The 72089-nt window shown below is 36.5% G+C and overlaps 5 protein-coding genes and 2 long non-coding RNA genes across 10 annotated transcripts; 4 read left to right on the top strand and 3 right to left on the bottom strand.

Annotated features, from left to right (window-relative positions):
* The first annotated feature begins 31890 nt into the window (after positions 1-31890).
* Positions 31891-35694, top strand: LOC140827331 (zinc finger BED domain-containing protein DAYSLEEPER-like). Of its 3 annotated transcripts, none has more exons than XM_073189985.1 (5): positions 31891-32374; positions 33009-34680; positions 34755-35067; positions 35133-35266; positions 35354-35694. In XM_073189985.1, exons 2-4 carry the CDS (start codon positions 34465-34467, stop codon positions 35228-35230), a joined length of 627 nt encoding a protein of 208 aa, XP_073046086.1. In that variant the 5' UTR covers positions 31891-32374; positions 33009-34464; the 3' UTR covers positions 35231-35266; positions 35354-35694. The 3 variants fall into 2 exon arrangements, 1 of the variants encoding a protein (XP_073046086.1); XR_012116953.1 differs by having other exon boundaries at positions 33009-35067.
* A 4852-nt stretch (positions 35695-40546) lies between these two features.
* LOC140828417 (protein RADIALIS-like 4) lies at positions 40547-41108 on the bottom strand. The gene is made up of 2 exons (XM_073191386.1): positions 40842-41108; positions 40547-40752 (listed from the first exon to the last, which is right to left on the bottom strand). Exons 1-2 carry the CDS (start codon positions 41096-41098, stop codon positions 40725-40727), a joined length of 285 nt encoding a protein of 94 aa, XP_073047487.1. The 5' UTR covers positions 41099-41108; the 3' UTR covers positions 40547-40724.
* Positions 41109-52372: 11264 nt separating this feature from the next.
* On the bottom strand, positions 52373-54450 carry LOC140827330 (tubby-like F-box protein 2). 2 transcript variants are annotated; one of them, XM_073189984.1, is made up of 4 exons: positions 53500-54450; positions 53333-53420; positions 53089-53224; positions 52375-53007 (listed from the first exon to the last, which is right to left on the bottom strand). In XM_073189984.1, exons 1-4 carry the CDS (start codon positions 53851-53853, stop codon positions 52446-52448), a joined length of 1140 nt encoding a protein of 379 aa, XP_073046085.1. In that variant the 5' UTR covers positions 53854-54450; the 3' UTR covers positions 52375-52445. The 2 variants fall into 2 exon arrangements, with proteins under 2 accessions (XP_073046084.1, XP_073046085.1); XM_073189983.1 differs by having other exon boundaries at positions 52373-53224.
* Positions 54451-55927: 1477 nt separating this feature from the next.
* LOC140827102 (uncharacterized) lies at positions 55928-57262 on the top strand. Its single transcript, XM_073189709.1, has 3 exons — positions 55928-56160; positions 56245-56686; positions 56822-57262. The coding sequence occupies exons 1-3, from the start codon at positions 55928-55930 to the stop codon at positions 57260-57262; spliced, it is 1116 nt and encodes a 371-aa protein (XP_073045810.1).
* A 2455-nt stretch (positions 57263-59717) lies between these two features.
* LOC140828416 (uncharacterized) lies at positions 59718-60650 on the top strand. Its single transcript, XR_012117193.1, has 3 exons — positions 59718-60093; positions 60174-60428; positions 60489-60650. It is a non-coding gene; the product is annotated as an uncharacterized lncRNA (long non-coding RNA).
* A 156-nt stretch (positions 60651-60806) lies between these two features.
* LOC140828415 (uncharacterized) lies at positions 60807-62799 on the top strand. Its single transcript, XR_012117192.1, has 6 exons — positions 60807-61269; positions 61340-61396; positions 61475-61579; positions 61770-61945; positions 62035-62498; positions 62598-62799. It is a non-coding gene; the product is annotated as an uncharacterized lncRNA (long non-coding RNA).
* A 1172-nt stretch (positions 62800-63971) lies between these two features.
* On the bottom strand, positions 63972-65257 carry LOC140827101 (uncharacterized). The gene is made up of 2 exons (XM_073189707.1): positions 65033-65257; positions 63972-64913 (listed from the first exon to the last, which is right to left on the bottom strand). The coding sequence occupies exons 1-2, from the start codon at positions 65255-65257 to the stop codon at positions 63972-63974; spliced, it is 1167 nt and encodes a 388-aa protein (XP_073045808.1).
* Between the last annotated feature and the right edge of the window lie 6832 nt (positions 65258-72089).

Raw genomic sequence — 72089 nt, 5'->3', positions numbered from 1 at the left:
CTGACTTAAATGAAGTCCAATAACCCAAAACCAATCACTCTTTTAACTTTTATATTCAACCTTACATGTATGCACTTTCTTTCGGTTTACACAACAATTCAATAGCATGTCAGTCTTTTCCTTATTTCTTTTGTTCCTCGCATTAATTCACTTTCGATGATTCTCCTTTTCTATGACAAATTATTTCATAAGAATATTCAACTTCTGCCCGCACTCTCTGTTTTCTTTTCAAAAATTCTATAAGATCTAAATTTTATCCCAATAATTTTTTCAATTTGTACACTACTAATGTGTCAATATTATAACCAACCTAAACACTTGACCCAATTCCATTATCACTCGTTGTCAACGATAATGTATACAAGCACATTCTTTGTCTCTATATATGTAAGTTTATTTGTCTATTCTAATTTGTGTTAGGAAAGATTTCACAGGCTTTAGGGAAAAAAAAATCTCAAGTTGTGGTTCACGAGAAAGATTCAACTTATATAGAGTATTGGAGCTTTAAAAAAATGATAATTTTATTTAATTTATTAATGTTATGTTTTCTAGAATTAGACGCTTTTTGTAAAAAAGTTTAATAAAAATTATTTTTTTGCCTATGGGGTGAATAATACTCGTATACCTAATTAAAGCTTTTAATAAAAAAAATGTGCCTTAGAAAATGAGGCGCTCAATTAAAAAATTATTTTTTTGCCTATGGGGTGAATAATACCCCATAATGCTTATGTTCATGATTTTATAGGGACCCTACTCGTTTAGTGAGATTTACTAACTTACCAAGTGGTTAGAATTTCCACAAGATTGGCCAACATGCTATATTATTTGCATTTGTTTTTTAAATTTGAATTTTGTGAACTATGTATGGTCAGTTAAAAATAAAAATATATTTGTACAATTCCGGCTATTTTACTCAAGAGTTGAGCAAAAGACAATCTGTGGGGACCCGGACGCTAATCAAGTTCTTAATCGTCATTGGGACTAATTAATCAATTATAAAACAGGGTCTAATTTTTTTTTTTTTAAAATGCGGAACGTAGTGACAACAATCTAATATACAACTCAGTATATAATAAAGTACAAGTCATGTACCGTCTACAAATCAGTACAAACTAAGGTTCAACAACTACTATTAAGTGTTCACACCCTATATACAATCCAAGTCCGGAGCCTCCACTCTAATCACGATCTCTCCTCATCTCCTGGACCCTGAACATGTCCCACATGTTGTCAAGTACACATACAGACAAGACAACAGCCGGATAACTCCGGTGAGAATAAATCCCAGTATAAATCAACGAACATGCAGTCATATAATCAATATAAAGCATGAAACATGTGACAGTAATACAAATCAAAATCAGAAATGTAAACAATATCGATCTGTCGACAATACTCGTGACTCCACGATTTAGACTAGACTCAATCCTAGCCTAGGGATCCCGGTGTCCAGATGTGGCATTCCTATATCGACAAACAGTAATAGAAAAGACTCTAGTTCTATCCAAGTCGATATAACCAACATCCAGTGTCCAGACGCATCCGTCATAGACTATGGTCTATCGCCATATCTTGTGACATCGTGCAATGTACCCGTGGTTACCTGCCACTATCAGGTACTTCTGTCACAAGATTACTCGTCTAATGCATGCTCCTATGACTCCATAGAACAAGCATTTAAATCAAATCATTAAATACAATGATAAACAAATAATAAGTATGTGATTTAGGGAAACTCAAGTACATCCTACTTGAGTCGATGTCCCAATACACCTTGACTTATACCTTTCGTTTGTCGTTTCGGTCTGGAATCCAAACTCTGTCAATACCTCAATCTGACAATGGTAATACCAATAATCTCATATCAATATACCTTTCAAATTACTAACAATCTGATTAATCTGGATTTAATTCAAAATCAACGGCACAACGGTACAATCTCAGTATTCCCGTCAATACCAAATCAACCGACATCAATCACAAATCATAACTCATATCCATTACAGTCTGTAATTCAATCACAATTCAAATCTGTCTGGTATAAATCAATATACCCCAGAAAATTCATAATAATTCCATAATCAGTCCGTTTCTTAATCTGACTTCGATTCTATGATGTCTAACATATCCAGAACATCATATATGAATCCTATTCAATTCTGACAATAGCATAATTTCAAGACATGTCAAAACGTAGTAAAACTTACGTCCAGTTGTAGCCTACGTTGCTAGGAACTCGGTACCGAAGTTGGATTCAAAATCAGACGAACGGATAGTTCATAAAAGGCGTAAGGATTTTCGGTGAACTTTCTCGAGCTTCTTTCTTGATTTCTTGCCGAAGGAAATGAATTGCATTTGTATATATATATATATATATATATATATATATATATATACCTCGTACATGCAGCATAACAAATGTCGAATTTTCGCTTTGCATGACTCGCGCTCGGGCGGTGAAAGATTACCGCTCGAGCGCGGCATCCTCTGCCCAAGCCCTCGGCTTGTCACGCACTGGCGCTCGGGCGATCAAAAACTACCGCCCGGGCGCCACACCTTCTGCCCGAGACATTTTCCTATGGAGCATTGGCGCTCGGGCGGTCAAGAATCACCGCTCGGGCGCCACACTCTCTGCCCACTTTCTCAAATTTCACATGTACTGTTATTTTCGTGTCACGATTAATCCTTTCATAATCATATCAAATTTATAACTCAATAATTACAGATTACCAGGATTAAATTTCCGGGCATTACATTTCTCCCCCCCTAAGATACGATTTCGTCCTCGAAATCACAGGCATTTTATTCGTATCAATAAGGAGTATATATACAAAACTGTATAAGAAAATTTACATCAGTGAAATAATGCTGGGAATTCTTGTCTCATATCAGACTCAGTCTCCCAAGTAGCTTCTTCAATACCATGACGAGTCCATTGAACTTTTACAAGAGGAATCGTCTTTGTTCTGAGCTGTTTTTCTTTACGATCGATAATCCGGATCGGCTTTTCGACATAACTCAATGTCTCATCCAGCTCAGTCTCGTCTGGTTGAATAACATGTGAATCATCAGGGAGATATTTCCGCAGCATCGATACATGAAAAACATCATGTATTTCAGATAAAGAAGGCGGCAATGCTAGTCGATAGGCACGATCTCCTATCTTCTCGAGAATCTCATATGGACCGACATATCGTGGAGACAACTTCCCTTTCTTTCCAAATCGGACAACACCCCTGAAAGGTGAAATCTTCAGAAACACTCGGTCTTCTACCTCAAATACCAACGGTCTACGTCGAAGGTTGGCATATTTGGCTTGTCTGTCCTGGGCTGCCTTCATTTTCTTCTGAATCAATTTCACTTTTTCAGTCATATCTCTGATCATATCAGGTCCAGTCTCAGGGACTTCAGAGATATCATCCCAATACAGAGGGGATCGGCATTTCTTTCCGTACAACGCTTCAAATGGTGCCATTTCAATACTCGTCTGATAGCTATTGTTGTACGAAAATTCACAAAGAGGTAATGCCTCCTGCCATCCAGTGCTAAAGTCGAGCACTACCGCTCTCAGCATATCTTCCAAGGTTTGAATTGTTCGTTCTGACTGTCCGTCAGTCTGTGGATGATATGCGGTACTAAGATGCAATTTCGTACCGAGAGCTTGCTGCAGACTCTGCCAGAAGTGCGAGGTAAACCGAGGATCACGGTCGGAAACAATCGACTTCGGCACTCCGTGCAATCTCACCACTTCCTTAACATAGATATCGGCCATCTGATCATATCTATATGTCATCTTGTATGGAATAAAACATGCGGATTTGGTCAATCGATCAATCACGACCCAAATCGCATCATAACCTCGGGAGGATCTCGGTAATTGTGTCACAAAATTCATGGAAATGTGATCCCATTTCCATTCAGGAATAGACAAACTCTGTAACAATCCTCCTGGTTTCTTCCTGTAGTCCCCAAATTCAGTACACGTATAACCTATGCCTTTATTTAATTATTAGATCATTTATTTATTTTTAAATGAGCTTTAGCCATGCATAATTTATGAAAATGCATTATTTTAAATTATTCATGATTATGTGATACACGTTAAAATGTTTTTCGAGTTTCATGTTTCAGGCGATTATTCGAAGCAGGATTGAGGAAAAGACCCGGTGACGATTTTGGCAATTTAAAACGTGGTACTTTATTTTAAGTTCAGTTTGGGGGTATTTTAATTAAATTTTTAAGTTTTAGTATTCTAAGCTTAAGGTATTTATTTAGAAATTTTAAGAGTTTAAAACTCTTAAAATTTAGTATTTTGTGTGTGTTGTTTTAATTGAGAAGTTTATTTTAAATTAGTAAATTTTAAGAGTTTAGAGAATTTATTAAAATTAGTGTGTATTATTTTTAATTAAGGATTTTGGCAAATTTAATGGTAAGTTAGCATGTTAATTAGCGATTTAAAAGTTATTAAGCAATTTTCACTCCCTAACCCACCCAAACACAAGCACACACACACTCTACACACACTAGAGACGTGAAAACACCATACACACACATACACATTTTATTTTTCAGAAATTAAAAGAAAGAAACCTAGGGTTCTTCTCCCCTTAGCAGCCGCCCCCTTCTCTAGCGATTTCCAGCAGGTTTTGTCGAGTTTTATTCAAAGATTTTAGCGCCACGGTCGTCCCGGATCAACCTCGCTTCTATCTCCGCTTCGGTAACGTCGTTCGATAACGTTTAAGATTCAAAAGGCACGTACAATCTGTTCTTTCTGCATCGATCTTGTCATAGTATGCGTCGTGTTATTTTATGCGTGAAAATCCATGTGTGACGTTCGTCGTTTGAGCGGAAAATGGTTTGAATGCGTTTGAAATACTTTTTAGATCTGAAATCTCGTAATTTACTGTTCTGATGAAAACTGCGATTTTTCTGTCGGGATTTTGAGAAAACTTTCAACTAGAAAATTGTAGAATTTTTCGATACCTTCGATTTGATATAAAATTCGAGATTTTTGGATGAAAATTGAGTGAGTTATGATGTTTTTCGTGGGACTGCTCAAACTGCGACTTTTACGAAGATTGTGTTCTTGAAGTTTTTGTTGCAGGCTTCGTTGGGGATCGACAGGTGATCGTTGCGGCGTCTAGGTATGATTAGTATGATGTTGGGATGTTATTGGATACGTCGTATAGTATCGATAGGCACTCGAATGCGTTAGGAGTCGTGGGAAACGAATTGGTGTCAATTGCTATGCTTTGAATTGTGTGTGTTGTAAGGTGAACTTATTGCTTTGGAACGTTTGTACAACTTGTATTGATATTATGGAATGCTAGGATGGGTCTCGAGGTGTCGGTGCATGGTCCGTATAACCGAGTCTAGGAGGATAAATATTAGGTGTTCAGAATTTTCGTAAGTTCGCGATTACAGTGGGTACACGAACCCTGACACGGGGTCCGTGCCTTTGTTTTCTTCTCGGAGTCTTTTTCCAGTATCTACACGGACCCCTACACGGATGAGGGCACGGGGTCCGTGCCTTTGGGTTTCACTTAGTGTATATTTCCAGTACCTACACGGACCCTCACCCGGACCCTGACACGTGGTCCGTGCCTTTGCTTTCCTTCGGTGTCAATTTCCAGAGTCTACACGGACCCCTACACGGATGTAGATACGGTGTCCGTGTCCTTCATTTTTGGGGAAAATAATTTAGTATGCTTTGAGGTTAGACGTCATGGGTTAGTACAATGATTTACAAAGTCGATTCATGGGAATTGTACAACGTCCTAAGGAATTGAATGAACTCGTAAGTGAGCATGATTACCTACGTCTAAGTATGCAAGTTAAGCATGTCAATTCATGATCAGTATGCGCAGCAACGGCCCCGATCGAAGTCCAACGAATCCCTCAACGCCAAGTAAGTATGTATGACGTGCAAAGAAAATATGTTTAAGTTTTTGAGGTATGCTAATTGACTTGTGACTAAATTATGAATGGGTTTGGAAGTCGGTGAACGTGGCCGAGGACCTCTCCGCCCCGTTAAATTATGAATGGGTTAGATCGTGGTTGGAAAGCGTTAAATTATGAACGGGGACCAACCAGCCCGTTAAATTATGAATGGGGATCTCATGTATGTGGCAGTGGATACGTCCCTGTCAGCCCAGTACTGTGGTTTGTCTGATCAGGCGTTTATTATGTTATGGGTCACTTGCTTTGAAACATGGTACGTATGTCCAAGTTTATTATGCAAGTCCAAGCTTCAATTTATGTACGCCCTATTTTTAAGATGAATGCAATTTTATTATGTAGTACTCGTTATCCCAGTTTATACGTGTTGAGTCTTTAGACTCACTAGACTTGATCGATGCAGGTGACTATGTTGAGGAGAAAGGAGGTGATGACCAAGGGGCTGGCTTGGGCTGAGTGGCAGGCTAGACCCGAGGACCGCAATGTTTATGTTTTTATGCAAGTTTAAAATACTCTGATTTTTATACATTTGGATGCGAAATATTTGGAGACAGTTTCTTTTAACAAAATTTTATTGGTGACGGATGATTGTGAGGTTTATTTTATGAATGTTGAGTGACGACCGTATGGATGTTTTTATTTAAGAAAATTTTTAATTTTTCCGCAAATTTTAAGTATGAGAAGTACGGTTCGTTACAGTTGGTATCAGAGCGGTGTTCTTGTAAAGGGTTACGCCTACTGCCAGTCGCAAGAAGCTCACGAAGTCACACCTCAAGTCTGTAAGTTTAAAGTTTTGCAATATGTTATGTAGTAATCATCAAGTTATGATTTCAGTATGTGCATGTTTTAAGTTTGATTTACGTGCATCATAAATATTGATATATGTCCATGCATATTGGGTTTACGTGTTGGGTGAATTATTGGAACAGTATGCCTCCTAGACGTTTGGTTAACCGGGATACAAGGGATGAGAACAGGGAGCACCGAGTTGAGGACATGGAACATCGAGATGAGGAGAGGGCCAATCCTCCACCACCTCCACCACCAGATATGCAGGCACAGATGCTTGCTGGTATGACACAGTTCTTCGCACAGTTTGCGGGGAACCAGGCAGCAGCAGGCGCAGGGGCGAGGCCCCAACCAGAGGCAGTATATGAGAGGTTTAGGAGGATGAGTCCGAAGGAGTTTTCGGGTACTACTGACCCGATGGTCGCTGAAGGATGGATCAAATCCATCGAAGTAATTTTCGACTTTATGGAGCTGACGGATGCTGACAGAGTCCGTTGTGCCACCTTCTTATTAACTGGAGATGCTAGGCTATGGTGGGAGAGTGCGTCAGTGGCAGTCAATTTACAGGTGCTGCCTTGGAATGGTTTTAAGGAAGTTTTCTACTCCAAGTACTTCACTGAGGAAGTACGAACCAGACTCACCAACGAGTTTATGACGTTGCGGCAGGGGGACAGTAGCGTGGCAGATTTTGTTAGGAAGTTTGAGAGGGGATGTCAGTTCGTGCCCCTCATTGCTAATGATGTCCAGGCGAAGTTGAGGCACTTCTTAAATGGTTTGCGGCCGATTTTGCGCCGTGACGTGAGGGTAGCTGGCCCTACTTCTTATGCAGTTGCTGTCTCTAGAGCTCTGGCTGCATAGCAAGACCAGCGGGATATCGAGGCGGACAGGCAGGGCAAGAGGCCCTATCAGGCTCCACCGCAGCCACACCATCAGCAGCAGAATCAGCGACCCCACTTTAAGAAACCGTATCAGGGGCCGCCAGGAAATAAACTTTTTCAGGGACCGCCGAAGGGCAAGGGTCCCGTTCAGCAGCAAGGGGCGCCGCAGAGGCCCGTTGTTTACCCAGTGTGCAGAAGTGCAACCGCCAGCATCCCGGACAGTGCCTATGGGGATCCGGGAAATGTTTTAAATGTGGGGCTACAGATCACGTGCTGAAAGAGTGCCCACAGTGGAAGCAACCAACCCAGGGCAGAGTATTCGCCATGCATGCACAGGAGGCGGACCCAGACACCACCCTACTGACTGGTAAACTTTCCTACCTAAGCAGTATTATTTTTGCTTTGCATGTGGAATTTTCATTTGGGATTATTAGTGTGCTAGTGTTAGTTTGTATGACTTGGGATATTGAGTTCTGTTGTGCTTTAAGTTACTGTTTGCATGTTGGGGATATAAGTTGGTATTGTGCTAACGCATCTCAGGAAACATTTTTATTAAGAGACTATCCACAACTGCACTGATAGACTCATGAGCCACTCACTCTTTCATATCGGAGACGTTTGCTAATCATTTGGACCTCAAGTCCATAGGCCTAGACGTGAACTTTTCAGTGACAGTCCCGTCAGGGGAAGAGCTGTTGGCTACCAGTGTGATCAGAGATATCGATCTAGAACTGCATGGCCACCTGGTATATGCAGATTTAATCCTATTGCCGATGCCAGAATTCGACATTATCTTGGGCATGGACTGGCTGACTAAGAATAGAGTTCTGATAGATTTTCAGAAGAGGTCAGTTTTGGTTAGACCGCCGGGCATGGAGCAATTTCTTTTTGAGCCAGCCAGATGGAGAAGCTTTCCTCGCATGATTTCGTGCGTGCAGGCGAAGAGGTTGATCTCAATGGGATGTCAGGCCTTCTTGGCTAGTATTATTTCAGCGCCTGACGTGTCCACTCCATCCTTATCAGAGGTGCCAGTAGTCAAAGAATTTCCAGACGTCTTTCCTGATGACGTCACCGGTCTTCCACTAGAGAGAGAGGTGGAGTTTGCAATCGAGCACGTGCCGGGCACAGCGCCAATCTCCAAGGCGTCATACAGATTAGCTCCAGCTGAGATGTTAGAGCTCAAACAGCAGATTCAAGAGCTCCTCGACAAAGGATTTATCCGCCCTAGTTTCTCACCGTGGGGCGCACCAGTGCTCTTTGTAAAGAAGAAGGATGGGAGCATGAGGCTGTGCATCGATTACCGTGAGCTGAACAAGGTAACGATCAAGAACAAATACCCTTTGCCTAGAATCGAAGACTTGTTCGATCAATTGTAGGGAGCCACCGTGTTCTCTAAGATAGATCTTCGATCAGGGTACCATCAGCTGAAAGTGAAGGATGCAGATGTCCACAAGACAGCTTTCAGGACCAGATATGGGCATTACGAGTTCTTGGTGATGCCATTTGGATTGACAAATGCTCCAGCGATTTTCATGGATCTCATGAACCGAGTATTTCAACCGTTCCTCGATCAATTCGTCATAGTATTCATTGACGACATTCTAATATACTCGAAGAGCCATGAGGAGCACAACCAGCACATGAGGACAGTATTACAGACATTGCAGAGTCGCAAGTTATTTGCGAAATTCAGTAAGTGTGAATTTTGGTTAGAAAATGTGGCATTTTTGGGGCATATAGTATCTAGCAGTGGAATCGAGGTGGATCCAGCGAAAGTAGCGGCTGTCAAGGAATGGGTTGAGCCGAAGAATGCATCTGAAATCCGCAGCTTTTTGGGTTTAGCAGGCTACTACCGTAAGTTTATTAAGGGATTTTCATCCATAGCGGTGCCACTCACTTCACTCACCAAGAAGAATGCTAAATTCGTATGGAGTGATGAATGTCAGAAGAGCTTTGATACTTTGAAGCAAGCTCTTACTTCGGCGCCAGTCCTAGCCATGCCAACAGGGCAATGTGAATTTGTGTTATATACCGATGCATCTAAGCTCGGGTTAGGCGCAGTATTGATGCAGCAGGGTCGGGTCATAGCCTATGCTTCCAGGCAGTTGAAGGTGCACGAGAAGAATTACCCGACGCATGACCTTGAGTTAGCCGCCGTTGTCTTTGCATTGAAGATTTGGAGACATTACTTATACGGCGAGAAGTGTCAGATTTTCACCGATCACAAAAGTCTCAAATACTTCTTCACGCAGAAAGAGCTGAATATGAGACAAAGACGGTGGTTAGAACTTGTGAAAGATTACGACTGCGAAATTAGCTACCATCCGGGAAAGGCTAATTTTGTCGCAGACGCTTTGAGCAGAAAAGTGGCAGTTGTTGCTCAGTTGACAGCTCAGAGACCACTTCAGTCGGAGATTCAGAGATTTGGTCTAGAGATTTATCCTGAGGGCAGAGCCCCTAGACTGTCTAATCTGATAGTCAAATCTGATTTGCTAGACCGCATCCGAGCAGGACAGTCTTCAGATGAACAACTACAGAAATGGAGACTGAAAGATGAAGCCAAGGGCAATGTTCTTTACACAGTGACAGACGGCATTGCGAGATACAGAGGTAGAATGTGGGTGCCTAGTGGTGAATCGATCAGACATGACATCTTGACAGAGGCACACGCATCTCCGTATTCTATCCATCCGGGAGGTACCAAGATGTATAAAGACCTCCAGATATTGTATTGGTGGCCAGGGATGAAGCGAGACATCTGTAGATTCGTATCAGAATGTCTCACTTGCCAGCAAGTAAAAGCTGAACATCAGAAGCCAGCAGGATTGGTTAAGCCACTTCCCATTCCCGAGTGGAAGTGGGAGAACATTACTATGGATTTTGGGGTTGGATTACCAAGATCAGTCAGAGGATCGAACTCCATTTGGGTTATAGTAGACAGACTCACTAAGTCAGCGCATTTTCTGCCAGTGAAGACGACTTTCTCCATGACGCAGTATGCGGAGCTTTATATCCGGGAGATCGTCTGGTTGCATGGTTTCCCAGTCTCTATTGTGTCCGACAGGGACCCGAGGTTTACATCGTCCTTCTGGAAGAGCTTACATGCAGCTATGGGGACGAAGTTGCTTTTTAGTACAGCTTTTCACCCGCAGACAGATGGCCAGTCTGAGCGAGTGATACAGATTTTAGAAGACTTGCTAAGAGCTTGCATGATTGATTTTCAGGGAACATGGAAGTCTAGACTACCTCTAGTGGAGTTCACATACAACAACAGCTTCCAAGCATCTATTGGTATGGCTCCCTATGAGGCGTTGTATGGTCGGAAGTGCAGATCACCAGTTCATTGGGATGAAGTGGGTGAGAGATCAGATCTAGGTCCAGAGATAGTTCAACAGACTGCAGACGTGGTGGTCAAGATTCGTGAGAGAATGAAGGCTGCCCAAAGCCGTCAGAAGAGTTATGCTGATAAGAGGAGGAGAGATCTCGAATTTTCAGTGGGTGATCACGTTTTCGTCAAGATAGCACCCATGAAGGCTGTGATGAGATTTGGAAAAAGAGGCAAGTTGAGTCCGAGGTTTATTGGACCGTTCGAGGTTTTGGACAGAGTTGGGACACTAGCTTATCGTGTAGCCCTTCCGCCGAATCTGGCCGGGGTGCACAATGTGTTCCATGTCTCGATGTTGAGAAAATATTTGGCTAATCCTTCTCATGTTCTGAGTTATGAGCCGTTACAATTGACTCCAGACCTGTCTTATGAGGAGAAACCAGTCCAAATCCTAGACAGACAGGAGCGCAGACTTCGGAACAAGACGACTAAGTTGGTCAAAGTTCAGTGGCTGAATCAATCAGTGGAGGAAGCCACTTGGGAGTCAGAGGCCGACATGAGACTTCGCTACCCGGAGTTGTTCGGTAAGACTTAATTTCGAGGACGAAATTTTTATAAGTGGGGGAGGAACTGTAGTGCCCAAATTCAGTACACGTATAACCTATGCATTTATTTAATTATTAGATCATTTATTTATTTTTAAATGAGCTTTAGCCATGCATAATTTATGAAAATGCATTATTTTAAATTATTCATGATTATGTGATACACGTTAAAATGTTTTTCGAGTTTCATGTTTCAGACGATTATTCGAAGCGGGATTGAGGAAAAGACCCGGTGACGATTTTGGCAATTTAAAACGTGGTAATTTATTTTAAGTTCAGTTTGGGGGTATTTTAATTAAATTTTTAAGTTTTAGTATTCTAAGCCTAAGGTATTTATTTAGAAATTTTAAGAGTTTAAAACTCTTAAAATTTAGTATTTTGTGTGTGTTGTTTTAATTGAGAAGTTTATTTTAAATTAGTAAATTTCAAAAGTTTAGAGAATTTATTAAAATTAGTGTGTATTATTTTTAATTAAGGATTTTGGAAAAGTTAATGGTAAGCTAGCATGTTAATTAGCGATTTAAAAGTTATTAAGCAATTTTCACTCCCTAACCCACCCAAACACACGCACACACACACTCTACACACACTAGAGACGTGAAAACACCATACACACACATACACATTTTATTTTTCAGAAATTAAAAGAAAGAAACCTAGGGTTCTTCTCCCCTTAGCAGCCGCCCCCTTCTCTAGCGATTTCCAGCAGGTTTTGTCAAGTTTTATTCAAAGATTTTAGCGCCACGGTCGTCCCGGATCAACCTCGCTTCTATCTCCGCTTCGGTAACGTCGTTCGGTAACGTTTAAGATTCAAAAGGCACGTACAATCTGTTCTTTCTGCATCGATCTTGTCATAGTATGCGTTGTGTTATTTTATGCGTGAAAATCCATGTGTGACGTTCGTCGTTTGAGCGGAAAATGGTTTGAATGCGTTTGAAATACTTTTTAGATTTGAAATCTCGTAATTTACTGTTCTGATGAAAACTGCGATTTTTCTGTCGGGATTTTAAGAAAACTTTCAACTAGCAAATTGTAGAATTTTTCGATACCTTCGATTTGATATAAAATTCGAGATTTTTGGATGAAAATTGAGTGAGTTATGATGTTTTTCGTGGGACTGCTCAAACTGCGACTTTTACGAAGATTGTGTTCTTGAAGTTTTTGTTGCAGGCTTCGTTGGGGATCGACAGGTGATCGTTGCGGCGTCTAGGTATGATTAGTATGATGTTGGGATGTTATTGGATACGTCGTATAGTATCGATAGGCACTCGAATGCGTTAGGAGTCGTGGGAAACGAATTGGTGTCAATTGCTATGCTTTGAATTGTGTTTGTTGTAAGGTGAACTTATTGCTTTGGAACGTTTGTACAACTTGTATTGATATTATGGAATGCTAGGATGGGTCTCGAGGTGTCGGTGCATGGTCTGTATAACCGAGTCTAGAAGGATAAATATTAGGTGTTCAGAATTTTCGTAAGTTCGCGATTACAGTGGGTACACGGACCCGTACACGGACCCTGACACGGGGTCCGTGCCTTTGTTTTCTTCTCGGAGTCTTTTTCCAGTATCTACACGGACCCCTACACGGATGAGGGCACGGGGTCCGTGCCTTTGGGTTTCACTTAGTGTATATTTCCAGTACCTACACGGACCCTCACCCGGACCCTGTCACGGGGTCCGTGCCTTTGCTTTCCTTCGGTGTCAATTTCCAGAGCCTACACGGACCCCTACACGGATGTAGATACGGAGTCCATGTCCTTCATTTTTGGGGAAAATAATTTTGAATGCTTTGAGGTTAGACGTCATGGGTTAGTACAATGATTTACAAAGTCGAGTCATGGGAATTGTAGAACGTCCTAAGGAATTGAATGAACTCGTAAGTGAGCATGATTACCTACGTCTAAGTATGCAAGTTAAGCATGTCAATTCATGATCAGTATGCGCAGCAACGGCCCCGATCGAAGTCCAACGAATCCCTCAACGCCAAGTAAGTATGTATGACGTGCAAAGAAAATATGTTTAAGTTTTTGAGGTATGCTAATTGACTTGTGACCAAATTATGAATGGGTTTGGAAGTCGGTGAACGTGGCCGAGGACCTCTCCGCCCCGTTAAATTATGAACGGGTTAGATCGTGGTCGGAAAGCGTTAAATTATGAACGGGGACCAACCAGCCCGTTAAATTATGAACGGGGATCTCATGTATGTGGCAGTGGATACGTCCCTGTCAGCCCAGTACTGTGGTTTGTCTGATCAGGCGTTTATTATGTTATGGGTCACTTGCTTTGAAACATGCCTCTACGCAAAATGATGAAGTTACGTATGTTCAAGTATGCAGTATGTTTATGAAAGTTCATGTTGATGGCACGTCTAAATTATGTACGTACGTATGTCCAAGTTTATTATGCAAGTCCAAGCTTCAAGTTATGTACGCCCTATTTTTAAGATGAATGCAATTTTATTATGTAGTACTCGTTATCCCAGTTTATACGTGTTGAGTCTTTAGACTCGCTAGACTTGATCGATGCAGGTGACTATGTTGAGGAGACAGAAGGTGATGACCAAGGGGCAGGCTTGGGCTGAGTGGCAGGCTAGACCCGAGGACCGCAATGTTTATGTTTTTATGCAAGTTTAAAATACTCTGATTTTTATACATTTGGATGCGAAATATTTGGAGACAGTTTCTTTTAGCAAAATTTTATTGGTGACGGATGATTGTGAGGTTTATTTTATGAATGTTGAGTGACGACCGTATGGATGTTTTTATTTAAGAAATTTTTTAATTTTTCCGCAAATTTTAAGCATGAGAAGTACGGTTCGTTACACTTCCTCTCAGCTTTCACCTGTTGGCAATTCAGACACTTGGATATAAATGTAGCAATATCAGCTTTCATTTTCTTCCACCAATACTGTGTCTTTAAATCATTATACATTTTCCTGCCACCAGGATGAATGCTAAATCGGCTGCTGTGTGCCTCTGTCAGTATCTGCTGTCTCAAATTCGAAACATTCGGCACCACAAGACGATTATTCATATACAAAATACCATTTCTCACCTGATATTCCAATCGATGTCCCGCTCTGACCATAGCAATCGAATTCTGTACGTTCTGATCACCCTTCTGTGCCTCTTTGATTCTCACAATCAATGCCGGTTCAGCTCGAATCGCATATAATCTCAGAGGCTGACGATCTATTTCAAAAGCTAATCCAGACAAACAGCAGTCTTCTATCAAATTCGAAACACCTATCGTAGATAAGGATAGTGCACATACCTTTCGACTCAGGGCATCTGCTGCTGCATTGGACTTCCCTGGATAATATTTGATCTCACAATCAAAGTCCTTCAATAAATCCAGCCATCTTCGCTGTCTCATATTCAACTCTGATTGCGAAAACAGATATTTCAAACTTTTATGATCAGAATAGATTTCAAATTACTCACCGTAGAGGTAATGTCGCCATATTTTCAACGCAAAGACTATGGCTGCCAATTCAAGATCATGAATTGGATATCGAGATTCATGGGGTTTCAGTTGTCTTGAGGCATAAGTGATCACATGCCCTCGCTGCATCAAAACACAACCCAATCCTCGGTGAGATGCATCACAATAAACAACAAAATCACCAGTACATGACGGGATAGTCAACACCGGTGCACTGGTTAATCTCCTTTTCAACTCGAGGAAACTGGTCTCACATTCCTCAGACCAAACAAATGGAGTATTTTTCTGAGTCAACTGTGTAATCGGTTTGGCAATACTCGAGAAATCTTTAATAAATCGGCGATAATATCCTGTCAAACCCATAAAGCTGCGAATCTCTGGTACAGATGTCGGTCTTGGCCAAGAAATCACTGCCTCGACCTTGCTGGGATCAACAAATATCCCGTCTCCTAATATGATATGTCCCAGAAATATTACCTGTTTCAACCAGAACTCGCATTTCGACAGTTTAGCATACAGTTTCTCCGTCCTCAAAGTTCGCAACACAATCCTCAGATGATTAGCATGCTCAATCATATTCTTTGAATAAATCAATATATCATCAATGAATATGATAACAAAATCATCCAAATATTTCTGGAATACGCGGTTCATCAATCCCATAAATACTGCTGGTGCATTCGTCAAACCAAATGGCATGACAATAAATTCATAGTGTCCATACCTGGTTCTGAATGCAGTCTTAGAGATATCAGAGTCCCTGACTCTCAATTGATGGTATCCAGATCTCAAGTCGATCTTGGAATACACCGAAGAACCCTGTAACTGATCAAACAAATCATCAATACGGGGCAATGGATATTTATTCTTTACCGTTGCCTTGTTCAGTTGCCGGTAATCTATACAAAGTCTCATCGACCCGTCTTTCTTTCTTACGAACAGTACTGGAGCACCCCAAGGAGAAACACTGGGTCGGATGTATCCCTTGGCCAGTAAATCCTTCAACTGTTCTTTCAATTCTTTTAATTCGATCGGTGCCATCCTGTAAGGAGCCCTCGAGATCGGAACTGTTCCTGGCATTAACTCAATGCTGAAGTCTATCTCTCGAATCGTAGGTAATCCAGGAATCTCATCCGGAAAGACATCAGCAAATTCACACACCACCGGCAAGTCCGCCAATGATGGGCTCGATTTCAGTAAATCAACTGAATAAACCAGGAATCCATCCGCTCCTTTCTGCAATAATCGTGTCATATTCATTGCAGATATCAAAGGAATTCTAGCTCGAGAACCCTTACCATAAAATTTCCACTCTTCAGCCATCTCAGGTCTGAATCTCACTATCTTGTGGAAACAATCGACTGTAGCCCTGTACTTGGTCAATGTATCAATACCGATAATACAATCAAAATCAGATATCCCAAGCACAATACATTCTGGCTCAATCGTATGTCCATCGTACTGCAGTATACAAGGTTTCACAGATTTCACTGATATCAAACCTGTTCCTAACGGGGAAGAAGCAGACACTACTGCAGACAACGACTCAATTGGTAATGCACGACTCAATGCAAACCTCTCAGAGATAAATGTATGTGATGCACCAGTATCAATCAACACGTATGCAGGATAACCAGAAATAAAACAGTTACCTGCTACAACATCATCAGGTGCATCCTGTGCTTGCTCCTCAGTTAGAGCAAACACTCGGGCCTGCTGTCTCGGAGGCTGGCTCACTGTCTGGCTCCCTCCTGACCTCTGCTGTGACTGGGTAGACGGTGCTGGCTGAAAAGAATGAACAGCAAATGGTCGTCTACCTGCCTGAGCCGCTGATCCAGATGACTCAGCTGCCTGGGATCCCTGGGCATCTCTCTGGGGACACACTCGAGCAAAGTGTCCCTGTTGCTTGCAAATACGGCAGCTGCCAAATATTCCTCGGCACTGCTCAGTGGGATGCTTCCCTCCACAAGTATTGCAAATAGGTCCAGTATAGCTCTGGCTCTGGCGAGGACTCCCAGAACTAGAAGAACTGCTCCCTGACTTCTTGAACTGCTTTCCTCTCGTCTTCAAGAAGTCCCTCTTTCCGCCACTACTGCTGCCACCTTCAAATCGAGGAGGTGGTTGTTGTGATCCCGGCACTGGAAGCATAAACGAAGCTCCTCTCTGTCTCATCAGACCGGCTTCTGCTCCCTTGGCTCTATTCAAAGCATCGGTAAAGTTGTTCGGTCTTCTCGTATTCACCAACGTAAATATTTCCGGATTCAGGCCGTTAATGAATTGATCTGCCACAGCCTCGTCATGATCCGCCACATGTGGAGCAAAGCGCAACAGTGAAGAAAACTTGGCCACGTATTCCTCGATGTTAAGTTGGCCCTGTTTCAAGTTCGCAAACTCGGCTCTCTTGTCTTTCCTGTATGACACTGGAAAGAACCTCTGATAGAATTCAGTTCTAAATACACTCCAGGTAATAATCGTACCTCGGTGTTCCAATGCCCTTTTTGTGTTGATCCACCAGTTCTTGGCAATGTCATGCAATTGGTGTCCTATCAGTTTCACCCTCTTCTCATCGGTATATTCCAACGAATCAAACATCATTTCAATATCATCCAGCCAAATTTCACAATCCACCGAATTTTCGGTTCCTTTCAAAGTGGGTGGATGGAATGATTGGAATCTTTTCAAAAGTGTCTCCATGGGTGTGGCTGTAACGTCCATGGGAGGGTTCGATGTGCTACCCTGTTCCGGTACTCTTCTCGGAGGCATATCTGAAACTCAAAAGGGTTAGCAATCCCAAACAAAATCCGGTTTCAATCCTCTTCCGATCATCTTACTGCTGATCCAGAATTAATTCCAATTCATATTCAATAACACATGTTTTCAAATCAAATCAGATAAACAGACAAACATGCATTATAAAGCAGTAAATCATGCTAGCAATCAAAAGCAGGAAAGAAAACACAGTCTACCCCGCTCACTAGCTCCTATCTCAATCTCAAGGATCTATCGCTCTGATACCACCTGTTGTGGGGACCCGGACGCTAATCAAGTTCTTAATCGTCATTGGGACTAATTAATCAATTATAAAACAGGGTCTAAATTTTTTTTTTTTAAATGCGGAACGTAGTGACAACAATCTAATATACAACTCAGTATATAGTAAAGTACAAGTCATGTACCGTCTACAAATCAGTACAAACTAAGGTTCAACAACTACTATTAAGTGTTCACACCCTATATACAATCCAAGTCCGGAGCCTCCACTCTAATCACGATCTCTCCTCATCTCCTGGACCCTGAACCTGTCCCACCTGTTGTCAAGTACACATACAGACAAGACAACAGCCGGATAACTCCGGTGAGAATAAATCCCAGTATAAATCAACGAACATGCAGTCATATAATCAATATAAAGCATGAAACATGTGACAGTAATACAAATCAAAATCAGAAATGTAAACAATATCGATCTGTCGACAATACTCGTGACTCCACGATTTAGACTAGACTCAATCCTAGCCGAGGGATCCCGGTGTCCAGATGTGGCATTCCTATATCGACAAACAATAATAGAAAAGACTCCAGTTCTATCCAAGTCGATATAACCAACATCCAGTGTCCAGACGCATCCGTCATAGACTATGGTCTATCGCCATATCTTGTGACATCGTGCAATGTACCCGTGGTTACCTGCCACTATCAGGTACTTCTGTCAGAAGATTACTCGTCTAATGCATGCTCCTATGACTCCATAGAACAAACATTTAAATCAAATCATTAAATACAATGATAAACAAATAATAAGTATGTGATTTAGGGAAACTCAAGTACATCCTACTTGAGTCGATGTCCCAATACACCTTGACTTATACCTTTCGTTTGTCGTTTCGGTCTGGAATCCAAACTCTGTCAATCCCTCAATCTGACAATGGTAATACCAATAATCTCATATCAATATACATTTCAAATTACTAACAATCTGATTAATCTGGATTTAATTCAAAATCAACGGCACAACGGTACAATCTCAGTATTCCCGTCAATGCCAAATCAACCGACATCAATCACAAATCATAACTCATATCCATTACAGTCTGTAATTCAATCACAATTCAAATCTGTCTGGTATAAATCAATATACCCCAGAAAATTCATAATAATTCCATAATCAGTCCGTTTCTTAATCTGACTTCGATTCTATGATGTCTAACATATCCAGAACATCATATATGAATCCTATTCAATTCTGACAATAGCATAATTTCAAGACATGTCAAAACGTAGTAAAACTTACGTCCAGTTGTAGCCTACGTTGCTAGGAACTCGGTACCGAAGTTGGATTCAAAATCAGACGGATGGATCGTTCATAAAAGGCGTAAGGATTTTCGGTGAACTTTCTCGAGCTTCTTTCTTGATTTCTTGCCGAAGGAAATGAATTGCATTTGTATATATATATATATATATATATATATATATATATATATATATATATATATATACCTCGTACATGCATCATAACAAATGTCGAATTTTCGCTTTGCATGACTCGCGCTCGGGCGGTGAAAGATTACCGCTCGAGCGCGGCATCCTCTGCCCAAGCCCTCGGCTTGTCACGCACTGGCGCTCGGGCGGTCAAAAACTACCGCCCGGGCGCCACACCTTCTGCCCGAGACATTTTCCTATGGAGCATTGGCGCTCGGGCGGTCAAGAATCACCGCTCGGGCGCCACACTCTCCGCCCACTTTCTCAAATTTCACATGTACTCTTATTTTCGTGTCCCGATTAATCCTTTCATAATCATATCAAATTTATAACTCAATAATTACAGATTACCAGGATTAAATTTCCGGGCATTACACAATCTGAAAATTTCCATAGCTAGATAAGATTGTGGAAACATTCCACAAAATATAATGCGACATGCTTTTATTTTTTTCGAGATGTAAAAGACTTGCTGCCTTGAGGAAGATTATAGTGCACTTAGGGATTAATAGACCCAAATCTTATAAAAAAATTTAGGGGTTTAATTTTATAATATTTGCATTTATCTAGAATTTGTATTCTTAATTATAGGCTTATCTGAATTAATTTTATAATAATTTTAGATTTGAATAAGAAAAGAAAAAAACCTAATTTATGAGATAAGATGACTTTACAAGACTTCAAACGAACAAAATACAAAAAGAATTCTTATATTTTATTCATTGATAATATTGAAATTTTGAAAGAAATTTTGTCCAGATCTTGATAAAGATAAAGATAAAGTCTCACATTTGAAAATAAAACCTCTACAATATTATCTATAATTTTTTAACTTGACACGAGCTTAAAAGATTTGGCCCATTAAGAAAAAAATAAAAGGTGGCGTATGACGAGAAGTGAAGAGAAGAGAGAAAAAACATAAAAAAACAGAAAAACGTGAAAAAAGAATAGAGAAAAAAAAAAGCAGAGAAGACTAAGAAAGAAGCATGAGAACACAAGAGAGGCAAAAAAGAGAGGCACATAAAGAGAGGAGAAGTGAACCGAAGTGTGAACAGAAGGGTGCAAAAGCAAAGAGAGAAAACAGAAAAGAACATAGGTGAACAAAAGATTACACGGAAAACAACAACAGAGAGGAAGAAGAGAAAATAATGCCAGAGTTTGATGATTAGCATCCTTATTTAAAAAATGAAAATAGTTCAAATATTTTTTTTCTGAATCTATTTTACTGATGAAGAGGAAGAACATGAAGGAAGACATCAACACACGTCAAAAATAACTGAGAATTCTTCTTATTCCTTCTTCATTATGTTTTATTCTATGAATTTAAATATAAGTTTTCACTTTTGTTTTGAATTTATGGAATAAATTTCTTTAGACTATGACCACAATAGGGTCAAATAATACTTTGTTTCATATTAATTTTATTTTCAATATATTATTTTTCTGGATTTTAATTATTGATTCATGTTGGTTTAATATTTTTTGTTAATAGCCTGATTAGCTATTTACATGTTTGTTGATAAATCATAAATGAGAAGATTATTGATTAAATATAGCAACAAAGACGTCATCAACATATGGTTAAACTGACTATAAATAATATTCAGTTTCAATATGCGGTTTTAGGTGGAAACTGAAATTCCACAAAGATCTAATGCATTTAGATCTAATTAAATTCAATTAGAAATAATTAGACTGTTAGATTTAAATAAGTTTATTAACTCGAGGAATCATTAATAAATAAATTGGAATTTTACCGTGATTGTCAAGAATTAAATAATTAATTGAATATTAACATGTGCCAACATAGTAGAGTTTGGTGCAGTTGTGTGTCTTAGTTCTTTATTTGAAGTTGAATCCCTCTTTGATATTTGAATCCGTCGTTTTAGTTACAATTATTTTATTTAATAGTTTAGGTTAATAAATTTATATATCATCTTTTAATCTATTTTGTCTAGATTAAGTTAAGTGATAAAAATTCTAGTAATTAAATATTAATATCTTTGAGATCGATACTTGGACTCACAGTTTTACCTTGTGAGGCATCCCCAAAACTGATCTTAGGACCAGAATATTTGATCAATTAAGATATTAGTTTAGCGTTTCCATTCATATGTTTTGAACATCCACTGTCCAAGTACCAACTGAATCTTTGATCAAATTACCCATAACCTGCAATCACAAATAATGAGTAAATTTGGTACCGAAATCTATTTGGGTCTAGAACTTTTTAGTTTATTTGTGAACCCATATTTGGATCAATCGAACTGATCTACCAGTTTTTGTGTTCTAGATAACATTTCCTGATTTGTGTGTGACATGTGAGTGCGATCATAATGAAATAGTATGTGTTTGTGCTCTTTTATCCTTATTCTTCATCCGATATCATTTTTGAACAGTATTCTATTTTAATAACTGTAATAGCATCTTGCTGAATTTCGTTTATCATAACTGGACTTCTTGGGTGACCAGTTATTCGATTCAGCTGAACTTTTTTGATTGTACCCAATTTCATATCGCTTAGCCTTGTTCATATTGAGTCGTATCACACTGAAACTCGTAAAGTGAGGCACACTAACATCTAGAAGCTCATGACTGCAGCATTCACTACCAAAAAAAAAAAGACTCCTAAAGACAAATGATTTTATCCGTTGTCTATGTGAAGCAAAAAGTGCTGTCATAAGCACTGTTGTTGTCAAAAGCCCGCTGACCGACGATTTTGATTAGGAATAAATCTAGCAAGCGGACAAGGTCAAGTTATAGTAAATGGACGATGAGTCCAAGTATCGATCCCACAGAGACTAATATTTAATTACTAGAATTTTTATCACTTAACTTAAGCTAGACAAAATAAATAAAAAATGATATATATATTATTAATCAAAACTATTAAAAAAATAATTGCAATTAAAAACGACGAATTCAACGATCAAGAAGGGATTCAACTTCAAATAAATAACTAATACACACAACGGTACAAAACTATACTATGTTGACACATATTAATTCAATTAGTTATTTAATTCTTGATAATCACTGTGAAATCCCCAATTTTATTTATTAAACGATTCCTCGAGTTAATAAACATACTTAAATCGAACAATCCAATTATTTCTAATTGAATTTAATTATATCTAAATGTATTAAATCTTTGTGAAATTTCAATTTTCACCTAAAACAGCACACTGAAACTGAGTATTATTTCTAGTCAGTTTAACCATGTTTTGATGACTTCTTTGTTGCTATATTTAACCAATCATATGATGATTCGTGATTAATAACAAATATGTAAATAGTTGATCATGATATTAACAAGAAATATTAAATCAACATCAATCAATAATTAAAATCAAGAAAAATAATATATTGAAAATAAACCAAATATCAAACAAAGTATTGTTTGGCCTTATCGTGGTCTTAGCTTAAAGAAATTTATTCCATAAATTCAAAACAGAAGTGAAAAGTCATATTTAAGTTCATAGAAGAAAACATAATTAAGAACGAATTGAAGGAATTCTCAGTGATTTACGACGTGTATTGAGGAATTATTCATGTTTCTGCCTTTTATCTTCCGCTCTGTTCTTGTTTCACTGTAGCCTCCTGTTTTGCACTGTTGTTGTCTTCACTTTCTTCCTCTCCCCCTTTTATCTTTCTTCTCTTCTGTGCTTCCGTCTTCTGTGCACACTTCTGCTCCCTTCTGTTCACTTCTGTACTCTCTCCTTTCTTTACGTGCCTCTTCTCTTCCTCCTTCTCTTCTCTCTCTTCTCTCTTATGTTCTTCTCTCTCCTTTCTTCCCTCTCCTCCTGTGTTCTGCTCTATTCTGCACTGCTTTTTTTTTTCTTCTTTTTGCGCCCCCCTTTGTTGCTCACGTACACTACCTTTTATATTTTTCATGGGCCTAATTCTCCAACTCCTTGAAGCCTATGTCAATTTCAAAATTGTAGATAAGATTGTAGGGATTTATTTATCAAGATCCGCATAGATTTTCTTCCAAAACTTCAATATTCTCAAGATACTAAAATATAAAAATATTGACAAGATCAATTAGGGGGATCATCGTTGAGCTACAATAGCTCGGTTCAATATTGAACACAGATGAATTAAATCGAGTTGATGTTCAAAACAAGCAGAAAACACTCGAAATAATCTTTCGTAGAAATCGATTAAATATTTTATAAATCATTTAAAATATATGCAAGTTGAATGAGAAAAAAAATATTTTGGTTGAAGCATTTTATCAAATACTTGGTATGCAATATTTTGGTATTTGAAGAACACATAAAATGCTTCAACAATGCATCTTTAAAACTATAAAAAAGATAAGTAAATGCAATAAATAGACACAAATTTGTTTATGGATGTTCGAAGACTTCAAATGATCCTATGTCACCCCTTCTTCCCCTTTGGAAGGATCCACTAGAAGACTTTGATTTATACAACACCTTGTACAAACCAACTCTAGAAGGACAGCACCCAACTAGAACTCTTAGCACTCAAGATTGCAGACAGCACCTCACAATCAACATATTGTTTAATATCTCATATGCAAAGAATATAAGTTTATTATCTTTGTGCAAGACTCGCTCAACTATTCAATAAACTTAACTCTCCGTATATGTGAGTGATTGTGTGTGAGTAATTTATCATTTACAGTATACATCTCAAATGTATCCTCACACAAGGGCTTATGTTCTCAAGTGGCTGATTTATTCATGCTAACAGCCTATGCTCTAAATCATCTTCAAAAGAACTTGTTTGATCTTCAAGATGTTGTATTTATAGGCCCAAAAAATGATATATACGTTAGATACAAGAATATGACCGTTTGGAAAGTTTCTGTACTGTTTTAAAATTGCAACTATCAAATTCGCCTTGCTGGACTTTTTCTGAGCTTAAAATGGTCAACTCTTCAACTGGTTCAGTTTCAGCTGGTCCAGTTCAGTTCAGTTCTGGTCTTGTCTGGTTCAGTTCAGCTGGTTCGGTTCAGTTTGAGATGGTCTGGTTCAGTTCAACTGGTTTGTTCTGGTTCAGTTCAGCTGGTTCAGTTCAGCTGGTCTTGTTCAGTTCAACTGGTTTGGTTTAGTTTCAGCTGGTCTAGTTCAGTTCAACTATTTTGGTTCAGTTCAGTTCAGTTTCAGCTGGTCTAGTTTAGTTCAAGTTGTTCAGTTAAGTTTCAGCTGGTCTGGTCCAGTTCAACTAGTTTGGTTCAGTTTTGCTTGTTCATTTCAGTTTCAGCTGGCCTGGTTCAGTTCAATTGGTTCAGTTTCAGCCAATTTGCTGAAATCACCCTAGCTGATTTCAGTTTATGCAGAACCAATAGCTTCATCGTCATTTATCAGCATCCTAAGCTTCGATTTAGACTTTTACTTCTGAATATGATTTGTATATCCTCGTCTTATCTTTTCAACGCATACTGAATCGCTTCATTCCAATAACTGAGCTGAGAGATATGACCAAAATACCGCAACTGCTCATACCCAACTGATTGTTTTTTCGTGCAATCAGTTTGTTAATTCAACGATCAGTTAGAGCTTAATAACATCCGATTTTTCTCAGTTGACATGAAATACGATTTGTTCCAAATTGAGTTTTCTGATCAGCTTAATTGGCGGATTATCATTTGAATCATCCAGTTGAGAGATATCATCAAAAACCGAAGCTCGCCAGAAATTTAGTTTGGCTAAATTCAGTTTCACTTTGCTTTTTGTGTTTACAACTTTACACATGAGTAAATATAAAACATCTACTACTTAAAAGTGCTACTAATTTTTTTTTGACAAATTCATTTTCGAAACCCTTAAATTATGCATGCATGCAATACTTCTGAAAAATATACCTTTTAAAATAATCGTAATCATATAATAGATAAAATACAGCAGTTTAAAAATTATCGCCAACTCGTCCATCCTAGATGTAGGTAAAAAAAAATAAAATAAGTAAAAATCCTGGTAACCATCAACATGTCAAAACAAAGCGTATAAAAATGATCATGTCTACTCCTAACTCAAAAACATGATGTGCGGAAAATATGGTCCTCGGGTTCATTTGCGCACTTCCAGCCCTTCCGACTCAGACTTCAGCACCTCCAGCCTCCTCATCAACATGCTCACCTGCATCATTTACACTTAGTGAGTCTAAAGACTCAACAAACTTGTAGCGTTATATTAAATACATATATATAACATGCAAAAATGAAAAATACTGTAAGCAACATACATTTCATGAACTTAAAGCTTAATGTAAACATGTCGTATAAAATCATAACGTGTCAAAACATGTCTCATCATAACATCATATACGTATACATTTTCTTTTAATTGAATTTAGTTAATTTGTTGTGACTTACATATCAGCTCTATTCGATGGATCCATCTAAAACCGTGGTATCCGACGATGGGGATATCAGCGACAGCATTACCCGTCTACTTCCCGTCCTTCAAAATGTGTCATCTTATTCATCATTTAATAAAGTCATGCATATAATTAATTTTTCTTTAGAATCAAACATGCAACATATTTTAGTAATTTCATAAAAATCATGGTCATGATACATAAGAATTTAAATAAGACATGTCAAATTGTGATCAGGGTTGCCAGGACTAAAAACTCGACCCGGGTGCAAAATGACCATTTTTCCTTGTAAACCCAAAATGACCATTTTACCCCTTGGACCTCAAATTTCACCCCGAAGCTTACAAAACTCCTTAAAACACCAACTGAAAGTTTCTGGAAATTCTGCACGTGCACACTCGAAACCCTAGTGCACCAACCTTCCATATTTTCGACTCTAGCTCAAGACCAAGCGGACCAGCATCTAACCAACTATTCTGGGACCAAGTTCGAACCCAAGAGGATCTCCTTGACCAACCCTAGCTGACCCTACTATTTAGGTGTGTGTATGTGTGTGAGAACTGAACTATGAATACAACACGAAGGAGTTCTCAGAGTATGGTGTGTACGTGTGTGAGAATTGCAGTATTTTTATAGTCAGGCGCTACATCCCATATGCGAACATCAGAGCAAGGGCTGGACGCGATACACTATGAATAATGGACCAGCCTGCCGCAGCGCTTGATGTTCGCATATGGTAGCGCCGCAACGATGGGATGTAACGCCTAGGTGCTTAACAAACGCTGCAGCACTACCCTGTAGGCGCCTAGGCGCTGGTCTAGGAATTTTAGTAGCACTAGGTTTTAAGTGCTATTGCTTCATTTGGGTATTAATACGTCGTTATATCCAAGCTTGGGGAGGGTTAGATTAACTGTTACAGTGTTTGAATAGGGATCTTGGAATTATGGTTTAAGCGAGGTTCGTGTCTTCCATTGCTATGTAAAGGTTTATACTCTATATCAGGATTGTTTCGGGGTTTAATGTCTTGGTTTAATTTGATGATTAATTACTTTGATAGTAAGTACAATTGTTATGATTAAGTTACAGAACTTAAGGTGTATGATTAATGTGTTAGTATGTGCAGCAGTAGCCCAGGCGAGTTCCAATGAACCCCTCAACATTATGTGAGTATGTTCGACGTGCAAAAAGAAAATGTTTTATGTTTTTGAGGTAAGTGAAACGTCTTGTGACCACTTATGAACAGGTTTGGAAGCTAGAGAACGTGTCCGGGGACCTCTCCATCCCAGTAAAGCATGACCGAGTTATGATCAGGACTGGGAAGCAGTAAAGCATGACCATTGACCAATCCATCCGGTAAAGCATGACCGGAGATCTTATGTATGTGGGAGTGGACGTTCGGTTGAAAGGCTGTGATGATCCCTGTCAGCCCAGTACTGTGGTTTAGTATGATCAGGCGCATTATGTTATGTGTCACTTACTTTGAAATATCCTACGGAAAATGATGATGATTATGTATGTTTAAGTATGTATGATACAAGCACATTTCTGAAAACATTTATGAAATAATGGCACCTCTACGTTTATGTAATTATGTTTGGAGTTTAAGTATGTATGAGCTATTTTAAAAAAGGCTTGTGGTTTTATTATGTATTACATGCTACTCTCGGTTTATACATGTTGAGTCTTCAGACTCACTAGACTTGATCGATGCAGGTGAGGACGAGTATGAGGAGGCGAGAGGCAGGGACCAGTGAGTTGGCTCGGACTGCGTAGAGGCCTAACCTGAGGACCGCTTACGCTTCAAGGACTTTATGCATGTTAAACATGTTTACTCTGATTTACTGAAATTACTTCTTGTTTTGTAAAAAAGTAATTTTTTCAAGATCATTCATAGTTCGAATATTTAGTCAAGCATTTTAATTGTATTGCATTTTGAAAGATTATTACTTAATTAAGAAAAAATTTTATTTCCCGATAATTTTAAGTAGTTTTAAAGTACGTTACGTCACAGTTAGTATCAGAGCGGTGTTCTTGTAAAGGGTTATGCCAACTGCCGGTTGCGAGAAACTCACGAAGTCACGCCCTCAAGTCTGTAAGTTTTGAAGTTTTAAAATTCTTTCATGTAGTAAGCATCAAGGTCATGATTTCAGCATGTGCACGTTTAAGTTCGATTTACGTACATCTTAAGATATGGATATTATTGTTCATGCATGTTGGTTTACGTGTTGGATAAATTTTTGAATAGTAAGCCTCCTAGACGTATGGTTGCACGTGGAGCAGGTGAAGAGGACTGAGAGGCTTGGGATGGAGAGAGGGCCACTCCTCCTGGCCCACCGCCAGATATGCAGACACAAATGCTTTCAGAGATGACACAATTCTTCGCACATTTTGCGGGGAACAACGCTAGAGTAGATATGTGAGCGAGACGGGAGAATGGATCCGAAGGAATTCTCGGGGACTACTGACCTGATGATAGCGGATGGATTAAGTCTGTTGGAACTTTTCAAGTTCGCAATCTTGATTTTAATGTTAACAAAACTTGTTATTGTGTTTCTAACATATTTACTCGAGTGTGAAGTTGCAAACACAAGAAGCAAGCTGGAACTGAATTTTGCACAAACTGAATTTCTGGCGAGCTTCGATGTTTTGATGATATCTCTTAATTGGATGATTCAAATGACATTCCGCCAATTGAACTGATCAGAAAACTCAATTTGGAACAAGTCGTATATCACGTCAGTTGGGCAAAATCGGATGTTATCATGGTCTAACTGATCGCTAAATTACCGAACTGATCACACGAAAACAGCAATCAGCTGGGTTTGAGCAGCTGCGGTATTTTGGTCATATCTCTCAGCTCGGTTATCGAAATGAAGCGATTCAGTATGTTTTGGAAAGATAAGACGAAGATCTACAAATCAATTTCAGAAGTCAAAGTCTGAATCGAAGCTTACGATACTGATAAATGACGATGAAGCTACTGGTTCTGCACAAACTGAAATCAGCTAGGCTGATTTCAGCACACCAGCTGAAACTGAACCAACTGCTGACCAGCTGAAATGAAACTGAACCAGCTGCTGACCAACTGAACTGAACCAGCTGCTGACCAGTTGAACTGAACGACCAGTTGAGTTGACCAGAGTTGACCAGTTGACTAGTCGGGAAAATTTCCAGCAAGACGAATTTGACCGTTGCAATTCTAGAAACAGTACAAAAACTTTCCAACGGTCATATTCTTGTGTCTAATGTATATATCAGTGTTGGAGCCTATAAATACAACATATTGAAGATCAAACAAGAGCTTTTGAAGTGGATTCAAAGCATGGGCAGTTAGCATGAAGATATCAGCTAGTTGAGAGCACAACCCTTACGTGAGGATACATTTGAGATATACACTGTAAATGATAAATTCCTCACACACAATCACTCACACATATACAAGAGAGTTGAAGTTCAAAGATTAGTTGAGTGAGTCTTGCACAAAGACAATAAACTTGTGTATCTAGTCTTTGCATATGAGACATTAAACAATATGCTGATTGTGAGGTGCTGCCTACAATCTTGAGTGCTAGGAGTTCTAGTTGGGTGCTGCCCTTCCGGAATGGGTTTGTACAATTCTTGTATAAATCAAAGTCTTCTAGTGGATCCTTCCCAAGGGGAAGAAGGGGTGACGTAGGAGTGTTTGAAATCTCCGAACATCCATAAACAAATTTGTGTCTATTTATTTATTGCATTTACTTATCATTTCCACTGTTTTTAAAGATGCATTGTCGAAGCATTTTATGTGTTCTTCAAATACCAAAATATTGTATACCAAGTGTTTGATAAAATGCTTCAACTGAATATTTTTACTCATTCAACTTGCATATATTTTAAATGGTTTACAAAACATTTAATCGGTTTCTAAGAAGGATTATTTCGAGTATCTTCCGCTTGGTTTTTAACCAAACTCGATTTAATTCGTCGGTGTTCAATATTTCAAGAACCGAGCTATTGTAGCTCAACGATGATCCCCCTAATCGATCCTATCAAAGTCCGTCGAAGTGAATGCACTTTTATGGAGCTGCAGGATGCTGACAGAGTCAGATGCGCCACCATTCTGTTGATAGGAGATGCCCGACTATGGTGGGAGAGTGCATCTGTGGCAGCGAATGTACAGACCCTTACTTGGGACGGCTTCAAGGAAGTGTTTTACTCCAAGTACTTCACGAGGAAGTACGCTCCTGCATGACTAAGGAATTTATGACTTTACGACTGGGAGAAAACAGCATAGTAGAGTTTGTAAGGAAGTTTGAGAAGGGGTGTTACTTTGTGCCCCCAATTGCGAATGACGCCCGAGAGAAGTTGAGGCATTTCAATGATGGATTACAGCCGATCTTGTGTCGTGATGTTAGAGTTGCTGGTCCTACCACTTATGCTATTGTCGTGTCGAGAGCCTTGGCGGCAGAGCAGGACAAGAGGGATATCGAGAATGACAGGCAGCGCAAAAAGCCCTATCAGGCACCCCAGCAGCATCACTTACAGCAGCAACAGCAGTTTAAGAGGTCTTTCCAAGGACAACAGGGAAAGAGGCAATTCAGGGACCGCCAAAAGGCAAATGTCCTATTCCGCAAGAGAAGGCTCCTCGGAAGCCTGGTGAGTATCCAACGTGCCCGAAATGCAACCGTCATCATATGGGACAATGTTTATGGGGTTCGGCCAAATGCTTCAAGTGTGGAGCCAGTGATCAAATGCTGAAGGACTGCCCGCAGTGGAGACAGCCGACCCAGGGGAGAGTGTTCGCATTCATGCCGAAGAGACGAACCCAGACACGACTCTACTGATTGGTAACCTATTTAATTCAGCACGGACCCCGTGTAAGTGCCATAGCGTCCTAGGATGAGTCTCGATGTGTTGGTTCACAGTCCGTATGATCAAGTTAGGAGGATTAATCCACAAGTGTGGTGAATTCCGTTGGTTTACCATTTTCGTAGGCACACAGACCCGAAGCCGGACCCTGACACGGGGCCCGTTCCCTTGTTTCTTTCGAAGTGTGAAATTTCATAATCTGCACGGACCCAGAGCCGGACCCTGACACGAGGTCGGTGCTTTTATTATTTTCGTAGGTTGAGTTTACCGAGGCTACACGGACCCAGACCCGGATGTGTGCACAGGGTCCGTGTCTTCCATTGCTTGGGAAATGATCACACTCCATATAGAGATTGTTTTGAGGTCCGATGTCATGTTTTAGTACTATCTTTAAACGAGGTCATGTCCCGAGAAATTTAGAACGTCATAAGCAAATTGTCCTTTCGTGTGGTGAACATGAATTTTACGTCTAAGTTATGGAAGTTAAGTGCTTGATAATAATGTTAATATATGCAGCAGTGGCCCCAAACGAGATCCAACAAATCCCTCAACTCCATGTAAGTATGTTAGGAAAATATTTTTATGTTTTTGAGGTATGCTAAATGTCTTGTGACCAATGATGAACGGGTTTGGAAGTCAGTGAACGTGGCCGAGGACCTCTCCACCCCGGTAAAGCATGATCGGGTTTAGATCAGGATTGAGAAGCAGTAAAGCATGACCATGGACCAATCAACCCGGTAAATCATGACCGGAGATCTCATGTATGTGGTAGTGGATTTTCCTTGCCAGCCCAATATTGTGGTTTAGTATGTCAGGCGCATTTATATATGAGTCACTTGCTTTGAAATATATCTCTATGCTAACTGATGAAGTTTATGCATGTTCAAGTATGTATGATGCAAATATGTTTATGAAAGTTTTATGATGATGACACATCTATGTTTATGTTATTACGTTCAAGTTTCAAGTATGTACGTTCTACTTTAAAGATGCATGTGATTTTATTATGTATTATTTGTTATCTCCAGTTTATACATGTTGAGTCTTTAGACTCAATAGACTTGGTCAATGCAGGTGAGGGCGAGTATGAGGAGACAAGGGGTGAGGACCAATGAGCCGGCTTGGACTGCGCAGGAGGCTAAACCCGAGGACCGCCAATGTTTTAAGATTTGATGCATGACGATTTTAATACTTTGATTTTCATGAGATTAGGGGTGTCAAAATGTGACACGACCCGCTAACCCAACACGGGACGACACGAAAAATATCGGGTTTGGGTTTATGATTTTCGGGTTCGGGTCGAAACGGGTCAGACCCGATTACAAACCCGTGAAAAAAAATAATTTCTGGGTGGGTTCGGGTTGACCCGGGTTGACCTGAAAAAAATATCAGGTCACCCGATGACCCGAACCCACCCGAACCACCCGACCCACAATTTTTTTAATTTTTTTTTTACATTTTGCACAACTTTTGGGTTGGGCTTTCTCATTAAAATAAAGCCCAACCCAATTTAATCATCTAACTATTAACCCTTGTTGTTGACTTGTTGTCGCCTGTCGGCTTCTCATTTCTTAATTCTCAATTTCTCTTCTCGTCAAGTGTATCCTTCGCCGCTTCTCAGTTCTCACTGAAGCATCCAAGTGAAACCCTTCGGCCTTCTCCGCTAATCTGCTTCTCCGTCCTCGTCCAGCCGTCCAGGTAAACAAACTGAGTTTTATTAAAGTAATTTGTGTTTGGGTTTGTTCTCAAAAAATTTTATTGAACATATAATTTGAAATTTGAATATTCTTCAATATTTTGTTCCATTCTTCAATATATTTGTTCCCTTCCCAGAAATTGTATCATGCGGTGTTTTTGGCTTTTGGGATTCTTGACCTGTGACAATTGGGTATCATTGTATAACATTTTCTTTGGTATACTGATTATTCTGATTGTATAACATTTTCTTTCGAACATGTTTATTCTGATTTCAACTCTGGAACATCACTAATTCTAAGTAAAACATGACCTTGTGTTTCAATGTAAAAAATCAAGAATGAAAATGAAGGCAGTAATGTTTTAAGTTCTTATTTACTCATCCAAAGGAGCGACCGAGCAGGAATATAAGAGAAATCGACTCCTACAAAAAATTTGTTAAATCTGTGTAAATTTCGAAAAATGTTATTCAATTGTATAACATTTTCTTTGGTACAATTCTTGGAGTATATGATTATGTTAAAATTGACATCCATTTGTTTCTGTTTCTTGTAATGCCTATACCAAATGAAGTCTTTCAAGGAATTGTTTATTTTTTCTTGTAGCTAATAATATTGTTATGCTTTGTAATTGATAGGATGAGTTCAGAACCTATTGGTCTTGTTCACGAGGAGGATAGTGTGGAGGGTGTACATATGTTGGATTTAGATGTTGATGAAGAAGCATGTACTAACTTGCAAGGTCGGCCCTCCGGAAGTGTTAAACGAAAGAGATCTTTAAAATCACAATGGTGGCAATATTTTGAGATGCTTCCAGAAGTAGAAGGAGAAGAAAAGCGTTGCAAATGTAAAGCATGTGGGACTACGTACAAAGCAGACAGTAGCATGGGGACAGGTAATCTCCGACGCCATATTCTCAAACAGTGTCCTAGACAGAGAACTCGTGATATTGCACAGGCTTTGTTAGAACAAGGCGATAAAAGTCTTGCCATAAGGTCACAAAAGTTCAGCCAAGAAAGATTTAGAGAGTTGCTAATATTAGCAATTGTGAGACATGATCTACCGTTTCAGTTTGTGGAATATGAGGCAATTAGATCAATATTTACATATTTGGAACCTCAAGTCAATCATTTCACTAGAAACACCGCAAGGACTGATATTCTCAAGATGCATAAAAATGAATACAATAGACTAGCTCAAGAAATGCATTCATGCCCTGGAAAAATTTGTTTCACTTCTGATTTGTGGACTTCTATTGCCACTGATGGCTATGTATGTTTGACAGCGCATTTCATTGATTCTAATTGGGTTTTGCAAAAAAGGATTATCAACTTCTCTTACATGCCTCCACCTCACTCTGGTATTGCATTGTGTGATAAAATCAATAGCTTATTCAATGCTTGGGGAATTCAGAGAAAGGTTTTCACAATTACGTTGGACAATGCCGCTGCAAATGATGTATTTGTTGGCCTTTTAAGGGATCATCTTAGTTTAAATTGTTCATTAGTGAATGGTGGCGAGTTTTTGCATGTTCGTTGTTGTGCACACATTCTCAATTTAATTGTCCAAGAAGGTTTGAAAATAATTGATCATTCTGTTGCTAAGATTCGTGAATGTGTAAAGTATGTAAAAGGCAGTCAAGTGAGAAAGAAAAAGTTTGTAGAATCTGTTACCCAAACTTCGCTGGATCCTAAGAAATCACTGAGGCAAGATGTTCCTACTAGATGGAATTCTACGTATTTGATGCTTTCTAGTGCCATATATTATCGACGTGCTTTTAATCATTTGAAATTGACTGATACTAATTTCACACACTGTCCATTGGTTGACGAGTGGGTTCAAGCTGAAAAAATATGCACATTTCTTGAGGTTTTCTATGAGACGACAACTTTGTTTTCTGGGGTGAAATATCCTACTGCCAACCTTTATTTTCCTCGTGTCTTTACGGTTCAATTGACATTAAGTCAAGCCTTGCAAAGCTCTGATGATTTCATGAGATCAATGGCCAGTCGGATGTTTCAGAAATTTAACAAGTACTGGAAATAATATAACATTTTGTTGTCCATTGCTGTGATAGTTGATCCGAGGTTCAAGATGCAGTTTGTTGAGTTTTGTTACAACAAGTTATACGGTCATGGAAGTAACGAATTAAATCTGGTGAAGTCTAAATTAGTTTCTTTGTTTGAGGAATATATGAGCCTTGCTTCTAAATCAAGTAGTAGCAACACATCTACGAGTTCTCGCAGTGGCATTGATGATAATGCTTCTCTTCCTCTAAATTCAAACAGTGGATGCATGGATGTTTTGAAGGTATTTATGATAATTTTTTATTTTTCTCATTATTTCTTACTTTTCGTTACCAATACATTTAATTTATGATGTAGGAATTTGACACATTTCAAAGAACAGAATTAAATGATAGAGCTCAAAAGAGTCAATTAGATCTTTATTTGGATGAACCGAAAATTGACAGATCTTCAAATTGTGATGTTCTTTCATTTTGGAAAGCTTACCAATTTAGGTATCCTGAACTTGCACAAATGGCCAGAGATATTTTGAGTGTTCCAATTTCTACAGTTGCTTCTGAATCAGCTTTTAGCACGGGTGGTAGAATACTTGACCAATATCGTAGTGCAATGAAGCCTGATGTTGTTGAGGCGTTGGTTTGTTGTAGAGATTGGTTAGTTGGACAGAAAAGTTAGTGATTCTTCTTGTTATTTTCATTTTAAAGTTATTTGTTTTACTAATATTTATTTTTGTAGAAACTACCGAGGTGAGGTTGGATGATTTGACTGAAAATATTATGAATTTATTCATAAATGAGGATGCTGGATCAAACAATGCTGCAACGGATGATTGATGATTCTAACAATGCTATGATACATAGTATTGAAAAGTAAGTTAAATTTTATAAATTCATAATTTTTGAAAACTTTCACATTTTGTCACTTGAAAGTTGAAATTTTTTAAATGTTATTTGAAGGTTTGACTTCTACAAACAAATGTAGAACAATGAAGAAGTCAGAAGACAGAAGTGGAGCTTGATTATTGTCACTTGAAAGTTGAAATTTATTTTGTTATGTTTGAAGACTTTTTTGAATGGCTTTTGTTATTATGTCTGGTTGTAATTGCTAGTGTTGGTTCCTTGTGGTTGGATGGAACTTTCCTTATCTGTGATGTAGCTTGGAAAAATCTGTGCTGTAGCTTGGAGTTTCATCTTTGCTGGTTTTCTCTTCTGGGTATCACTAAGAAGAGAAATCAAGAAAGGTGGTGAACTGTGTTGTGAAATTCTTATTAATGAGCAACAGAATTTTGTTCTTGTGAGTTTTTTGTAAATCCGTTGATGAATGCTGGATGTTCAAGTGGTCCTTGCTGGTTCTTGATCATTTTATTTTTTCCATTGTTTTTCATTATTTTTTTTTTAAAAATAAAATAATAAATAAAATTCGGGTTACGCGGGTTACGCGGGTTGAGTCGGGTTAGACGGGTTCGTGTTCGGGTTGGGGGTTTTCGGGTTGCCTCGGGTTCGGGTTGGGTTCGGGTTGAAAAAAAAAAAAAAAAAATTCGCGGGTTGACCCGAAACCCGACCCACCCGACCCGATTGACACCCCTACATGAGATGGGTTTACGTTGTTTAAACAGGTATTTTTAACAAACTTTATTTGTGATCCTTTTGTTGCAAATATTTTTGGATTAACAGTTTATTTTAATTTAAATTTGAAGGCTTATTTCTTATTTAAGAAAATTTTTATTTTTCTGCAAATTTTAAGTATGTTTAAAAGTATGGTACATCACAAATTATGTTTGGAGTTTAAGTATGTATGAGCTATTTTAAAAATACATGTGGTTTTATTATGTATTACTTGCTACTCTCAGTTTATTCATGTTGATTCTTTTTAGACTCACCAGACTTGATCGATGCAGGTGATGACAAGTATAAAGAGGCGAGAGGCGGGGACCACTGAGTTGGCTCGGACTGCGCGGAGTCCTAACTCGAGGACTGCTTAAGTTTCAAGGATTTTATGCATGTTAAATCTGTTTACTCTGATTTACTGAAATTACTTCTTGTTGTTTAAACACGTACTATTTGCAAGATCGTTCATAGGTCGAATATTTAGTCAAGCATTTTAATTGTATTGCATTTTGAAAGATTATTACTTGATTAAGAAAAAAATTTTATTTTTCGCAAATTTTAAGTAGTTTTAAAGTACGGTACGTCACAAAAGCTTTTCCTCGGTGAGTACAGCTGGATTCCATTTAATAAGCTTGTCGTGTTCTATAACTTAATTGATTCATAACTGATGTTCTGAATTGGTCAGTTGAACTGATCTTGAACTGGTTTGGTGAAATCAGTTGGCTAATCAGCTGGACTGATTTCTCTGCTTCAGTTGAACTGGTCAGTTGGGCTCTTCATCGGTTCAGCTCTTCATCAGCTGGCCGGGTTTCTGAAGGTCTTCTGCTGAACTACCTATCTGTTGGACAATCAGTTGAACTGATTCAGTTTGGGCGATCAGTTGGCGCTTTCAGTTTGCGTCTTGATAGCTTCAGTTTTGGCTCGATAACTGATCAGTTCGAATCTTAATCAGTTCCAGTTTCTGCGCACTTAGATAAAATCATTAGAAACAAAATAACAAGTTTTGTTAACGTTGAAATCAAGATTGCAAACAAGAATGTTCCAACATATTTATTTAATTAGCTTCATGAAGGATGTTAGTTTTTGCTACAAGTGAAGGTAAACTTATTGATTTATTGCAAGGATTTATTAATGAACTATATTCATTCTCATCTCAACTTAATTGACCAACATCCGAGAGTAAGAAAAGAAAATTTATGTGATGCTAAACTTGTGATTTAACAGTATGTTTTAATTTTTTTAAGGTATGAATAATCTCTCTTCTTCTTCTCTTCTTAATTTTTTTATATGAAATAAAAATATATATACACATATATAATAATAATAAGAACAATTTTTAGTTTCAATGTTGAGTAAGGTGTCAGTAAAATGTACCCGAGATGCATTAGTTAATAATTACTGAAAAATCACAATACGTTAGATTTTAATATTAATTATATTCAAATTACAGATTACAAGAAAAATAGTTTTTTAAATATTTATATATTGCTACATACGAAAAACTATTTTCCTTGTAATCTGTAATTTGAATACAATATATATATATATATATATATATATATATATATATATATATATATATATATATATATATATATATGTATATTTGTTCATTGTAATTTTTTCTAGATTTGATTGATGTACTGTCATTGTGTTCTGAAAAAAAATCTAAAAGTTTGTTTGTATTAAATCAGTTTCAAAGGTAGGCGGATATATTCGATTTATATTATTGTAAAACTTTGCAGTTAGGTTAAAAAAATAGAAAAATAAAAAAAGAGATTTTATTCTTTGTAAATTTTTCTATTTTGTTTTCAATATTAGTTTATATATATATATATATATATATATATATATATATATATATATATATGTTTTTTAATTTCTAAATTTTTTATAATAATATAAACAAAAAGATAATGATAACTCAAGCTAGAAAATTCAAATTCTGGTGATTCAAACATGTTTGGAATCCTTGAGGAAGTATCTACAACTATACAGAAGACGTGAATGCTTAAAAAATTCATTAAGATGACCAAATTGTGCAAATATCAAAAGAATGACATATTTACTTTTACTATTACCAGCTTATAGTAACAAAATCATAACTATTTCAATATTATACCAAATGAGATGAACCAAAAGGTCAAATTCATCTACAAACAATTCCTTACATATTTGCTGTTTTGAGCAAAGTCAAATTCGGATATTAAAGTAATTGATCATAAAATTCAAAGAAGAGCTATGTAATTGAAGTTGCAGGAGACAAAAGCTACTATTACAACTCATGGTATTAATAAAATTTTGACATTTTCTCTCATTAGGCCTATAAAAAGAGGTATTGTGTTAGCTTGAGTAGTATCATATCCTATTGTAAAATAAAGAGTGTATGTGTATTAGTGTGGAAATAAAAGGTTTAAGTTCCAATATAGTTTTCTTTCACTTTCCTAACTTTGAGTTATGATTTTAGTGTTTATCAAAAGTAAATTCATGGCACGCTAAATCGAATATGTCAAGGTTAAGAAGATGATTCTTGGTGAAGTAAGATTGTTTATATTTTATATATTGTTTCTATATTTCTTTTCATTTAGCTAACTTTTGTTATTGTAGGTATAAAAATGAATTATTTGTTGTTATCAATTCACATCAAATGCTTGGTACCATTGAAGTAATTATCTTAATTTGTTCTTTAATTTTGATACAATAGATATTTCATCAATTATTATTATTATTATTATTATTATTATTATTATTATTATTATTATTATTATTAAATCATATATTTAATTTAGACGATAGTGTGGCTCTGTCGGTTGTTCTAAATGCTATATTATGATTTATTATTAACATCTAACATTTACTTTATCAAAATTGGTGATACTCCTGTAAGAGCTCGGGTAATTCCATGACTCGCGATATTATATGGATACCCAAATCAGGGTAGTTTTGCAGGAGGAGTTCTTAAAAAATCGGGCAGATAAATGCCCAGGACATTGTCTCTCTGGGTTATCAGATGTCCGGGCTTTATAACCGAGATAACTCGATAATAGCACTGCACTCGAGTGCGAAAGCAGGTAATATCTTTTTTCAATAAGCGTACCTGAAAAAATCTTGTTGATTTGACGCAAGGAAAAAGTCAAAATGGCATGACAGCAAGTAGGTGGCTGCTATAAGTGGTAAGCAGCCACTGAAAACAAGAAAAAATTATCATTTTCCTTCTATAAATAACAAGTTTGCTTTGCATTTATGACAGACATATATACACCAGTAACATTTATTTCTCTACACTGGTTTTCTTCATCTTCGACTTGCTAACTTAACTATCGGAGTGGTCACGCCGGACACCTGTCCGACGCCCATTCACGCTCGTTTTCTTGTGTTCAAGACATAATAGAGTTCATTTTTCCTTCATCATCTTCACATCAAGATCCAGTGGATTGCCCGAACCAGCTCACCCTATTCACCCTGATCACATCAACAATTAACATTTACCTTATTGCAACTAACTTTACTTTCATATCTAACTTTTATTTTTCGCTATAACTTTTACTTTACTACAACTAACTTATTAAATCATATATTTCATTTAGGCAATAGCGTGGCTTTGCATGTTGTTCTAAATGAAATATAATGATTTAATTTAACATTTACTTTATGAAATTTAATATTTATACAGATATATATATATATATATATATATATATATATATATATATATATATATATAAATCATATGTACCATATATAAAATATCGGTTAATTCGGTTTTTTTTATAGTGAAAACTATATTATATTATGTATGTGTTTAAATATTTAATTTCTTTTTCTTGGAACTATTATTGATGATGTTTTCCTTTGTTTTACTTTTAGTTAAACATATTACATAAACCAATAATAAATCATTGAGCCTTGACAAATTTATAATTTGTAAACTTCATTCTTGCATTTGTTAATTTATAAATTAATAAATTTAAACTTAAAATAACCTCTCTGTAGATCGATCCCGTACTTACAAACAACCTACACTTGAGTGAATTATAATTTAAGTAGTAGCATGACACACAAACTTTTCTTTTTTGACATGTATAAATTGTCTGTTGAAGTGAAGATCCCAAATCTTTATTTAGTTGGACAACTAATTATAAATATGCCAACATGTGACCCTTAACACACATTAATATCTAATGTCATGTCAATATTTTTTTATATCATATCAGTATTTGCGCCACGACATAGGTTTTATATTATAAGTTAAATTTTAAAGCTTATAAATAACCATTATATTAAGTTAGTAAAATAAAAAAAAATAGATTAAAATGTTTGAATACGTAGTGTAATAAATTTGGCACGGCATGCACTAAATAATATGTAGTGACTACAATTAATTTCAATTGGCAATGCTATGAAACGAATAAAACGAGATGCTAATACGATTGGTATATTAAAGTCAAATAGGATTAGAAAAATATATTTAATTATTGAGCCATTTTTTTAACTGATAAACATGATACACGAGGTTTTGATAAAATATGATACGACCATTAATTAATAATATTTTTAAATTTTTGTTGAAGCTGAGGAAACAGAGAGCCGACATAAGTACATATATTTTATTGGATTATATGAAGAAATCTCTTCAATTTGAAGGTCGACTTCAGATTTTTACGTGCATGCATCTCCTTTTTTGCTGATTCTCAAGCGGTAGATCATAGAGGTTTTAGTTTCACTGAAGCTTGAGATTCTTCAAAAACCTGTCAGAATCAAGAAATTAATGGGTTTGGTTTATATATTTAGTGAGATTAAACAATAGAGTTGGGGAAATCAGTGCTTCCAACATTACCTATGCTCATTGCCATATCCTCTGGGATTTCTTGAAATAGGCCTGTAGTTTGGTATAGGGACTTGATCAGTTTCAATGTGCATGATGTCTTTCACTAGAGCTTCGTAATGACTCTTCACTTCCTCAGCCGACTTCCCGCCGACCGCCCTCGCTATGTTGTTCCATCGATCCGTCGTGTCTTTGTCGTACTTGGCTAAAGCATCCTCGAACTGCTTGTTTTGACTTGCCATCCATGTCGAGCATCGCGACGAGGCCATGGAGCTTTGATTGATACAAGCTAAGTTTGTGTTGGTTCAAATATTTGTCGAGTTGGGAATGCTTATATAGAGAGGAAAAAGGTGGTGGAAGGGCAAAAGACTATAAGTTGTTGACTTTTCAAGTAAAAAAAATGACAAAAGCTTGTGTGAGACGATCTCACGGGTCGTATTTTATGAGAAAGATATCTTATTTGGGTCATCCATGAAAAAATATTACTTTTTATGCTAAGAGTATTGCTTTTTATTGTGAATATCGGTAGAGTTGACTCATCTCACAGATAAAGATTCGTGAGACCGTCTCACAAAGACTTACTCAAAAAAGATTTGATTCAATGGTGTGTTTAGAGGTCACAATTCGAAGAGATTTTGGTGAATTCTTGAAACGTCATTTTCATTTTCTTTTTATCCATTTGATGATAATATAAAATAAAAATGATAGCATCATGAATGAACAAGTGGATTTACCAAATGGAATTTTCGATAAAATAAAAAAAATAAAAAATCTCAAGCACTACTTGTTCGTTAGATGCCCTTTACATGTATAGATGGGGTCGTTACTTTAATAAATAATATATTATTCTAAAGATGTTAATTATGAGTGTTGAATTTTATTTTTCAAGTATATTAACGTAACAACTACACGTAAATTTTTTTATACCATAGTTACTGGCTAGATTGTCCTTTGGAATTTGATGTATTAATGTTCTTTCCTTTTATCTGTATTGAATAATTCTTGAGTAATCTCAATTACTTTATATAATTTAACTGCATATAATCAAAACTCCACTTTAAATTTTATATAGTTAGTATTAAATATTTAGATTCATAATACATAAGAGCAAAGTAGTAATTTAAATTATTTTCAAAAACTAGAAAATATTATCACTCGAGCTCGAGTACGAGTCATGAATGAAGTGTCAAGTTTGAGACATTAAAGCTCGGACCCAATTTAGGCTCGAGCAAAGTGTGGGCAGTGTACTAAATTACCTAAATCTTTATGCTCAAGTATTTTCAGAGTCCTTCCATTGGATTGGGATTTGATTCCTTATCATACCAAATCGACCTTCTAATTTCATCAGCATTACTTTTACTACATGGCCAGATTGATTTCCACTTCCTGGTTCTTGAATTTTGACCATGCTGTCTTTTAACTTAGGAATCAAGTTCATTTTAAAATTCAAAAATATCAAGAAAAGATTTGATTGTTGTGTTTTAGAATTCTTTAACGTTCCATTTTATTTCAAATCCATAATAACATATTCATTGTTTTTCACTTCAAGAAAAACATCCAACAACATGATTTTATCAGTTGTCTTTGTATGAAAAAATTGTTGCTATAAACATTGTTGTTAAAAGTCCGTTCAAAGACAATGAATAAAAAACTCTGTCAAAACAGTTTTCTTTGAGTAGTAACACTTTTAATTACACTGCTTTCGACAACATTTTTCCACACAAAATCCGTTGTCTTTTTATATTTAAGATTTTTTTTCCAATTAATTAAATTATTAATTACCAATCTATTTCAAATATAAAATATAAAAACATCTAAAAAATAATAATAATTAATTGGAATCAATTATTATTATTATAACCTACAAATCGAAACAGTAGTTATTTTCCATATGAATCCACATTTACACAAAGTTTATATATAAAAACTCTTCCAAATGTTAAGTATTCATGAAGAACAAAATACAAACAAAATCCATAAACATAACAAAACCAATTCAATCCTAGCACATATTTCGTGGCTTCTTTCATTGCTGCTGTGGAGCATTGTTCACCGATAATTTTCTTTAACATCTCTCAAAAAAGAACAATGACGAAGGAGTCTGATCAACTTTTCCAAGGGGATCATGTGCTAGGAAATGGGCCACACAAGTTATTGTTAGATACATCGATCCCTGGAAAACAAATGGAGAAATAAATTAGTTCAATTTATTAGTTCAATATTGGATCCACCCGTCAGCAAATAATGGATCAGTAGTACCAGAAAAATACTTCGGATCCATCCTCCGAAACTGCATCTAAATATTATCAGGTCGTCCCCAAATAGACATTAGCATTGCATTTCTAGAGACATTAGACATCTCCGACATTAGACATTAAACTTGACAAAACTCTGCATCTAAAATATATTATCATATCCCCAACGACCTGATGCAATGCTAATGTCTAAACTTTTAGACATTGTGTTGTCCCAAAGTTTTGCAACACTTAGTGTGGAACACATGTTTTCTTATCTTTCTGGCATGATCCACAATCATAGGCAGTTCCTAAGCTTAAATTTGACATACTTCATACAACATAATATTTCTATAGGTTCTTCAATGTCTTGAAGTTCACACGTCCCAATTTTTTATGCCGCAAATTCAGTTCACATACTTTGGTATGTCTGGCAAGCAAGATCTTCACCTAATTGGCAGCAATTATTAGCAGATCTTGTATCTGACATGACACAAACATTATCTTTTTCAAAAATTTCACGGTTATTTTTGTCAAAGTTAACATGCAAATCATTGTCATAAAGTTGACTAATGCTTATTAAATTTGAGTTGAGTCCCTCAACATGTAACACATTGTGGAGTTCTGGCAGTCCATCCACATTCAAAGTCCCTTTACCAACAATTATCCTTTTTCCACCATCTCCATATTTTAGACGTTTACTTTTTAGTTCAGCATAATTAGTGAGGTGATATTTAGATCATGTCATGTGGCGCGAGCACCCACTGTCGAAATACCAACTACCTGCAATGTTAGTTTTCAAGAATGTATAAACAATAGTGCATCGGATTTCGCACTTAGGTACCCAAACTTTCTTTACTAGAGGTTTCTAGTTGACAGTGTTGTGCTTGGTGTTGGGCAACTCCTTGTGTAACATCCGGTATGCTTTCTAGCTCATATAATCATCTCTCAGCTTAAAACAAAAAGTTTTGATGTGGTCTGACTTACAGCAGTAGCGGCAAACGGAACATCTCTTTCTTTGCTTTGGTCTTTGAGTATAACAATTCTTCTTAATCGGTAATACTTTGACAAAAGGAGTTTTTCTTGGAGAGCTTGAAGTAACTTTACTTTTCTTCACAAAAACAGTTGATTGTGACCTAGAGTTGGAAGATTCTCGATAATCAAGTTGTTAATGTATCCAAGACCAGCTTTATTGTCCTTTCCCATCATCAACATTGAGTCAAGTTTTGTCGAACTCGAGTTAAATTTGGAAAGAGTTTTTGTAGCCTTTTCAAGATCATCATTAACTTTGCACAATTCAAGATCCCTCTTACTAAACATAACTTCAATTTGTGACACACATTCTTTCAAAAAAGTATTTTCTTTTAAGATCATCGAAATTATCTTGTTTCTTTTGATCTAGTCCTCTTACAATTCTTCATACATTGTCTGCACATTCTCTGATTAATTTCCTAGACTTCTAGTTTACTCGAATCACGAGAGTGTCTGCATTGAGGCATATTGATTTTGAACAGATGTTGTGACCTGGTGTTGCAACACCAGAGGAACACCTAGCGGATTGACTTGCAGCCTGTGTTTTTCTTTCAAAACAATAGACAAAGAGGTGTGATCTACTCCTTTACTGGATTCCGGATCTTCTTTATAATCTTCGTCACTTAAGGAGACTGTCATACCTTAGACTCATCAATTGCTCAGACCTTGACGTTGAACTGTTCTGGAATAGATCTTAAGACCTTGCTAACCAGTCTTTCATTTGACACTGGATCGCCGAGACTAAAGGCTTCATTTGCAATATCACATAGCCTTCGATAATATTCAACTATTGCCTCATTTTCTTCCATACTCAAACTTTCAAATTTAGAGGTTAACATCCTTAGCTTGGTTCTGCGCACACTCTCAGATTATTCACAGTGATTTTGAAGAATTTCTCATGCATCTTTGACAGAGATGCAATTGGTGATCAAACTACACATGTTGATATCGACTGACGTGAAAATAGGATGGAGTGCTTTTGAATTGAAATTCGATATTTTTATTTCATCAGTTGTCATTGAACTCTCTGACACTCGTGAAAAGTACATGTTGATATGGAGACAACGCAGATATGAAGATACTCGTGAAAATATTCAGTTGTCATTGAACTCTCTGACACTCGTGAAAAGTACAATCTGAATATTTTCGGTACTTTTTTCATCAGTTAGGCACTCGTGAAAAGTACGTGAAAATAGTATATCGAATTTTGATATGGAGATACTCGTGAAAATATTTTGAATTGAAATTCGACTAACACTTTACATAAGCGTTGTCTCCGAGTATCTCCAACACCTCATGGCAACACAACAAATAGCGTGAGTTAGTCACACAAAATCTTCACTTATAAATTCTTCTATCTTCCTTCATTTCTCAACTATCAGCAACAAAAGTCTCTTTAGTCACGCACACCTCTCCTGAGCTGCTCTCGTGTTTTCTTCTTTATGTCCTTTTACCCTAGATTTTATTGCTTTTATAGAGTCCTACACACAAAAAGAAAAATTATTTTCCACAACACATCATCAACAGCGTGTATTAAAAGCACGCTGTGAATATTGCTTGTAATGGCGTGCACCCATATGTGCGCTGTTAAGATTGTTGCACTTGACAGAAATAGCTGGGTGCATTAAAAGCACGCTGCAGATAGTAATATCCGCATCATGAATTTATGTGTGATGTTCATAAATTATATAAACGATAGCATGCAGTTATATGTTAGCTGTTAATAACCTATGCAATTTTCGCAACGCATAATAAAGTCACGACGTTAATAGAATTATTAACAGCGTGCATGTTTATGTGCGCTATTAAAAGTAAATCATGTTAAAAAAAATCGTGTCTAGACATTAACGGCGTACATTGATCTTGTACGCCGTCAATATTATTATTCACAGCATGCATATTTTGATGGATCGTATGCGTAGCTCCTTCGAAGGCATTTCACACACAACAATCTTCAATGAGCTTCAATAGCTCGTGTTCTAAGAATATTAACACCGATGAATTAAATCGAGTTTGGTTTTAAACCAAGCGGAAGAAACTCGAAGTAATCCTTCGTAAAGAAAGCTGAAATGTTAGAAAATATTTTAACTTGTATAAACTGACTAACAGAAAGAACACAGATTAGTTTTTGCATTCTTGTATTTCAGTTATGGTAACAACTGAACACACGAACACTTTAACTGATCAAAACAATTTTAAAACGATAGTTAATCAGTTAAATACAGTAGATATGTTTATGGATGTTCGGAGACTTCAACTGCTCCTACGTCACTCTTCTATCTCCACGGATAGGATCTACTAGAAGACTTTGATTGTCATACAACTACTTTTACAAGCCCACTCAGCTAGGACTTATCCACTGCCTAAACTGAACTCCTAGCTACGACTGAAAACAGCAACTTCCAGTCAACACTTCTTTAATGTCTATGTGAGAAAGACTACATACACAAGTTTAACGTCTTTGTGCAAAATTGTTTTGGGTGGTTTTGAGAGTAAGTATGTGTGTGAGAACTGAACAAGAATGTTCTCACACACTGAGGGAAAGTGGCTTCTAAACTAAGCTGATACAACTATGAAGAATTCTCTCTGGGCTTTAGTGCTTCTGAAAGCTGATATTCAACTGAGCAGACCCTTTTCTCTCTAGTATTGTATATGTTCTTTCTCTCTTTTGAGTCATCACCGATCTTCTCTTTATATAGACGGAAGAAGCTGATCGTACAGTGAGACTCATTTATTGTATCCGTTGCATTTGAATCGGATTCTTGGACTTTGTGTCTCATCGTTTTTACTGTCCTTCTGAACAGTTTTGTCTTTAATGCTCTGAAGCAATGTCCATTATTGTCCTTTGACTGGATAATGGCTCTGTACCTTCTCGCACAGCTGGAATCCACTCAAAAGAATTTATCATCATCCATAACTGAAAGTTTTAACTGATGCTTCGAACTGGTCAGTTGAACTGATCTTTCAGTTGGGCTGGTGAAATCAGTTGACTCGTCAGTGGAACTGATTTCACACTCGTTCAGTTGGACTGATCAGCTGGTTTCTTCATCAGTTGAACACTCCTTCGGCTGGCCAGGCTTCTGAGGTTTTCCTGCCGAATCACCTATCAACTGGTCAATCAACTGTACTGCTCAAATGACGTAGCCAGTTAGGCTGATTCTTTTTGTGCAATCGGTTGGGTCTTCAGCTTTGCGATGTAAACATCTCGTGAGTGATCCTAGATGCTGCACAACTAATATAGATCATTAATAACACAATTAACAAGTTTTATTATCATCAAAATTAAGATTGCGAACTTGAAAAGTTCAACAATCTCCCCATTTTTGATGGTTTCAAAACTTGAGCAACTAAGCGCAATATATTCAGCTTAAGAGTTAGTACATTCAAATTGTAGAAAGCTCCCCCTTAACAACTGAATCAAAGAGATTTTGAATACAAAAGAAAATTCCTCTTTTAAAACTGAGTAGAAAAGAAGGGAGAATCTAAAACAATATTTATTAGTTGATTGAGAGAGTAACTGGAATTTAATACATATTTTCAGTTAAAAAAAACGCTCCCCCTCAGGAACTGAATAAAAGCCCGTATTTGAGAAATATTTTATTTGTCGTTTAATCATTCAAGCATCATAGGCAAGATAACTGAGAATATCTTTTCAATCACAAAGAGACAAATCTGAATAATCGTGATGTTTTATTTGAATAAACTTCCATGTATTTACATATGAGTACATACACCAGTTGAGAAAGAAAATAACTGCTACAACAATAGCATATTTTGAACAACATCAGATATCAGTTGGTTTCTGTGACAGAACTGGATATACCATCAGATGGTTGTCTTGACTACTTTAACTGCTGCATCAGTTGTGAGTTCAATTTGCTAGAGAAACGAGTAAAACTGCTTTGAACTTGTCCTCTGCTTACCCAACTGGTCGAGCAGACTCTGACTAGGCTCACGTGGAGTTCAGCTGGTGATTAAATCAGCCAACATCCCAACATAGATGAGTTTCGTCTGAAGAACAACTGACTTGGTAGGTTTGCAAGTGATTTCTTGTTCAGTGAGCAATTCAGCTGTTCATCGTTGCAGATGTTCCTCAGTCACCTGCAAGCTGATTAAAAAGCTCCGAAGTTAGGAAATTGGAGAAGTGGCCATAACGAAAATTGCAGGACCAATCCTCTCAACTATTTACCAAAGAGCGACATATAAATATTTTCAAATAGTTTTGAAAATCGTATAAAACATTTTCAAATAGCTTTTAACACTATTTTAGAGTAATACTTTTTAAAAACACAGTTTTCTTCAAATGTTCTTCTTAGAATAACCTCGCTCTGATACCAACTGATGGATCGTGTGTGCTAGCGCCTTCGAAGGCATTTCACACACAACAATCTTCAATGAGCTTCAATAGCTCGTGTTCTTAGAATATTAACACCGATGAATTAAATCGAGTTTGGTTTTAAACCAAGCGGAAGAAACTCGAACTAATCCTTCGTAAAGAAAGCTGAAATGTTAGAAAATATTTTAACTTGTGTAAACTGACTAACAGAAAGAACATAGATTAGCTTTTGCATTCTTGTATTTCAGTTATGGTAACAACTGAACACACGAACACTTTAACTGATCAAAACAATTTTAAAACGATAGTTAATCAGTTAAATACAATAGATATGTTTATGGATGTTCGGAGACTTCAACTGCTCCTACGTCACCCTTCTATCTCCACGGATAGGATCCACTAGAAGACTTTGATTGTCATACAACTACTTGTACAAGCCCACTCAGCTAGGACTTATCCACTGCCTAAACTGAACTCCTAGCTACGACTGAAAACAGCAACTTCCAGTCAACACTTCTTTAATGTCTATGTGAGAAAGACTACATACACAAGTTTAACATCTTTGTGCAAAACTGTTTTGGGTGGTTTTGAGAGTAAGTATGTGTGTGAGAACTGAACAAGAATGTTCTCACACACTGAGAGCAAAGTGGCTTCTAAACTAAGCTGATACAACTATGAAGAATTCTCTCTGGCTTAAGTGCTTCTGAAAGCTGATATTCAACTGAGCGAGCCCTTTTCTCTCTAGTATTGTATATGTGCTTTTTCTCTCTTTTGAGTCATCACCGATCTTCTCTTTATATAGACGGAAGAAGCTGATCGTACGGTGAGACTCATTTATTGTATCCGTTGCATTTGAATCGGCTTCTTGGACTTTGTGTCTCGTTTTTTTGACTATCCTTCTGAGGAGTTTTGTATTTAATGCTCTGATACAACGTCCATTATTGTCCTTTGACTGGATAATGGCTTTGTACCATCTCGCACAGCTGGAATCCACTCGAAAAAATTTATCATCATCCATAACTGAAAGATTTTAACTGATGCTTCGAACTGGTCAGTTGAACTGATCTTTCAGTTGGGCTGGTGAAATCAGTTGACTCGTCATTTGAACTGATTTCACACTCGTTCAGTTGGACTGATCAGCTGGGTATCTTCATCAGTTGAACACTCGTTCGACTGGCCAGGCTTCTGAGGTTTTCCTGCTGAATCACCTACTATCAGCTGGTCAATCAGCTGTACTGCTCAAATGACGTAGCCAATTAGACTGATTCATTTTCTGCGATCGGTTGGGTCTTCAGTTTTGCGATGTAAACATCTCGCGAGTGATCCTAAATGCTGCACAACTAAGGTAGATCATTAGTAACACAATTAACAAGTTTTGTTATCACCAAAATCAAAATTGCGAACTTGAAAAGTTCCAACATATTTGCATGTTGCGAAAAATGGGCGGCAATCTATAAATTAGCGACAGTTTTGGTTAAACTGTCGCTAATTTAAAAGTCGAGATGGTTTAAAAAAACCGTTGCTATATTTAGCGACAGTTAGAAATAAATCGTCGCTGATTTTAAATCAGCAACAGTTTAATAATAAACCGTCGCTATTAGCGACTGTTTTAAATCAACCGTCGCTAATAGCCGTATTAAAAAATGTCAGGTAATATTACATCAGTGACGGTTTAATAAAAAACCGTCGCTAGTAGCGACAGTTCTATCTCAACCTTCGCTCATAGCGACGGTTTTGTTTGAAATCGTTGCTAAAGCAAAACCCGTCGCAATTTATCTATAAATATCCGCATTTTCAATCCATTTTCCTCCACACCACAACAACACTTAAAATTTCTCTCTTAGACGATTTTAGTTTCGATTTAGGGTACGTATTTTCGCTTCAATTTTTGGTTAATTTTTTAAGTGTTAGTTAAGATCATGAGTATTGTTATCACAGTCAGATTGTAAGTTTTTTTAAAAATTATTAAATTATAAATGTGACTTTTTTTATTATAACTAAAAAATTAGCGAGGTTTTTTGAACCGTCGAAAAATGTAGCGGCGGTTAACAACCGTCGCTAAATTTGTATATCGTCGCTAAATTAGCGACGTTGTCGTCGTTAATTTTTCAAAAACCGTCGCTAATTTTAGTGTTCTATGAATATTAACGGCGTACATTGTACGCTGCGTATAATTGTATTAACGGCATACTTATGCACGCCGCAGCTGAGCTGACCGATACTGGGGACCGGACCGATACTGTGGATCGGATTTACGTCTGATCAGACTACTGCCACAGTACTGAGTGAAATAACTGAACTAACCGGTAACTGGTGACCGGACCGATACTGGGGAGCGGATTTAAGACTGATAGTAAAGTGACCACAAGCAATATCGCATAAATCTCAAAATTTGTAGTTTATGCACGTAATATAATGAAATAACTGAATTAAATATCATGTACCCATTTACTGATTGGATTGGATCGCTCCCAGGCTCGCTGCAACCTAAATATGCCATGAAAAATATTCAATAGATTTATGGGACCAAACTATGCAATAGATTTATGGGACCTTCAAAAATGTGACAATTATGCCTACCGACTTCGTATTTAATCATGACTCCGAACCAACCCGAACCAACACTGAACCATCATGTAATCATGATTAAAATACACCTAGAATGATAAAATAATGCTCCTAAAATGGTGAGGGCCGAAATCTAGGTGAATGGAGGCCAAAACATGAAACGCTCTTTCGAGAGTCAATTTGGCACATGGCACCGTAAATTCTCGTACGACCTCAAAAATGATCCGAATGACAAACGGTCAAAAACATGACCTTTCCAACTCAATGAGGCACTGTCCAGTCCAAGGCCATAGGCTAAAAGCCAACCGAGAACTCGAACGAGCCACCGAACCGACGCAGCAAGCTGCTGTCCATAAATTCCAGCAGCTGCGCTTGGGTTGCTTGTGTCGTTTGCGAGGCTAATGGCCATTGGGGCTTGAACCACCGACCAGAACCTCTTACCAACATCCTAAGGAATGATTTGAACCATGGCTATGGTCCCTAGACCAGTCACAATTCGCACCATTCAGCAAACACCAGAAAAACTCCAACCGAGAACACCTTGCATGCGTGTGTGGTGTTGTGCTTCGCTTGCTCTCTCGTCTCGTTCCAGTGGCCATTTGATTGACCATGGCACGATCTAGATATCTTGGGGTATGGTATGAACCGTGGCTAAGGGCCATAGGCCAACCAAGATCCACACCAAACCACCCAAACCGAACCATACATGCTGTAAAAAGAGAGGGGCGAAAGAGGAGAATGGGTGCAAAAATATAGGGAAAGATATCAAGACCAAGTCTACTCTTTTTTTGAATTTTTGAATTACTTAATATCAAATAGCTTCTTGGATGGATCTAGAAAGAGGTGGTCGATAATCCTTGCTAATCTAGACTAATATAATGCTCATTAATTAATTAATTAAGGATGAAAAGATAACCATGCTAAGGAGTGACAAAGAATGAGTCAAAGGGTGAGTTGGCAAGGTATTGCTTAATCTACTAAGGGGGCCGTCAATATTACAATAAAAATGAAGGGAAATGTTGATTAGTTAGTAAATTTATAACCCTTAAATGCCTTACCTATTCTTTAATTAATTTACTGAACTAACCCCTTAATTATGGAACTTAAATGAATTTATTTTCTACTCACCTCAAGTAACTTAAATAAATCCCCAAACTTTCTTTTTAACTTAAATGAACTTACTTGCTAGCTAAAATAAATTCTGGAAATGTTTTCTGAATCTTAAATTTTATCTCTAAACTCCAACTCCAGTCCGACCTCACTGAATTAACTGAAATGATAAAAATCAAACTGCTGCATGAAATAATTAACTTAAGGAAAATCATTTAAATCCTCGTGAAATAAAATCATTTATAGGTAGTCTAAATTACGGGTTCTACATAAATATCTACAAATAACTCACTCCAAGAGGAAAAAACATTACACCCCATGGTTTCAACATAGTAGCTACTCGCATGCTGGTTTTGTATCAAAGCTGCTTAAACAGATTGCAAAGTCCTGAAAGGCGGAAAGGGGATATTGATAATCCATTGTAAATATATCTTTCCCTATTTTGCCAAATTGCAAGATCACTTTCTCTTGTTCGGAAACTGGAACATTCTGTGAAGATTCAACAGCAGCAACAAGCTGAAAGTTCTTGACAGAAGCCACAGTTACGCGCCCTCTGAAGTTCAAGCACCAACACTGCAGTTGTTCATGCCATCTTGGTGTTTTCTTTCTTAAAACCAGTGGTTCTGTAGCTTCACCAATTGATTCCTTTGATTCATGAAAACTGGTAGTAGAAATTTCTGTAACTGGGATCGTGTGAATGGTGCAATGCATTCGTCTTGGCCCTCTAGTACGAAGAACGTTGAGCTCATATGATATAGTAGCCACTTTAATGTTGCAAAACCTTGGCGATACTTTCTTTGTCGAAATTCTTTTTCGAGACCGACCATTAGACGGGATTTCGGAGTTGGATAGAGTTAGACAGTCGTAAATAAAAAACTTGGAACCAAAAAAGTTGGACCTGTTACAAGAAGCAATATGTTTTATGACAACGCCAAAAACTAATTCGTCGGACATGAGAAGAACGAGAACTGAAAGGAACCTCAGATTCCCTAAATAGCTGTTACTGCTCCGAGAAAAATCATCTGCGGACATCGAAATTGGAAAATCTGTTTTTGTTACTTTCCGGATCCTTTTTGCACCCAACAAAAATTTACTTGCATCCCCCGAAATAAGAGCTGAAATGAATCTAAAAAAATTCAGTAAACAAGAATTTGCCCTAAAATATGAATGCGAACTTGTCACTTAATAAAATAAAAATGCACGGTTAGTACAGTAGATCGCACCGGGGCTCAAACCAAGGTACAATCGATATGTTGAAGTCGCCCTTTCCCTTCTGATAAAGCATTGGATTGGAGAATCTCTTGGTCCCGGCTAACACATAATTTCAAGAAACTATTACAAAGTTACCATAAATCACCCACCAACCATTGATTCAAATAAGTCAAACTACCTGCTTGAGTGACTTGGGAAAGGTGAGTAAACCACACTCCTCCGGAGTCCTAATGGCCTCCATAGTTATTTCCCTCCACGATTTACAGACTGCTGCACAAGAAATCACGGCCCTTCTAGCCGGCCAAGTGGTCTCATTGGCATCTACTCTGACGATAATATCGTGAAGCAACTCGGGGGGCACGTTTGCCCATGGACTTTGTTGTACAAATGGATAAGAATACGATGATTCCTCCGGGGTAACATGGTGACTTCTAAGGCCTATCGGTCTCTTTTGCTCAGTTTGTTGCTTTCCTTTTTCATCTACGCGATTTTTTCCAGTGAGGCACTCTCTTAAAGTACACTTGAATGGCATTTTTCTTTAGTGTTGAAACTCAAAAGTATTAAACAATTGATCACGTATCACATCCGTCAATATATACACTCGTAGACAGCGCAAAAATTTAATTAAAAGGACAAGATCTTAGAATCTATGGCAAAACCCCCCACCAATTATTCAAGACTTGATCTTAAAATCTATAGGTATCCAAATCAACATCTTTCCACAAAGAGAAAACGAAGTGCATTTTCTTGAAACCCAGTGAAATATTTTCCGAATCCATATCCAAAAACTGAAATATATGAAAACGAACAAGAAACATTCATGCTTACTTCATGTCCATTGCTTATCGATTTCCAAATCGTATCTTGGTGAAGCTTTGTCACGTTTCAGTGTCTCCTTTACTCATAATAATAGAAACATGCATATGGATATAGTTATGTATTTGTATATAGTTTCTACACCTTAAAGGGTCCCAATGTCTGCAGAAAAATCAACGACAAATAAATCGATGAATCAGAAAAGAGCCCAGCAAAGACTTCAAACATCCCACCATGTCCCCCACTTCTATTTCTCTTGTAAGAAATTGAATACTATTTTTTAAAACAAAATTTTGTAAAAAAAGAGGGTACTCCATATTGGCGCCAATTAAAAAAATAGGATTAAGACATGAAGGATTTTAAAAAGACAAAAACTTGTGTGAGACGGTCTCACGGGTCATATTTGTGAGACAGATCTCTTATTTGGGTCATCCATGAGAAAGTATTACTTTTTATGCTAAGAGTATTACTTTTTATTGTTAATATGGGTAGGGTTGACTCGTCTCACACATTAAGATCCGTGAGACGGCCTCACGTGAGACTCACTATTTAAAAAATAAGGTGTTTGACTTTTTTTGTAAAAAAAAAAGAATGAGTTGAATTTTGATTAGTAAATTAAACCTTAATTAACCTTCTAACTTTTTAAATTAATTGTTGTCTTCTCTTTCTTCTCATTCGACATACATTTTTCCCAATTATCAGCTTCCCAAATTTAAAGAACTCATCTACCCCATCTACCACTTCCGCGATACATTAAATCGAAATTGACACTGTTGTTGCTCAGGTGTTCTTGCGCTCATTCCTCAGATCCAGATCTAAATCTACTCCCACATATGTTGCCCTCATTCTTCTGTATTTGAAGACCAATTCGTCTCTATTTGAAGAAAAATACAGTAAGTTTGCTCCATTTTCTTTGAACCAGTTCATTGTTTTCTTCATTTCAAGCAGCGATCGACCAAAATTAAGATGAATAATTTGTGTCGTTCATTGTTTTCTTCGTCGACCAAAATTAAAATGAAGAATATTTTCCAACCAAAATTAAGTTGGTCGATCAAGACGAATTCTTCCTGGTCGACCAAAGAAAAAATTTTCATGGTCGACCAAGTTCTTGTGTTTGCCGGGTCGACCGTGATCATCTTGGTCGACTGACATAATTTCTCGGGCGACCAACTAATTTTTGGTCGACCATGTACGTAATTTTTTTTTGTTATTAAATCATTTTTCCCATTCTAATTATCATATTTGTTTGTGCACTTTGTAGATATGCCAACCGTTATTGTTGTTCATTTTGATGAAAAATGGGAAGTGATGGAGGGGCTGGTTTATAAATGGAATCTAGGGGCCAATGCAAAGTTTGTTGCTATTCCAGTGAATGATGATATTTGTTATTTTGAAAATTTAAAAAGTGGACTATATAGAGCTGGGAAAGTAGAAGACACTGCCAACTTGAGGTTGAGTTATCTTCTAGATTTGTCGTGCAACATTCAAGCCAATTCATATAGAGAATGACCATGATTGGAAAGCATCTTTGTATCTTGGTTGTCTGAGAAGTAGGCCAGTGCTCTAAGTTGAAATTGAATGTGTTGCTTATTTTGATTCTTTTGATAATGTCCACGAATATGGTATTGATGAAAACAATTGCAATATTAACGAACAGAGTCATTTTGATGATTATTTTCACTTGAATATTGTTTCTGTGGATCGTAATAATAGCAGTGATTTTTTTGAAGAAGCGCATAATATGGATGCCATGCATGTGGATCGTAGTAACAAATTCGACGAAGCGTATAATGTGGATGCCCTACATGTGGATCGTAGTAACACAGACGAGTTATATGATGAAGCACGTAATGATCACAATTGAGTTCGAGGCAAATTTGGTTCAAAGCAATGACGCAAATTTGGATGCGGATGTGGATATTGATAATGACACATTTTCATTCACGGATGGTTCAAACTTGTTTGTTGGTCAAGACTTTCCAAACCGAGAAGCGGTGAAAAAAGAGCTAATTAGAATAAGTTTGTAAGCTTGCTTTGAATTTGAGACAGTTAAAAGTAGCCAAAAGGTGTACGTCGTAAAATGTGTAGTGTCTGATTGTAAGTGAAGAATCTGGACCTCTTTGATTAAGAATGATTCACGTGCATTCTCCGTTCGAACATATTGCGATACACATACATGTGGTTTGACTGGGAGACGAAAGAGAATCCGTGGAGCGAGTTCTGCTGTTGTTCGTGATATGTTAGTGGATAATTTCCAAGGTCATCCAGTGCCAATGGTACCAAAAGCGGTGATGGCGATGATGCGCAATAGTATGAATGCTAATATATCATACTACAAGGCTTGGAAAGAGAAAAAACTAGCAGAAAATATGTTGAAAGGTGATCCTACGCAGAGTTTTAATAAATTGAGTTGTTATTTGCACATGGTTGAGCAGATGAATCGAGGAAGCATAAAAGACATATTTTTCGACGAGGAAAATCGATTCAAGTATATGTATCTTGCTTTTGGTGCATGCGTTAGAGGATATCGAAATATGCGAAAAGTTGTGGTACGTGGTTGAAGGGCAAGTATAATGGTGTTTTACTGGTGGGATCGGCACAAGATGAAAATTATCACCAATCCTTTGGCGTGAGGAATCGTAGATGTCGAGTGTACTTCTTCGTGGAGTTGGTTTTTAACGAAGTTGTTAGAAGTAGTACCTGACGAGGATGAATTGGTGATAATTTCTGATAGGCATCAGGGGATCATTAATGAGGTTTCTACTGTCTATAGAAATGCGCATCATGGTCATTTTACGTGGCATTTATCCCAAAACATGAAGACTAGATGCAAAAAGAAGGGTGCAACCGAAATGTTTTTGCGCATTGCAAAAATTTATAAAACTTTCGAGTTTGATATTGCATACAATGATTTTAGAAATAGATATCCTGAGGCAGCGCAATATTTGGACGAGAGACACTCGCTTGATAGATGGACTCGAGTGTATTGTCCGAAGACCCGTTACAATATTATGACGACAAACGGGGTTGAGTCGATCAATGCTAGACTACTTGAAGAAAGGAAGCTGCCAATCATATCACTCCTAGATTCTTTGCAGAAACTGGCCTCATCTTGGTTTGCCTGATATTGTTACGCATCAATTACAAGTAACACTAACTTGACCCCTACGGTCGAGGGGATTCTTTGTAGCAGGTACACAGATGCCCAAGGAATGCAAGTTTTTGAATTAAGACGTCTGGAGTTTGATGTTAGGAGTCGTGGACATTCGACCATAGTGGACCTCAAATCAAAAAGATGCACATGTCGAGTTTTTGATATTGATAGAATCTCATGTGCTCATGCCATCACAGCTAGTTGGTTAGCGAAGATTGATTTATATGATATGTGTTCAGAGTACTATTCTACATTGTCATGGTGCATGGCTTACTCAGAGACTGTGTATCCCGTTCCAGAAGAAAATGAATGGCCACACAACATTAATTTTCCATTGGTGTTGCCTCTTTTGTTAGAGAAGAGAGTTGGCAGAAGCAAACAAAACAAAATTCCTTCGATCGGTGAATTCAGCAAGAGATAGCTTGAGGGTCAACCAAAGTTTTATTTTTGTTCGACCATGAGCCTATGGTCGACCATTAGCTTGATTGGTAGACCATAAGTTTATTTTGATTCGACGTTCAAGCTCATGGTCGACCATTAGCTTGATGGTCGACCACTATTTTTATTTGGTTGACCATCAAGCTATTGGTCGACCATGAGGGTGATGGTCGATCATGAGCTTGATGGTCGACGATGAGTTTTCTTTGGTCGAACATCAAGCTCATGGTCGACCATTAGCTTGATGGTCGATCATTAGTTTTGTTTTTTTAAAATATATATTAATAATTGTAGAAAATATGTAACATAATTGTGAAATTAGGATAATTGTGAGATTATGATTCCGTTATGCATATATAAATTAAAACACGTAATTTAATGCAATTACGATTCATATTTTTAATTGTCATATCGTGACACATGTCATTATTAAAATATATAACATAATAGTTCGATTGTGATTCCACGATTCACATTTAACTTAAAACATATAACATAATCCTGTTTTTTATAATGTAACAAAATACTAAGATTGTGATGAAGTGATTCATATGTAAATTAAAATATATAACATAATCTTGAAATTACGATTTTTCTTTTTTAAATATAACAAAATAGTTCGATTGTAATTCCACGATTCACATTTAACTTAAAACATATAACATAATCCCGTTTTTTATAATGTAACAAAATACCGAGATTGTGAGGAAGTGATTCATATGTAAATTAAAATATATAACATAATGTTGAAATTACGATTTTTTTTTTAAATACAACATAATAGTTCTATTGTGATTCCATGATTCACATTTAACTTAAACATATAACATAATTATGTTTTTTTTATAATGTAACAAAATACTGAGATTGTGATGAAGTGATTTATGTGTAAATTAAAATATATAACATAATCTTGAAATTACGAATTTTTTTTTAAAAAATACAACTAAATAGTTCGATTGTGATTCCATTATTCATATGTTTTTTATATGATGAATTATGAATTTACGGTTCTAAACCCTAAACCCTTAAATCCCTAAAACCTAAAGAACAATGGTCGACCAAAAGGACAGTGGTGGTCGACCAACAAAATCTATTGGTCGATCATAAAAGGTAATGGTCGACCATTCTAGTTTTTTGGTCGACCAGACAAGCTATTAGTCGACCAAAAAGGAGAGTGGAGTGGTCGACCAACAAAAAAAACCCAAATAATTACATAAGAAACAATGTTCCAATAATGACATAAAATTGTCCAATATATCGAAATAATCACCAATCATTAAAGAACATATTACAAGCTAAAAATATCTAAACTTAGATACTAATCTATCATCTAAAGTTAGTACTACTTGCGCGCTCTTCCTAGACAAAGAGTATCCAGCAACAGCTAACACAAATGCTCCCGAATCTTAACTCTGGAAAGAAAAAATGAGAAGTTAATATTTATTGTAACATTAAAAAAATGAATAATGAAGTTATTATATTTTAAATAGAAAGTTGACAACGTACTGTATAATCTTAGAACGGAATTCATCATGTAGTTTTAAATTCCATGGCCTCTCGGGGATGTGGATTGTTTTACCAACGCTTGCTGGTTCAGTGTAACATTAATTTTTATTCTAATATATTTGTATTTGTGACATGTATATTTGCCTAGAAAACAAGGCAGTGATGCAATTTTTCGCTGCAAGATGACACTCGAATCAAGATATAAAGAGGTTTCGGAGAAGAATGTTCACTGCCTCAACAACGACGAGAGAGCCCTTTTTTGGAGCAGTCTCCTTTTGGTATTTTGGTTAGATATCATAGAGATTTAAATATTTCTAGTCAAATTATGTGGTATTTGATGAGTAATCAGATAGTTGACACAGGTAGTGATGAGATTTGGATGGTGTTGTGCAAGAGGCCGGTTAGTTTTTCTTTGTTAGAGTATTGTTTAATAACCGGCCTCGATTGTGGTACAGAGCCTGTAGATGTACCAGAGGGAGGTGTCTTTGGCTCCTGACACTTTGGCGATAAGTATGAGATTGTTTTGAGTGAATTGGAGGCAAAGATGAGTGTTCAAGTGCAGAATGAGACTGGTGTAGACGTGGAGAAGTTAAAGATGGCTAGTATTTCCTTCTGTTGTTTTGTGTTCGGTGAGGGGACTAAGAAAAAACGAATAAGATCGACCCTAAATACCTGAGGCTTATAGATGATTTGGAAAGGTTTATCAGCTATCCATGGTGTAGAGTAGCCTTTTCTGATGCGGTCTGATGTTTGAAGAAGGACCTTTTAGGACGATATAATTACCTCACCGAGGCACAGGGTCGGAAAGAAGTTGATGGTAGCTTCCTTGTCGGTGGTTTTGTGCTGCCTCTGCAGGTATATAATTTTTTGAATGTTAAAACTGAATTTGTTATCTTTATTTCAATTAATAACATTGTTCTAAATTTATGTTACAGATCCTCGCTTATGAATATTATCCGAGCGTGGAACAAAAGTTTGCAAGGAGAAGAGATGTGGACGGCTTGATGTTTCCCAGGATGTTTCAGTGGGTGACTAACACGTGGTCGTCAAACCGTGCCCCAACTATTGGTGATGTCACTGCAGCCTTTGGTGATTGTGCTATAGATGTAAGTAATATGAATTGATTTGATATAATAAATGCGTACTTAATTTTTAATTAATCTGATACATTATGAATTAATTGTAGGATTGTCTTGGCATGTTTGACTCCTACTCCCGAGGAGCTCGTTTCAGCGTATTATACGGCCGAGGATTTTGTTGATTCTGCGCCCGATGCGGTCACCACTCGGGTACTCGAGCTCTGGAGGCAGGGTCAGACAATCATATGTAGCGAGCACCCTTTGGAGTCTCCCTCAGTCCAGCACATGCATTCTGCACATTCAACTCCCTCTGTCCAGCACATGCCTTCTGCCCATGCATCTGATGTTTCCGGCACTCGTCCTGGTGATCTCAATAGATCCAGCTCTAGCACCAATTCTCCTATGTGTACGGGTCCTAGAGTCCACTTTGGACTCGATCCTTCCCGCCACCCATCACCCTTGGAGCATAGTTTCGAGCAACGATTGACTGCGATGGAGGATTCCATTACGTCCATGCATGTTAGGATGTCTGCAGAATTTCTTGAGACCAGAGCGTCTATCAGGAGTATAAATCAAGCTCTAGTTGACTTGAAATCGAGTTTCAATATTGGTCTCGATGAGTTGAGATTGAGTTTGACTGAACAGATTAGAGCTGGTTTTGCTGAGATGAGGTCTAACATGCCAGTGCAGCAGGACAGAGATTATAGCATAGCCTATACCAGAGGACGGAAGAGAAAAGCATCCGAGGCAGATTTTGGTGATGTAATTTTATTAATTATATTTATGTTTATGTAATATAATGATTTAGTACAATTCTCATAATTATTTTAATTTGTTTGATGTGTGCTTCTATGTGTGGCTGATAATCTGGCCAGGGAAATTGGCAGTACTAGCCAAACACTACATATATTTGAGCCTAACCTTCTGGTCATTACAGAGGAGTCCTCAGAAGGTGAGTAAATGCACTTTTTTGATTTGATATTTATGTATAGTATATAAAACAACAAACTTTTTATTTTTAGATATTCAAGTTACTCCGGATTCGCGTAAGTCAGGTGGCGAGGCGACCATGTCGAGAGGTTATTATAGTAAACCTTGTTTGTTCATATTTGCATTAAAGTTGTTATTATTTTAATTTGTTGAATGTACGCTGTTAGGTGTGGCTGATAATTTGGGATAGGGAAGTTGGTAGTAGTAGCCAAACCCAACAGATATTTGAGCCTAACCTTCAAGCCATTCCAGAGGAGTCCGCAGGAGGTGAGGTAATGCACATTTTTTATATTATATTTATGTATAGTATATTAAACAATATACTTTATGTTTTTTGATATTCAAGTGACTCCAGATGCGCGTATGTCAGGAGGCGAGGCAACGGCGTCGAGAGGTTATTAAACTATACCTTGTTTATTGTTCATATTTGCATTAAAATTGTTACAATTGAACATTTTATAGATGACGGTGTGAGGCCACTTGCGGAGACCGTGACACTGAAGGTAAACAACTCGCTTGCGCGAGTTAGGGCATCGATGCTCGACCGTTCGCCCAGTAGGATTCGGGGTTTTTACGTCGAATATGACAAGTCGTTCTATGGGCCCATGGCTAACGCAAACTCGCGTGTCACTGTCTTTGTAAGGTTTTAAATAAATCTTTTATAAAGTTCAAATTTGTAGAGAACTTCTTTTAAAACATTGAAAACCTTTTGTTATATTGAATTCAGCATATCGGCGAAGCTCTCCGTGGATTTCTTGAGATGCAGATCCGACATCCTGAAGTGATGTCGGCAGATGATTCGTTGATGGACAGACATTTCTACGGTGCGATCTCAGTTTTGACCGAAGCTAAAGATATCGATTTCAACATAAATCTGGCACCGATTGTGAGCAAAGTCAAAGGTAGTGATCCAGAATGACCGTGTCTTTTGTGGGAAAAGGCAAGAAGAATTCTCATCCCTGTCTACACAGATCGGCGCTGGTTTTTGCTAAAACCTGTGACAGGGGTGAATAAGTGCATTATATATGACTTGCAGCGGATGCATGATCCCAAATTCAAAGATCTGAATGAAGAAATATAGCCTATACTTATAAACGCTGCTCGTCTGCTATCCATTGTTGGGAACAACCCACACCTCGAGAGGCCGTGGAATATAAAACTACATGATGAATTCTGTTCCAAGATTATACAGTACGTTGTCAACGTTCTATTTAAAATATAATAACTTCATTATTCAATTTTTTAATGTTACAATAAATATTAACCTCTCATTTTTTTTCTTTTTCACAGTTAAGATTCGGGAGCATTTGTGTTAGCTGTTGCTGGATACTCTTTGTCTAGGAAGAGCGCGAAAGTAGTACTAACTTTAGATGATAGATTAGTATATGAGTTTAGATATTTTTTAGCTTGTAATATGTTCCTTAATGATTGGTGATTATTTTGATGTATTGGACAATTTTATGTCATTATTGGAACATAGTTTCTTATGTAATTATTTGGGGTTTTTTTGTTGGTCGATCACTCTCGTTTTTGGTCGACTAATAGACTTTTTTGGTCGACCACTCTTCTTTTTGGTCGACTAATAGCTTGTCTGGTCGACCAAAAAGATAGAATGGTAGACCATTACCTTTTATGGTCGACCATTAGATTTTGTTGGTCGACCACCACTGTCCTTTTGGTCGACCATTGTTCTTTAGGTTTTAGGATTTTAAGGGTTTAGGGTTTAGAACCGTAAATTCATAATTCATCATATGAAAAACATATGAATCATGGAATCACAATCGAACTATTTTGTTATATATTTTAAAGAAAATTGTAATTTCAAGATTATGTTATATATTTTAATTTACATATGAATCACTTCATCACAATCTCAGTATTTTGTTACATTATAAAAAACAGGATTATGTTATATGTTTTAAGTTAAATGTGAATTGTAGAATCACAATCGAACTAATATGTTATATTTAAAAAAAATCGTAATTTCAAGATTATGTTATATATTTTAATTTACATATGAATCACTTCATCACAATCTCGGTATTTTGTTACATTATAAAAAACAAAATTATGTTATATGTTTTAAGTTAAATGTGAATCGTTGAATCAAAATCGAACTATTTTATTATATTTAAAAAATAAAAATCGTAATTTCAAGATTATGTTATATATTTTAATTTACATATGAATCACTTCATCACAATCTCAGTATTTTGTTACATTATAAAAAACAGGATTATGTTATATGTTTAAGTTAAATGTGAATCGTGGAATCACAATCGAACTATTATGTTATATATTTTAATAATTGACATGTGTCACTATATGACAACAAAAAATATGAATCGTAATTGCATTACCTTACGTGTTTTAATTTATATATGAATAACGGAATCATAATCTCACAATTATCCTAATTTCACTATTATGTTACATATTTTCGACAATTGTTAATATATATTTTAAAAAAACAAAACTAATGGTCGACCATCAAGCTAATGGTCGACCATGAGCTTGATGGTCGAGCAAAGAAAACTCATGGTCGACCATGGTCGACCATGAGCTTGAACGTTGACCAAAATAAACTTATGGTCTACCAATCAAGCTAATGGTCGACCATTAGGCTCATGGTCGAATAAAAAAAAACTTGGGTCGACCCTCAAGCTATCTCTTGCTGAATTCACCGATCGAAGGAATTCTATTTTGTTTTCTTCTCCCAACTCTCTTCTCTAACAAAGGAGGCAACACCAATGGAAAATTAATGTTGCGTGGCCATTCATTTTCTTCCGGAACGGGATACACAGTCTCTGAGTAAGCCATGCACCATGACATTGTAGAATAATACTCTGAACACATATCATATAAATCAATCTTCGCTAACCAACTAGCTGCGATGGCATGAGCACATGAGATTCTATCAATATCAAAAACTCGACATGTGCATCTTTTTGATTCGAGGTCCACTATGGTCGAATGTCCACGACTCCTAACATCAAACTCCAGACGTCCTAATTCAAAAACTTGCATTCCTTGGGCATCTGTGTACCTGCTACGAAGAATCCCCTCGATCGTAGGGGTCAAGTTAGTGTTACTTGCAATTGATGCGTGACAATATCGGGCAAACCAAGATGATGCCAGTTTCTGCAAAGAATCTAGGAGTGCAATGATTGGCAGCTTCCTTTCTTCAAGTAGTCTAGCATTGATCGACTCAACCCCGTTTGTCGTCATAATATTGTAACGGGTCTTCGGACAATATGCTCGAGTCCATCTATTAAGCGAGTGTCTCTCGTCCAAATATTGCGCTGCCTCAGGATATCTATTTCTAAAATCATTGTATGCAATATCAAACTCGAAAGTTTTATAAATTTTAGCAATGTGTAAAAACATTTCGGTTTCACCCTTCTTTTTGCATCTAGTCTTCATGTTTTGGGATAAATGCCACGTAAAATGACCATGATGCGCATTTCTATAGACAGTAGAAACCGCATTAATGATCCCCTGATGCCTGTCAGAAATTATCACCAATTCATCCTCGTCAGGTATTACTTCTAACAACTTCGTTAAAAACCAACTCCACGAAGAAGTACACTCGACATCTACGATTCCCTACGCCAAAAGATATTGGTGATAATTTCCATATTGTGCCGATGCCATCAGTAAAACACCATTATACTTTCCCTTCAACCACGTATCACAACTTTTCGCATACTTCGATATCCTCTAACGCATGCACCAAAAGCAAGATACATATACTTGAATCGATTTTCCTCGTCGAAAAATATGTCTTTTATGCTTCCTCGATTCATCTGCTCAACCATGTTAAAATAACAACTCAATTTATTAAAACTCTGCGTAGGATCACCTTTCAACATATTTTCTTCTAGTTTTTTCTCTTTCCAAGCCTTGTAGTATGATATATCAGCATTCATACTATTGCGCATCATCGCCATCACTGCTTTTGGTACCATTGGCACTGGATGACCTTGGAAATTATCCACTAACATATCACGAACAACAGCAGAACTCGCTCCACGGATTCTCTTTCGTCTCCCAGTCAAACCACATGTATGTGTATTGCAATATGTTCGAACGGAGAATGCACGTGAATCATTCTTAATCAAAGAGGTCCAGATTCTCCACTTACAATCAGACACTACACATTTTACGGCCTACACTTTTTGGCTACTTTTAACCGTCTCAAATTCAAAGCAAGCTTCCAAACTTATTCTAATTATCTCTTTTTCAGCGCTTCTCGGTTTGGAAACTCTTGACCAACAAACAAGCTTGAACCATCCGTGAATGAAAATGTGTCATTATCGATATCCACATCCGCATCCAAATTTGCGTCATTGCTTTGAACCAAATTTGCCTCGAACTCAATTGCGTCATTACGTGCTTCATCAAATAACTCGTCTGTGTTACTACGATCCACATGCAGGGCATCCACATTATGTGCTTCGTCGAAAAAATCACTGCTATTATTACGATCCACAGAAACAATATTCAAGTGAAAATAATCATCAAAATGACTCTGTTCGTTAATATTGCAATTGTTTTCATCAATACCATATCCGTGGACATTATCAAAAGAATCAAAAGAAGCAACACATTCAATTTCAACTTGAAGCACTGGCCTACTTCTCAGACAACCAAGATAAAAAGATGCTTTCAAATCATGGTCATTCTCTATATAAATTGGTTGAATGTTGCACGACAAATCTAGAAGATAACTCAACCTCAAGTTGGCAGTGTCTTCTACTTTCCCAGCTCTATATAGTCCACTTTTTAAATTTTCAAAATAACAAATATCATCATTCATTGGAATAGCAACAAACTTTGCATTGGCCCCTGGATTCCATTTATAAATCAGCCCCTCCGTCACTTCCCATTTCCCATCAAAATGAAAAACAATAACAGTTGGCATATCTACAAAGTGCACAAACAAATATGATAATTAGAATGGGCAAAATGAATTAATAACAATAAAAAAAATTACGCACATGGTCGACCAAAAATTAGTTGGTCGCCCAAGAAATTATGTCAGTTGACCAAGATGATCACGGTCGACCCGGCAAACACAAGAACTTGGTCGACCATTAAGAGTGTGGTCGATCATGAAAAATTTTTCTTTGGTCGACCAGGAAGAAGTCTTTTTGATCGACCAACTTAATTTGGTTGGAAAATATTCTTCATTTTAATTTTGGTCGACGAAGAAAACAATGAACGACACAAATTATTCATCTTAATTTTGGTCGATCGCTGCATGTAATGAAGAAAACAATGAACTGGTTCAAAGAAAATGGAGCAAACTTACTGTATTTTTCTTCAAATAGAGACGAATTGGTCTTCAAATACACAAGAATGGGGGCAACATATGTGGGAGTAGATTTAGATCTGGATCTGAGGAATGAGCACAAGAACACCCGAGCAACAACAGTGTCAATTTCAATTTAATGTATCGCGGAAGAGGTAGATGTGGTAGATGAGTTCTTTAAATTTGGGAAGCTGATAATTGGGAAAAATGTGCGTCGAATGAGAAGAAAGAGAAGACAACAATTAATTTTAAAAGTTAGAAGGTTAATTAAGGTTTAATTTACTAATCAAAATTCAACTCCTTCTTTTTTTTAAAAAAAGTCAGACTCCTTATTTTTTAAACCATTCATGTCTTAATCCTATTGTTTTAATTGGCCCGTTTATAAAGGGGAGATATATGTGTGTGTTGATAAAAAAAAATCATTTTATTTCCACCGTCATTATTATATATATATATATAACACAAAAAAAATATCTTTTCATTGTATTTCCACCGTCATTATATATATATATATATATATATATATATATATATATATATATATATATATAATATCTTTTCATTGTATTTCCACCGTCATTATAAATCGGTGGAAATATAATGAAAAGATATTTTTTTATGTGTTATATTCATTATATATATATATTTATTTTTTTCTTTTTTGAAACAATATATATATATATATATATATATATATATATATATATATATATATATATATATATATATATATAAACAGAAGTTTTACTTAATAGTAAATTTCTATCAAAATAACATTTCTAAAAATTATTGCATTTTATTAGGACAAATTTGAATTTAAATCTAAAAAAATATATCATTAATCTCGAAATAGGAGTACTGCATTTTTATTAATTCAAATTTTAATTTAATTTATTTTTATATCAATTTAAATGTAATTTATGAATAATATGTTTTTTATTCATTTTATTCAAACTGAAACTAAGCTCTTTTAAAAATAAAAACTACTTTTAAATTTTGCATTGATTATATCAATTCATTTAATTTGAGATATGATTTTGTTTTATTGTGATATATTTAGTTGTTATTATAAACTGTATAAATAATTTAGACTAATTTATGCATCGCATTTAGACAACCAATTTTTAATCAGAATAAAAATAAAAAATGAGTGCAATATTCAGTATCATTCATGAGATAAATAATTCAAAAATACATTTGGCGCTCAAATTCTGATTAGTTCGTTGATATGTTCTACCTGGATACAACAGAGATTTCAGTTTAAAATGTATTTTTCATTATCAAGAGATTATTTTTTTCATATATTTTATTTTTTTATTTAGGGGTATTATTTATATTTTCTTTTTTTTAAGGTTCGCACATATACCGAATAATCAAATCATAGTTTTTTATGAAACATAGTTTTTTTATATTTATATATATATACTCAACTGGTACCATGATTTCTTTGACATGACCTATATGTTCAGGAGGTCTTGGGTTCGAATTCTGAGAAGGTAAAAGCTTCAGTGTCTAGGTTAGAGAAGTTCTATGAGTAATGGCACGTGAGAAAGCCCGTAAGGAAAAAGGCTCCAGTGGGAACCAAAGATGAGACAAGGCCACTAAGAGAGCCCAAGATCGGGATAGCCCATGGTCGTTACTAAAAAAAAACACCTTTTTTTGTAACGATCATGGATCATTAGGCTGAACCAACATGGGCCTCGACCCATACCCACGCACCATTACTGGTCATGGGTCGTTAAGATTGTCCAGCATGAGCCGAGGCTCATGCCCATGAACTATCACTCACAGAATATCTCAACCTGGAAATTGGTTTCTTTCGCCTCCCTCAACACTTGAACACAGGACCTCCAGTCGTAAGTACCTAGATTCTTAAAGTGTTATGACCAGTTGAGCTTTTTTGTCATGATCATGGGCCATTAGGCTGAACCATCATGAGCATCGACCCATACTCACGCACCACTACTTGTCATGAGTCATTAAGATGGTCCAGCATGGGGCTCGGTCCATGCCAATGCACCGCCACTCATAGAATATTCACCCCTAGAAAGTGGTTTTTTTGGCCTCCCCCAACACTTGAACTCAGAACTTCCAAGCTTAAGAAATTAGACTCTTTAAGTGTTGGTACCAGTTTTTTTTTTTGAAACGATTATGGGCCATTAGGCTGAACCAGCATGGTCCTCGGCCCATACCCACGCACCACTACTGGTCATAGGTCGTTAGAATGGTCCGGCATGATATATATATATTATATATATATATATATATATATATATATATGTATAAACGCCGTTTTTGTCATATTTGAAAAGTTTCAAACAAAAATAATATGCTATAAAAGAAAAAATTTATAATTATGAATGTATTCACTTATGATATTAACTATTTGAAACAAATAGGAAATAAATATGTAATTAAATGTGAATTCTTTCAGTTTATTTTTTAAAATTTAAATTTGACGTTTTTTTAAAATATAAACTGCATTTAAATATCTACATTGATTATATCATTTCGTTTAGTTTCTATTATAGTTTTGATTTGTGTGTCACTTTTATATATTTAATTTGTACTACTCTATATCATACAAAATAAAATAAATATTATGTTTTTCAACATTTTAAAAGAATATCGTGAATTTTTGTTATATTAATTGTTCGTAAAATGTTATTATTATTATGTAGCATAATAGAACTATAATGTATGTACGTTAATAGAAATTTAACATAAATATTTTTAACATGTTCAAAAATTAATTAAATTTTTAATTAAAATTTATTCATCCAAAAAATATTTTAAGTTTTTAAATAATATTTATTTATTGTTTGAAATTTTGTTAAACAAAATAATATATGATTTTGTTGGGTGCAATAATTATCTTTGCTTGGTAGATCGATCGAACCGTGGTGCTTGAGCTGCTGTGCTGTTTAAAAGATTTGAGTTGCATCATTACCACTAACTATAGCTTTTAGTAAAACGACAAGCGCTCAGTCCTACAGATTTTTTAAAAATTTTATTCTATTCATTTTATTAATAATAGTTTAAATTAAACAAGATAAATAAGTCAATTTAATGACAAAATATTATTATCAGTCATTTTATTATTATCTAAAATGACATAAATATTTTGATATAATAAATTATTATAATATTTTTTAGAATTTAAATATATTCATTATAATATATCAATAATTTTAAATAAATATTAAAGTACTAATAATTAAATCATTATATTCAACTTGCAGCACAAATCTTTAATTTATAAAATATAACAAAATATGAATTCAACGAAAGAATCATAGTCTTGTTAAGTCAATATTTTAATTATATAAATTTTCATCGTATTTGGAGTCCTGAAATCTTGTAGATGGAATTTACAACAAATAAAAACAAAATAGAGGTTAAGTCTTCGAGGATTTAGTGAAGTGAATAAATTGGGCTTATAGGTAGTTGACAGATCAAAAGATAACATACAGTACAGTAATTCAATATGAAATAATATTTATCAATAATAATGTATCGTTATGAAAATATCTTGTCAAGTGATATGCAGTGACTGTTCAGGACTCCGAAGTGAATATCGTTGACTAAAGAGGTTGCTCCAACAAACATTCGATGTTGCACCTTTCCCCATATACTTAAGCATGATATGTACAATTGATCATTTACGAGCCAAGTTGAACTCACATTTTCGGGCCAAAATCACGTTGTTCAAATGAATCATATACCATATTTTAAACTTTTTGTTCATTAGACTCACTTTCCGTGTCGTAGTCTCGTTGTCTAGTGTACTAGCCGTCCGATACATAGGTCGTTGTCCAAGTTCAATTCATTCAGTCATCCAATTAGTAACAACCGATCGATAATCAGTAAAAAAAACCAATAAATTTCTAAATTCAACATGCAGTATAATATTATCAATAAATCGTAACATACATAACATGATGGAATATACGAATAATCATTAGTTTATAAACTAAAATGTAAATTTTAGGCCAAATATCAAACAATACTATTGAAGAAACTGGTAGGAAAACCTCACTGTAGATTAAAAAACTACCTCGATAGCTTACTTTTCTTCTTGATTTCATTAATCCTAAGCCAATATAATTTCTTACAAATATAATTTGAGTTAATCTACCACCTCGGTAGCTTACTTTCTTCTTGATTTCATTCATCCTAAGCCAATATAATTTCTTATAAATATAATTTGAGTTATTTTACATTGATTAAGATCGGAAGTAGGTGTTGGAACCTTTAAAAATCATTTTTATACAAAATTTGTACGGAGTTGTTTTGAATAAATCTTTCAAAATTTCATATTAATTAAAGTACATGTCCATAAATTACCAAACTTTCTAAAAATAGTGGAGACATGATCGGCCATTGAAATCATGATCATTAGAGAGGTGCGTGATTCATGAGCCGTGGTGCCAGCGTATGGAGGAGCTTTGACAACCACTAGTGACTGGAATTTGTACAGTAAATTGTTATTGGTCCAATCTACAACTTTTATATTTTATATTTTTCAAGTTCAAACCGCATCAATAAAATATTTGGAAAAATTATAATGATTGTCAAGATTGTTTCGGATGACCTAAACAGTACTTCCAATGACTGTTGGGATGATCGACCTGACACATTTGTGAACTAGATTGTTTCGGATGACCTAAACAGTAACAACTTTTGTTTTTAAAACCAAAGGAAGAATCGTTCAAGAAGAATGAGAAATAAGAAGCACAACCTAGTAACCCGGATTGTTGTTTTCTGGAAAATTTCGAGCAATGTTCTTCACAATTCCAATTGATTTTTGAATTTTTGGTTGCTGATCTTGATACATCTTCTCCAAAGAGTTTCTGCATGGAAAATGAGTGTGGTGTAATTTTTTCAGAATTTGTGGAGATGATTTGCTATTTTCTCCCTATTTTTCACTATTTTTGCTCACTACTCAATTTTCTCCAAAATTTCCTCTCAAGCCACGAATTTCAGATGATTTTGTGTGATAAAATACTTCACAAGAGGTCCTTTAATATGTAAAATGAGATGGGATGAGTCACTGTCCATAGCCAAATGTTGGTATATCTTGATGACACATTTTTATATTAAATTTAATTGATAATAAATATTTTTCATTAATTAATATAATATTTAGACATTTCCATGATTTTTACACGTGATTATTTTATTTATTAATTTATTATATATTTTATGTATTTAATATAATATAATTTTATTTAGTTATTTGGATTAATTTTTAGTTATTTATATTAATTTTCTAGAATCATTTTACAGCATAATTTTATTTAGTTATTTAGATTAATTTTTAGGTTTGAAAGAATTTTTTAACATAAAAGTACAAAAATACTAAAATTGTTTGTATTAGATTTATACGTAATGTGTAGGTGTTGTGTTGACAACATGCAACGAAATATATTAATTAAACACACAAATAAACTTTAATGAATAAAATA

This window comes from Primulina eburnea, chromosome 3 (assembly GCF_022965805.1).
Source record: "Primulina eburnea isolate SZY01 chromosome 3, ASM2296580v1, whole genome shotgun sequence".
In the NCBI taxonomy this organism is placed as follows: Eukaryota; Viridiplantae; Streptophyta; class Magnoliopsida; order Lamiales; family Gesneriaceae; genus Primulina; species Primulina eburnea.
The sequence above is the reverse complement of the archived record's forward strand: the minus strand, read 5'-3'. Positions and strand labels throughout refer to the sequence as shown.

Bases quoted from the DNA above. Each gene is read 5' to 3' on its own strand.
- LOC140827331 (XM_073189985.1), top strand. From the start codon at position 34,465: ATGCAGTTTGTTGAGTTTTGTTACAACAAGTTATACGGTCATGGAAGT. The intron at 34,681-34,754 runs GTATTTATGATA...TTTATGATGTAG, and splicing joins GATGCATGGATGTTTTGAAG to GAATTTGACACATTTCAAAG. The intron at 35,068-35,132 runs GTTAGTGATTCT...TTATTTTTGTAG, and splicing joins TTGGTTAGTTGGACAGAAAA to AAACTACCGAGGTGAGGTTG.
- LOC140828417 (XM_073191386.1), bottom strand. From the start codon at position 41,098: ATGGCCTCGTCGCGATGCTCGACATGGATGGCAAGTCAAAACAAGCAG. The intron at 40,753-40,841 runs GTAATGTTGGAA...TGATTCTGACAG, and splicing joins GGATATGGCAATGAGCATAG to GTTTTTGAAGAATCTCAAGC.
- LOC140827330 (XM_073189983.1), bottom strand. From the start codon at position 53,853: ATGCCATTCAAGTGTACTTTAAGAGAGTGCCTCACTGGAAAAAATCGC. The intron at 53,421-53,499 runs GTAGTTTGACTT...ATTATGTGTTAG, and splicing joins TTCCCAAGTCACTCAAGCAG to CCGGGACCAAGAGATTCTCC. The intron at 53,225-53,332 runs GTGCGATCTACT...GATTCATTTCAG, and splicing joins GTACCTTGGTTTGAGCCCCG to CTCTTATTTCGGGGGATGCA.
- LOC140827102 (XM_073189709.1), top strand. From the start codon at position 55,928: ATGTGGATGCCCTACATGTGGATCGTAGTAACACAGACGAGTTATATG. The intron at 56,161-56,244 runs GTAAGCTTGCTT...TTGTAAGTGAAG, and splicing joins GAGCTAATTAGAATAAGTTT to AATCTGGACCTCTTTGATTA. The intron at 56,687-56,821 runs GTACGTGGTTGA...TTTTTAACGAAG, and splicing joins GAAATATGCGAAAAGTTGTG to TTGTTAGAAGTAGTACCTGA.
- LOC140827101 (XM_073189707.1), bottom strand. From the start codon at position 65,257: ATGGCGATGATGCGCAATAGTATGAATGCTGATATATCATACTACAAG. The intron at 64,914-65,032 runs GTTAGAGGATAT...CTTTTGGCGTAG, and splicing joins ATCTTGCTTTTGGTGCATGC to GGAATCGTAGATGTCGAGTG.